The sequence below is a fragment of the Oxyura jamaicensis genome, chromosome 1, assembly GCF_011077185.1.
Source record: "Oxyura jamaicensis isolate SHBP4307 breed ruddy duck chromosome 1, BPBGC_Ojam_1.0, whole genome shotgun sequence".
NCBI classification, from domain to species: Eukaryota; Metazoa; Chordata; class Aves; order Anseriformes; family Anatidae; genus Oxyura; species Oxyura jamaicensis.
In genome coordinates this window covers 139919950-139992038 of record NC_048893.1, presented here as the reverse complement: position 1 = coordinate 139992038, position 72089 = coordinate 139919950, and the positions used below count along the sequence as shown (strand labels likewise).

At 39.3% G+C, this 72089-nt stretch overlaps 1 protein-coding gene across 3 annotated transcripts; it reads left to right on the top strand.

Annotated features, from left to right (window-relative positions):
- The first annotated feature begins 11750 nt into the window (after positions 1 to 11750).
- UXS1 (UDP-glucuronate decarboxylase 1) lies at positions 11751 to 66443 on the top strand. Of its 3 annotated transcripts, none has more exons than XM_035316897.1 (15): positions 11751 to 11954; positions 22812 to 22839; positions 25386 to 25434; positions 27290 to 27333; positions 30819 to 30879; positions 35622 to 35802; positions 41173 to 41277; positions 42726 to 42785; positions 44052 to 44173; positions 53830 to 53949; positions 58666 to 58709; positions 59934 to 59994; positions 61388 to 61445; positions 63463 to 63566; positions 65621 to 66443. In XM_035316897.1, the coding sequence occupies exons 1-15, from the start codon at positions 11858 to 11860 to the stop codon at positions 65750 to 65752; spliced, it is 1266 nt and encodes a 421-aa protein (XP_035172788.1). In that variant the 5' UTR covers positions 11751 to 11857; the 3' UTR covers positions 65753 to 66443. The 3 variants fall into 3 exon arrangements, with proteins under 3 accessions (XP_035172788.1, XP_035172797.1, XP_035172807.1); XM_035316906.1 differs by having other exon boundaries at positions 11830 to 11943; positions 65621 to 65758; XM_035316916.1 differs by lacking the exons at positions 11751 to 11954; positions 22812 to 22839; positions 25386 to 25434; positions 27290 to 27333 and having other exon boundaries at positions 30835 to 30879; positions 35720 to 35802.
- Positions 66444 to 72089: the final 5646 nt, after the last annotated feature.

Sequence of the window (72089 nt, the reverse complement as noted above, 5' to 3'; positions counted from 1 at the left end):
ATCATAAATAAAAAATGATTTCTGTATCCAGAGCAGGCAGTGAATAAGCAGATTATAAATAGAGCTTTCTTAATTCTATCAGATTGAAATAGAATTATATAAACTATATGATCCCTTCTGCTGGTGGAAGAGTTTTTAAATAACATTTCTCCCACTCTTGGAAAACTGGATGGCCAGACGATAATTACCCTATTTCCATCTCTAAGTTATTGCAAGAGGAGGCTCAGCTATTGCAATCTAGTAGAGATCAACACCTCATCAAGCTCAAGAGGCAATTAAACTACTGAAGTCTAAAAAGAACTCAGGCATGGACACCTTTTCAGTGACTTGTATTAATTGTTCTGAAGGTTTTACTCACCTTCTTGAAATTGTCTGATCTGTACACTGTAAAGATCTTTCATGTGGTGGTAATGGGAGCACCATACACATTAAAAGGATGAAAAAAAAAAAAAAAAATCTCTAACTGCCTCTCTTCTAGTGAATGATTTCAAATAATAAACCTGAGATGGTTCAAGGCAAAGTATTTCAATGGCCAAATTAAAGATCAGAGCTGTAGATTGAGTGTTTGCTCTGGCTTTGCTGCAGGGATGCATAAATTCTGCTCTGGTTGCTTCAGTATATTCAGAGCTCTACCTTTCCGTGCTGTCTTGGATTATAAAAAGGAAAGGTGTTTGAGAAAGGAAGCATCTGTGCCTTTGGGAGAAAAGAAACTATTGAAAAACTGAAGACTAAAGTAAAAGCCGATAAAAAATAAAAATCATCTCAAGCAGAAGCAACACTCACAGACAGGCTTGGAGCTGACAGTAGAAATTTGCAATCAAAGTCATTGAAAACCCAAGTTAAACAGTATAAAGGGCTTTTACACCAAGCACAGCCCCTAGCACCCTCTACCTCTCCACTCTGCCTGTTTCCTTCCTATTTAACTAATGAATATCCATAGCCTTGTGAGCTTTCAAGCCAAATAGAAAAATAGATGGGAAAGAAGCACTTATAAGAGCAATGAGCCATTTTACACAAGTGTGCAGAAAGTCCGACCAGACCCCCATCTCTAGTCTGGCATTACATCCACGTCCCTGATGCATGTAAGCCTGTAAATGCCAGCTGAAAGGTCATGCATGTTTCACAGCTCCTTCCTCTGGGTGTTCTCATCATATCCACATGCAGTCTGGAACATGCTGGGCCACAATGCCTATGCTACAAACCCAAACCATATCCCACATCTTTCCAGCACCCTCCTGCCCTCATTTGTGTGCACACACCAGCTCCATATCTCACTTTTACTTAAAGAGCCCTGCTTTTCTCCTCATATTTGCCCAACACCTTAGCCTAGCTATATGTGGGGAAGAAGAAAATTTCTGCCAGGTGTAAAACACAAATCCCTGGACTATTTGCACTCCCTGCTGTTTGACTATGGCATCCCCAGGACTTGCACTTAGCAACCCTGAGCTAGAGCTGTGAGTGCTTGAACCCCTTGCCAGTCATCAAGGCTGTCAGGGGGATGTGCTAATGGGTAGTAAAAGCTGGGAAATATAAAGATTTTTGAATTGTTGTATTAGTTATTGCACTCCATCAGTGATTTTATATGTGGTCTGAGACCAAAACAATGAGAACGGTCAGTAATTTGGTATTAAGGAGTCCTTCAGCTGCCAGTGAAGGACAATGGTCCCATAGATAGCATCTTACCTAATTGCAGGATGCAAGATAGACTGCAACTACTGCTAAAAAAGAGAGATTTCTTTGTTCCTGGCAGTAAACTGTAATTACTTCCCAAAGTGCATGACCATGTTGAAGGGCATCATTTAAAAGTCCTTAATAGCTAGGTTTTTATTTTTTTATTATTATTTTTTTTTCAGCCATAGTTATTTCCATTCAGAGACCACAAAGATTTCCGTGGCCCATAACTGAACAAGTATAGCCTTTACTGAATCTAGACGAATGTTGAGGGTGCCACCTGTAAGAGCATTACAGGTTTTCGAGTCACACAGGATTTATTTAGATGCTATGAACACTAAGTCTACTTGGCTCTAAAGACTGAAATAAATAATACAGGCAGTCAAGATTTTATTGTAGAAGAAAATCTCTGTAGAACAACACCCTAATCTTTAATCTCTAGAGAGAGCTTGCTGATGTAGCCTTTCAGTAAGGTCATTTTCTTGAACAATGTATTTCAAATGCATTTTCTTTTGAAATGCCCATTGACATGCGACAAAAACACACAGAAGACAAAGAATGGAATAACAGATGGGAGTATAAAACTGGTTTTACTTGTACTTGCTCTCCAGTTGGCTGGATTTAGCGAATGAAGGCTTCGTGACATGCATGAGTAATTGGAGCCTACAGCCAAGTTCATTTTGGGTGAGAGTGGGTGGACCTAGCCAGTGTACACTACCAAAGTGCCATTTGTGTGGATGACACCCTTCCTTCCTTCTCTCCTCATACAAACAACCTCTTCCTTTTGTAAATGCCATGGAGTACTGGGTGTTGGGATAAAAAGGGTTCAGAACTGTACTGTAGATCTATTGCCTGGCATTGTCCTCAATCTTTTGGGGAGAAACATAGGTAGTTCAAGATATTTGGATAGATAGATTCTTAATTTCAAGAGTGCTTTCTTTTCCTTTCCCCTTCCCACATTACTTTCCTCCTTCTCCTGTAGATTGCTCTGCTTCTGGAGCCACATTCATTTTTATTTTTATTTTTATTTTTTATTTTTCCCAGGAATCTGATACTGTGGGGCTTAAGTTTTTCAAAAATTAATAGCTCCAGGAACAGAAGAGTTAGTGAAATCTAGTTGCCAAAGAATCTGTGTCTTGTGATCGGATTGTTTCATACCTAATAAATGACTAGCTATGATTAAAGTTCTCAGACACAGTGTTTATAGGTCTGGCATGGATTCTTTAATAAGACTTGAGCATAACCTATATCTTTTCTATCCAGCTACCACCAATAAATGTAGAGTAAACTTAACATCTTTGAGACCCATGCTATCTCAGATGAAACAAACTGGTGATTAAAAAATTACTGGGGGACCAGAGAGACAGGGGAGCAGGGAGAGAGACATCAAGAGACATGTATATGCATGCACACAGGGTAAAAAAATCACAGCCATCACCAGCACAGAGATTAAGGCAAAATGTCTATTAACAGCTCATCATACTGAGCTATGCCAGCTATCCTGGCAAGAGATGTCTTTTTCCAATATAATCTCTGTGGGCACATTCGTGCTGTCTGGAAGTGAATCCAGTACAGCTTGGCTGAGAAATCCTTCTGCACGTACAGTAGGTAAGCTCCTGAGCCATGCATTTGCTGAAATTACTAATAATTTGAATAGGCATAATGATTTTTGTTTTAACAGGTGCTCAGGTGCTGGAGTTTGAGATTCTGTTCCTACCTGGTCAGCCCATCTCTTTTGTGTAGAAGAAAGGTTTCCAATACTTTTTGATCTACCGCCCCCCCCCCCCCCCCAGAGCTTAGATACAAGCCTCCTGATGAAAAGCTTACTTTTCTCAGAACCTTTTGCAGAATCTTTCAAAACAGTCCTAACGATGCTGAAACCTCAGGATCTAGAAGTACTTCCAAGAAGTAGTTCAGGTGTATGTTTTGGCTTTGTCTTCATCACATTCCTTCCTCAACTCACCATTCACCGCACCATATGGTTTTCACAGGAAAAAGAGATGGTTGCATGAGCCAGTAAGGTCATACGGTATTGTCCAGGACTGGCCTAATCAAGTTAGCTTGACTGCCAAGTTGGAAGCCCATGATAAATGTAAACTCACTCATTTATAAAACCTTCCCATGGAAGCACTGGCATAACAGGAAAAGATAAATTTCTGGTAATTATTTTTGATCTAATGAGGCAAACACTGCATGCTTTAGACCTTTTGTCTTTTGTTGGTTGCTTTTAATAAGCACTGTAGCAATAAATCTTCAGCTCCAGTGACAGGCACGAGGTAAAAATATGCACACGAGAATTACCATGTTTTTTCTATGAATCAGTTTCATACTCAAAAGTTCACATTGCTTTTCCATGACTTGGAAATCTATGGACGTATTGCTTTTACTAGGAATGAACTTATGCTCTGTATAACAAGACAGGCCAAGGGTTCATATGTTAGGTTTGTTTGTTTGTATGTTTGTTGGGATGACACACAATTTGCAAATTCATTTAACAGGTATTCACAGAAGGAATGTATTGCTTAAGTAAGACCATAATTTAAGTTTGGAAGACAACAATTAACGTTTATTTGGTTAAATCTCATTAGCTACTGGAAAACTTATCTGGAAATTACTAATCCTCCTTACTTCAAAAAAGAAATTTGATACTAAAATTACCTTGACCATAGGCTATATTTCTAAATGTGGAAATTGCAAAAGAGAATAAGGTTACATAGAAGGCTGTTCATTAGTGTCTTTACTCACAAGAATATTTCTATTGAGATAACTAATGCCAGTTTACGCAAAGGTACTTTCCTTTGCATGGTTTTGTATCTATTCAGTTGTATCCAGGAACAGAATAAGAGTAACACAATGACACAAAGCAAAGGAACATATTTGGAACAGTGCTTTTGCTTGCTTTATAAACACAGAATCAAAGAATGGTTAAGGTTGGCAGGGAGTTCTGGAGGTCATTTGGTCCAAACCCAACTCTAGCAGGAACACCTCCTCTGTTCCCATTTGTGCCCATTGTCCCTTGTCTTGGCACTGGGCATCATTGGCTCTGTCTCCTTTGCACCCTCCCTTCAGGCACCCTCCCTTGAGCATTTTATTCTCCAGGCTGAGCAGTCCCAGCTCCTTCAGCCTTTCCTTTTGTAGTGGGTTTACATGGCAAGGTTTTGGTAGCAAGGGGCCATAGGGGTAGCTTCTGTGAGAAGGATCTAGAAGCTGCCCCATGTTTAGTAAGGGCCCCACTGCTGACCAGAGCTGAGCCAATAAGTGATGTTGTTTGCGCCTCTGTGAGAGTAGATTTAAGACAGAAAAAAAAAAACGCTGCGCCACACAGCAGCTGGGAGAGTGAGAGGAGTGAGGAACAGCCCTGCAGGTGCCATGGTCAGTGAAGAAGGAGGGGGAGAGGTGCTCCAGGTGCTGGAGCAGAAGTCCCCTGTGGCCTGTGGTGAGGACCATGGTGAAGCAGGATGTCCCCCTGCAGCCCATGGAGTACCACGGTGGAGCAGGTGGACCTGCACCGACAGAGACTGTGGCCTGTGAAAGACCCCTGCTGGAGCAGATTCTGGGCTGGACCTGTAGGCCGTGGAGAGGAGACCACGCAGGAGCAGGTGACCTGGCAGGAGCTGCTGCCCGTGGGGGACCCAGGTTGGAGCAGTTTGCTCCTGAGGGATGGACCCCGTGGTACGGACCCATATCTGGAGCAGTTCTTGAAGAGCTGCTGCCTGTGGGCAGCCCACGCCTGATCAGTTCAGCAAGGATGGTATCCTGTGGCAGGGACCCCACAGCACAGGGGACGAGAGTGACCGAGAAGGAGCGACAGAGAAGAATTTCTATAGACTGACCATAACCCCCACTCCCCCGTTCCACTGCGCCACTTGGGGGAAGGAGGTGGAAGAGGGTGGATGGGGGAGGGGGGGGAAGGTGGTTTTGGTTTCTTTCCTTTGTTTCTCACTTCTCTAGCTCGTTAGTAATAGGCAATAAATCTTACTATCTCCCTATGCTGAGTCTGTTTTGCCTGTCACAATAATTACTGCGCGATCTCCTCGTCCTTATCTCAGCCCTTGAGCCCCTTTCATCGTATTTTCTCCCCACTCCTCTTTGAGGAGGGGGAGTGAGAGAGCGGTTGTGGTGGAGCTCGGCCGCCCACTGAATAAAACCACCACACCTTTTTATGGTTTGATTTTGGGACAATCTTGGTCAGTTCCAGGAGTGACTCAATGATCCTTGTGGGTCCCTTCCCACTTGGGGCATTCTGTTCCCCAACTTCCCTTGGTCTTCTGTCCAGCTCTTTTTGAAGACAGGAGTGACATTTACCATCCTACAGTTTTCAGGCCTCTCTCTCTCAGACATCGTGATCATTCAAAGATAATTGAAAATGGCCTCACAACAACATCTGCTAGGTTCCTCAGCAATTGTGGGTGCATCTCATGGAGGCTCATGGACTTCTGTATGTCCAATTTGCTTCGATATTCCCTATTCTGATCCTCTTCCACCAAGGGTAATACACAAATGCCTCTAATTAATTTGATATTAGAAGTTAAGGTCTTCTTAACTCCTTTTTTTTTATTATTTTTATTTTTTAATTTTCCCAGAAAGACACTCTTCACGAATGATGTTACAATTACAGAGAACAAAGCAGTGAAGCTTGCATAATGAGAGACAGACAGACATCTGGCACTCTGGTTAAATCTTATACACACTCATATGAAAACACACACATACAGACATACATATACATAGTCATGGCAAATTTAATGTCAGCAATGTGCAGCAATGCCTTATGTGTTTGAACATAACTGATTAACCTAGATGGTGCACTCCAATAGCATGCTTGCTCTGTTTCCCATGCTTAAATCAGCTTGTTCAGAGTTATCTTGGTTCTCTTCCCATGGCAATCTATCAGGCTGGTCCTGATGAATCATTTGGTCCTGATGAAATCCCAGAACTGAAGCACACAGGCACATCTGTGCACAGGGCCTGTGCTTCCACAGCTCACATGGCCCTCTGCTGATGGGGCCTTGATGAGCCTGCAACAGGAGGCTCCTTTGTTTGCATCTGTCCGAGATTCTCCTTCATAAGACCATGGGCTTTCATAGCTATTGACTACATATACTTAATAATGCTTTTACATCACATTTCCATAAAGGGTGAGTGTGTGTGCTCTGTCAGTCATCCTACCTGTCTGACACCAGGGCTGGGGAAATTTGTGGAAGAGGAATAACATCAAACAGGAGTGTGAATTTGTGCACTCTAAATACATTTTAACTGGATGGTGATACAGACTCTTCTGACTAGTGCCTTTCCATCAACCTTACAAGTTCTCTAACACCTTTAATGACCTTGTTTACTTTCTGCTTTATCGACAGCTTTAGAGTAGTCGAACACCACTAAGATTTTCTTCCTCAGAGGGAAAAAAAAGATACTAGTAGATAAATCTAGCCTGCAGAGCAGATGTGCTCTCCAGCCTCTTGCAGTCCTGCTTTTTCAGTTACTCAATGTCAGCCCCTTACTGGCACTTCAGCTGATAATTCTCAATTCATGTAATGCAGAATCACTGTCACTGAGGTGACCTGTAAATCTTTTGCCTGGGGCTTGTGTGAGGAAAGGAGAAGTAGGGCTTTTATATAGCATGCAGCTAAAATGGTTAAAGTCACATCCAACTAGCATCGTTGCAAGTAAAGTAGAAGAAGAAAACGAGGTTTCCTCTCCCTGGTATTGCAGTGGCCAGCACAGCCTCCCAGTATAAATTCCAAGAGGGTTACCTTAAGAAAAAACAGTCCTCAGCAACTACATCACGTGCATTTTAAATGCACATACATCCTCGTCCCACCCCAAAGCAGGTTTGGTTTTGTTCACTTTCTGGGCCAGCAATATATTAGGGAATAGAGGCACAGAGTTGTGACTGCTCTGTACCATCATGCAAAGATGCCATGGGCCAGGTACTAATTCCAGCATGATCTGGACTGAATCCAGTCCAAAATAAAGCCATCCAAAGTCATTACTTCCCAAATGCTGTAGGGTAGGACTATGCCAATTAAAAATCTCCAAAGGACTTGGGTAAATTATGAAATGTGAAAGAGCAGTGAATGATTAACATACTTGCTGACCTAGCCTGATGAAGTAGCCTCTTTGATAGGTGATAAAAGGCCTTTCAGTAGTAGCAGCTTAAACTGCTCACAAGTTTCTACAATTTAGCCACTCTCTTCTATTTCATTCTTACCAAAGAATTACCAGAGAATTTTGCACATGACCTTCTGCACTTTCAGAATAGATAGTAGTACCTCAAAATCTGTTTCCAACTTTGAAAATGTACAGGGCTGTCTTTGGTTACCTCGGAGGAAAAATGCATCATGAAGAACAAGTCTATTATGTAGGTAATGCAACCGGTCATGGCTACTTGACTTTTATTTTTCTGTCTAATCACCAAACCAATTTCAAAACTGAATCTGGAAGCAACATTTCTGGGTGTCCTTGAGGGTTTGGTTTCTATGTTCTGGATGTAAAAAGGACTCTCAGCTTTTACAGAATGAAATCTTGAGAATAACACGATACATAAGGAAACTGATTAACAAAAAAAGATGGACTGCAAAGATTTTTGACATATGATTATTTGCTTTTATAATTCATTCTTTATAAATAACTGATTAAATCATAAAATGATTCACCTAATTTCAGCAAATCTGTATTTAACTCGTAATTTCCATACTCTGCTTTGACACCTGCTTGTTTGTTTGTTCATATTTGCTGTATGATCAGCCTCCTACTTTGCATGTTTTCAAGGCCTGGGACTGACTCAATTCTGTATTCATACTAAATACTAAAGGAGTTGTGATCCAGTCATATTTGAATTTGTTTATTGCCATCACTATCCAGATATTGAATAATAACTCAGCGAAGCAGTTAGCAGGTTTTTCTTTTTTCTCTCTTGAGATGCTACTGTTAAAAGAATTGACACCATTCCCAGAACCATGTTCTCTTTTCATTAGTCTTAGGGGAAAAAATATAAATAAATAAATTAAAACAAAATTAAACCCCATAAACTCTCAAACTTCAAACTTTACCACCAAAGAAGCACTACTAGTTACATCTAATACCTTTTTCCATTTTCAGTTCTCCTCCTCACTATGTTCTGTTGTTAAAAGTAGAGTTAATTTTAAAACAAACAAACAAACTTTATATTTCAAACTTTTTTTTTTTTTTGTAAAAAAATATTTCTGTATTTTTACTCTCTGTACATGGATGAATGCCTTATTTATTTATTTATTTATTTATTTATTTATTTATTATTTTCCCCAGATTTATCTAGGTCTTTGTATAACTGTGCTGTTATGCCCATGCAGTACAATAGTGTCACTCCACAGAATAATCTGTAAATTTCCTAGAGGATAAAGGTACCAGAATAATTCCTCCCAGGTACGTACCACTAGCTGTGGGATGCAGCCAGGCTGGGAGGGAGGTCATAACGTGCAACTCAGTCTTAATTTCTTGGCTACATTCAGCCTTAATTAGCGCACAAATTTACCAGATTATAGCAGTGTGGTGGGAATAGGTTGTTTTTATTTTTGCAGTGCTTTGCAACTCATTTCCTGCTCTCACGCACAGTAGGTCTCTCTGCTTGGATCTCACTGCCCATGGTTCATTTCTGTTTGCCGGGTCATACTGTCAAATGTCATCTCTTGCAGAAACATGACTGGGACAGAAACACATGATCTTTGTTATATTACACATGACAGAACAGTCTCCCTCATGTAGCATCATGTTGAAATTGTACATATGACGGCAGTCCTTTTTTCCCTGATTATGAAACAACAGCTGGGAAATTGAACAGTTCTGGTTGTGTCAGGCATGAAAGTATGTTGCAGGGGTGCTGTTAATTTTAAGTTTCCACCAGTTGTTCACATAGATACAACTGTTCCTTCACATTTTTAATTATTAAGAAAGAGTTTATTTTATTTTATTTTATTCTATTTTATTTTTTAAAAGACCATCTTCTTATAGACTGTGGTTTAGTGCAAAATCAAAATGCTCTCATAAAGCATTTTAAGAACTAAAGATGAAAACTGCAATCTAGGAGACAGGGTTTATTACTTGCACACTAGCCCAGAGAGGATTGCCATTAGCTGAGGTCATGCTGTCAGCCTGGCAAAGATAATGACTTAAGGCAGAAGGATGCCTGTTTCATGATGCACAGCACACTCATAAGAGTCAGAACTGAAAAGAATATCATCCCTCGGTCTTTCTCTTGGCACAGTTAGCAGCCGCTATATACCAAGACCTCTGCTATCAGTGCCGGTTCTTGTCACAAGGTTGACTGTGACCAGCTGTATCCTGAAATAAGCATCCCTGATGCTGTCTATTGTGTGGATGGAGAATTTTATGGCTTTTATAATACACATGCCTATAGCTATACTTGAGGTAAGATGGATTTAAGCACACTCTCCTGCAGCCTATGTTAAGTTAGACATGCTCTGGCTCACTCAGGGAATGACGAGGACACAACTGGCCCTGGTGCCATGCATGACAAAAAGCTTGTCCTTTAGAGAGCATGGTCAGGTTGCCTCCCATGGGGTTTAAGTCTCCTCCATCACGAACTTCCACGGAGCACATTCTGCTCCCTTACTCTCCTTTTCCCATCTTCACAGACTGCAACCAGTCTCAACATGCTTCTGCAGCATGCTGCGCGTGGTGCCAAACAAGGTGCCTTACACAGGCAGCCTGATAGAGTCACAGATTGTGCAGCTGAGCTTCGGGCAAGGCAATTAAAAACATCTCGCCTATCCCTAATGGTATGTGGATTAGGAGCTGTGCATGTGGATACCATTATTCAAAATTCTGTCTGAAAACAAAGTGAGTCTGAGCTGCCGGGCTCACCTCATAAAATGGATGCAGTCATACTCTGGTAATATTCTCTAGCTTTCATGCAGCATTGTTCAGCTACAGCTTTTTGATGGCCAAATTTACTCCTGGTATAAAACTGTGTTACTATCTGATTGCTCTGCAGATAAATTCAGCCCTAGATTGTGTTTTATATGATTTTTATTTTTATACCCTTTTCTCCACATAAGCAGTGGAATAAACATGCAAGTAAAGTATTTCAAATACAAATTAGAGGAAATAAAAGCCAAGAGGAAAGGAGTGGCTTTATACTAACAGCACCAGGGTTAGGAGTCGGGAAATTTTGATTCTCGAGGCTTCCTGAGTAAAGTCACTGCCTCTCTGCACTACCAGGTGATATTCTTCGTCACCTTGAACAGCATCTTACTGTGCTTACCCTACAAAGACTTACACATCTGCTCAACTTCTCACACTTTTGACCCCTCATAATAGGGAGGGGTTAAACTCTCGTTAAGGGTGTGGGTTTTTGCTTGACAGAGGTCATAGTTCCTTTGGTGAAAACAGCTGCATTTCGACGTTGACAGTAAATGACTGAAACTAATCGCTGAATTCAAGAACACTCGCTCTTGCAGTCTTCTCCTGCGGGAGATGAATGTGAGAAAGAATATCCCTTAGTAACTGTTTGAAGGTCATAGCAATGAGTGGGGAGGCTGGTTTTTGTCAGATTTCTTTTCAGATTAAGTGTTTTTTATTGAGAAGAACGTATTTTGACACGAGAAAGGTGCCTGCCATTACAGACAAATACAACTCAGCACTTTGCAACAGGCTGCAAGGCCTTCACGTGGAAGTTGAAGGAGAAATGTGGACTGTTTTAGGGTAGTTTAAATCTCATTATCCTAAAGAGATGCAACTTAACATTAACTATTTCTTCGGGGAAAGCAAATGCACGCTGCTCTACATGTACCACAGAAGAACGATGGATGTGTGGAGATAGGAAAAGAACATGATGAGGAGACATTAAGCTTTCAAAATGCACTGCAGGGAACAGAGTGACACGCAGCTGGGGCATGCTTGTGTACGCCCAGGCCTGTCGGCGACCATCAGGTCGCCCACAAAGCTGCAAAGCCACCCACACGGGGACACCATCAGGGACCCGAGCGGTGCCCTCGCCTTCCCCTCAGCCCCAGGGCGCATGCGCCATGACTGCCGCTTGCCGCCGGAGCGGGGGAAGGGGAAGGGGAAGGCGGGCGCGGGGGGCGGGCGCCGCTGCGCCTGCGCGGGCGGTTCTCGGGCAGCAGAGCGGAGCCGAGCCGGGCCGAGCGGAGCCGAGCCCGGCCGAGCAGGCTGCGCGCCGCCGGGCATGGTGAGCAAGGGGCCGCTGCTGCGCCTGCTGACCGCCATCAACCGCAGGAAGATGAAGCTGCTCACGGGGCTCGCCTTCGTCGCATACGTCGCCTGTGAGTGAGCGGGCAGGCGGGCGGCCGTTGGGAGCGACCGTTGTGGGCGGCCGTTGGGAGCGACCGTTGTGGGCGGCCGTTATGGGGGGAGCGCGGCCGGGGGTCGCCCTTTGTCCGCCGCGGGGCTGAGGGGAGGCGGCGGGGCTGTTCCGCGGGCAGGCCTCGCGTCCCGTCCCCCCGGGGCGAGTGGGGGCTTGGTCGGTGGCTGCCCGGCTGCAGAGGCCGAGGAGAGGCGCAGAAAGTGTTCGGGAAGGGGCTGGAGGAAGCGTTGACAGGGCTATTGGTGGCGGGCGTTGTGAGGCGTGAGTCAGGCTTTCGGCTCTCTCGCCCTTCGTCCGGATTCATTCCGTTGCGTTCTTCGCGTGCGGCGTGTTTTGGGGCTGGCTTGTGCTGTTTTCAGACGTTTCTGTAGGTTTTGTGTAGGCAGCGCGTTGTGGGAAGGCAGCTCCGAAGCCTTACCGGCATGGCTGGAGCCAAAGAGCTCGCCTGATGCTCTGAAACACGTGCAAGTGAGCGAGCTTTGCAGGTGGGTGCCTGCGAGGTGTGTTTAGGACCCTCTCTGCACGTTTGGGAGCGTGGAGAGATACAACTTAAAGCGTCTTGGAAGAGAGGTGCTGTTTATACCCCAAAAGCACAAGACAGGAATTCCATTTGCTGCCATGTGTTGCCGTGTTTGCCAGACCTCATTATTTACTTACCGCTATAATTGTTGCAGGTATATGCCAGAGCCGACTGTTAGGACAGTCTGTCTGAGTGACTTCAGGTTCCCTGCAAACTAAAGCCGGGACAGCTCAGTGCCTGTTCTTATTTTGAAAGGGTTTGATATCCTGCCAGAAATGAAACTTAATATGAAAACAAAGTTACTAGGCTGCTGTGAAAATACCAGGGATCAGTGGCAATTGGCATGGCCACTGGGACCTGGCCAGTGATTAGATCTATGGACGTTAACAACGTTTGCTTTCTGGGTAAAAGCTAGCCTTAAGGAAGGGAAACGCTGCCATTTGATTTTTGCTTTAAAGTCACAGAAGTCTTCTCAGTGCTTGTTTCTGGTGATTCTTTGGGGTTAAATACCTGGAGGATAGGGACTGCAGATTGGTGTGGCAAAGGGTATCTTAAAAAGGGAGTAGATTGGTGTCTGACTGGAATCTGCTTTTGCAAATCTATCGTGTAGTTGCTGTGCTTTTCCATCTTTTCACTAGCAGTGTAGTAAAATCATTAGTTACGGCACCGGTGCCTTCAGCGTAGTATGTTATGCTGGCAGAGATGCCACTGATCTAATAGATTGTAGAGAGACTATTTTCTGTTATCTTTTCTGTGGGAATGACTGGGATCCCATCCCTCTATCCTGACAGTGTACTCCTTGCAATGTTACTGAATCATCACTGTTCTCTGCATGCTGTCAGATAACGGGAGGCTAAAATAGCATAGAATTTGAGAAAACTGAGCTCGTGGTGTAGGTGTATGTGCTGGCACTTAGTACATTCCTTCTTTCTCTAGTGCTCTCCAAATGACTAAGTGTTTTCAGGCTGTGCACATCCTTCCAATGAATTTCCATTCAGTGCTAGCGCATGGGGAGTCAGATTTGGAGCATGTTATGTTTCAGGGAATGAAATACTTGGAAGTACCTTAATTTTTTATGAACGAGGAGGTAGGAGTTTTCTGATAGTGCCGTTTTGTTAGTTTGTGTATGAAAATCTGGGAGAGTGTTTGGAGAGTGTATTTTGGAAGAGCGTCTTACTTCATAGAAAGCTTTGCCTTTGAATGCAAATTTGTTAAAAATGTGCTTGAAGAACTTCATGGGAGTTAGCAAATTATGGGAAGAGCTTATTACAGGCGGTTGAAAGGCTCTCAGCTCTCTCGCTGTCAAGAGTCATTGGGTTGCTCTCTTGGTAGTTTCACAGCTCAAGGTGTTGGATGGCTGGTCTGGCTTAGGTGTCCCTGCTCCACATCTCAGTTCCCACCAGCCTCCTCCATGTTCAAGGGCTTAAACTCCCGTCCTGTGCATCAAGTAAAGGAACTGGTCTGGGTAATGTCACCTGGCAGTGTCATCTTCCCTTTTAGATTACAACCAGCTCCCAGTGGGCATTCAGACAGCTGTTTTGGCCCAGCTGCAAGTGGTGCAGTGGTGAAGTGAGGAGCTGGGAGCAGTGACAGACAGCTCTGCCATCATACACCTTGTATGTTCTACAACTACTGTCTTATTGAAGGAGTCTGGTTGAGCTTGGTTAAAGTACTACCTTGATGTGAGGTGCACAGTCAGGCCGATGTTACCTTGGACTCTTAGGGACTGCGGTGATTTCCCTAATGCCACTTACAGCAAGAGAGGTCTTTGCTTTCCATCTGGGTTTGAATTAGTCATGTTTGATGGCTCATTTTTGTAAGCCTAATTTCTGTTAATTTAAAAAATCATTGTTCATTTGAAACAGCCTGCTATACACAGTTTTTGTCTATAAATAAAAAACAAAACTCAAATGGAGCATTTCTATGCAGCAGGCAGTAAAATGTTGTAGCTTAAGCAAATGTTCTCTGGCAAAACTGAAAAGAACAGAGTTTAGCTATCACTGCTGTTACTTTACCTCATTTTTCACGTTCGTGAAAGAGGTGATTTTTGTTCCCCATCACACAAGTGATAAATCGGGAGATCCTGCAGCTACTGAGCTGTCTGAATCACTCCGTAATCAGGTAGAATGGTGCTATTTTTTAAATTATTTTAGAATTAGCTTATTTGAATCACTTGCACTGCTGTCTCCTTCTCTGAATACTGTGTTGTTCTACTGTGCTAGATATAACAGGGAGCCTTGCCCAAAGGTTGAATTGTCTTTACCCTTTTAAAGGAACAAAGTTTTATTGCTACATCTTTGCTCCTGTTTGATCCCCTGCAAGGTACTGCAGGAGTGCTAGTGCTGCCAACGGGGCGGGGGGGGGGGAATGTGGGGGTGGCCCCAGAATGAATCCTTTCAGTCACGGGCTGCACTTGCATCGTCTTGAAGCCATTGTGAAACCACAGCTTAAGAACATGAGGTAATTATAAATGCAAGTGGAATGGATTTAATTGATTTTTATTGTCCATAGCAAGAGAAATGTACACATGATAAAACAGCAAGCAATTAAAAGGGTACTGGAAAAATATCCAGTGTAACCACTGAGCAATTTATTTACATGCAGACTGAATTTAAAAATGAAATAAAAAGGCCCGCCTTTTTGTGGGTTGGTATGTCAATACATAGATGCCTTAAATTCATTTCCTTTGAAGTCTTAAATGCTCATTCAGCTTTATACAGGCATGCTGAGGTGCTTCAGTGAGGCTGTCTTTATAGAATTAGACCCTTATATAATTGTTGGATGTAGACTCTGAAGTCTTGTAGCCAGGATTTAAAGACCAGAGTTTGTCAATCTACATGGTTTGCTTTAATCTTGACGCTACTGTAAATAGTCCACTGATGTTTTGGTATAACAAGGGAGTTGCATGTTCTTGCTGAAAATAAAGGAATAGCTCTATTTCTGTTAAAGTAGAGCAGGTTTCCTTTGCTTGTTTGTAGATCAAATAGATCTATGGGGGTATGTCAGTAGCCTTGTTCATTTTTCAAGAGAAAAAAATGAATAGTAGGGTGCTGTCATAAGATCTGAGATTAAGACCTCACTACCTTTATAAAATAAATCAAAGAGCAGTATTAAAACAACTTAAAAATAAAACATCAAAATATTGTGAGTAACATACATCTTGTGGTGTAGTAGCTTGACCTCTCCCAGCATTGTGGGCTTCCATGATTGTTTCGCTTTGTTTGATAGGTTAGCCATTTGTTTTTGTCAGATTCCCATCTACTAGGAAGACTGTAACATCCCCTTCTCAGAATATCAAGGGATGGGGAAGCTTCTAGGTTTAAATCTTACTGGGTTCTTGTGTGCTGTATGTATAGTATTTGTTCAAAATGAAGTTTAAATGCTACTTAACGTTGTATTCTGATAAGCTTTTACTTTCACTTCTTGTAACAGAAAAATAACTGTGAATTTGGTCCTGTTTTACTGCTTCTGGCTAGCTGTCCGAAAGTTATTTAGCGCTGCTTTTGAGAATAGCAGGAGCCATTCTTCCTCCCCCAGCTATTTTACAATGAGGCAGCAGGATTGACAGGTCAGGGGTGATTCAGGAGTGGTATGATGTGACATCAGGCTTGCCTGCTTCTTGTGTCAGCATGCCACGGATTCTCCACCAAATGAAAACAAACCATAAACATTTGCTTTCTGGCTTTATGTCCTGCAGAGCAGCCTTTCATCTGCGGGTTTATGCAAATCAGTTTACTGTCTTCGGCAGCTTCCAGCTCCCTGCTCGTCAGGTTTCCAGCTAGCTGTAGCCATGTACCTTATAAAAATGTATTTGTGGTCCAGTAGAAATTTTGAGTTTAAGTCAGGAATAGATGGATTTCTATTCTGCTTTGCTAGCCATGATGGTTTTAGTGTTGTGGTTTTTTTGTTTTTGTTTTTTTTTGTTTTGTTTTGTATCTCTGAGAAGCTTACCTGTACAGTTCCCCACATCTTCATTTGGTATTTGTCTTTATGTGGCATGTGCAGGAGTGATGCTGTCATTGTTCTGCGCCAGGGCAAACACTCTTAGGGCTTTCATCTTCTTTCCTCTCTGTGTTTTTCAAAGGGAAAGTGTTTCCCTGTCATTTATATTGCTTATCTCTTTTCTTTAAGGTTGGTTGACCAAACCAGAATTTGGCTTGTAAGCTGACACAGTGACCCCCCACCTCTCCTTCTGTAGGGGGAGACCAGAAGTTGAAAACCACCAATTTAAGCTAAAGTCTACTTTGGTCAATCAGCCTTTAAGAAGGAAAGTGAGCAATGTAAAAGAGAAGGGCAAGCAAGCATTTCCCCTTTGCAGAAATTCAGGGAGGAAGGCAGATGTTCCAATTATTTGAAACTGCCTTCCAAGTTGCTAAAATGCACTAAATACATGTGCACATATATATTAGGTGTTCTGTAATTTCATTTATTTAAGCATATTTCAGGTGGATAAAACTCTTATTCCTAGATCTGCAAAGCTTTGCCAAGGAAGTCAGCGTTCCTACTCAGGTGCATTTCATAAAACTTATCGCCACAAACTCAGGAAGCATTTCTTCAAATTCAAAAGTGTATTGGGTAGAGAGCATTTAGTGCCTGTTGTGGGAATAGAAAGGTAACCTTTATCCTTTCTGCTGATTTTGCTGTTGTTTTGTTTTGCTTTTAATCTGCAGTTAAGACTGTTGCTTTAAAGGGGCACACTCTGTTGTGATGTCTTGGGAACTTCCCATGTGGGGAAAGCTGAAGTTCCTATCTGCTGTCTTTGATCTGGGGCAGGAACTTTGATGTTGGACAAGACCTTGGTTCAGGAAACTTAACGCAAAGAACTACTTGCTGTACAAAAGTCTGTATAGACATACTAGAATTGTAGATTTTTTAAATGTATTTTATTTTTTTTAGATTCGAACTATTAAACATTCCCCAAAAGTGTAATCCTAAATTTCACCCAGGTGACATTTCCTAATACAAAGCTGTGATTAGTAATTGTGTGGTGTTATATCTACTAATATTGCAACATATTCTCATCAATATGATACTATTCGAAAGCAAATTAAGAAACTAGTGGAATTGCAGTTAGGCTATGACTGCAATTTTTTATTGTTACAGAATATTGACTCTAAAATGCAGTTCAAAATACATTAGCCAAATGATTGTATCCATTATATCATGCCACATGTAACTGAGATCTGCAGAATAATTAAGATTTTTTTTTCAAAACATCTGCAACAGTCAACATTTCATGAGCTCCCTGTGCATACTTTTCCATTCTGTCTAGTTTTCCTCTAGAAAGAAAAAGCTTGTTTCTACCAGGAGAGTGAAGTTGATGAGCAACTATGGAGAATGATTTAAGAAAAAAAAAATCTGTTTTTAACGCCATTACATCTCTCTGAAATAAATTTGGCTGAAGCAATTCACTCTGGACATTTGAAGGTTGGGATGTTTCTCTAGAAATTCAGGTAACAACTGGGTATCAATTCGTAGTGTTCCCATGCTGATTCTGTTGATAGCGGAATCCCTTTGTAACCAGCATCCTCTTGTACTCTCCTATTCTGAGGAACAGAGGATGTAAGGAGGGTAACACAGGGAAAATTCTTCTGTTTTCAGCTAAATCTACTTGGGCAAAAGCTCCTATTAAAGTTTATTTAGAGAAGTGTCTTGAAAATGCAAACAATGTAGCCATTATGAAGAAAGTGGTTTTAAAAGGGTAGCATGTGTTGTTGCTCGTAATGCAAATATATCTTCACAGGCATTACAGCTCTTGCTTTTTAATACATTTATTTTAAAATGCACATGATGCTGAAATAAAGCTGTCACTAATAATTTAAGATTGTGAGTGTGTTAATTACTGTTGGTGCCTTGTGATAGACCATGACTTGATTTTAATGTCATTTAAAGAGACCCAGAGAAGAAGGATCATCCTGGGGTAAAGGCACAAATTTTCTTTGAGATTTTTTCCTACCTTCAGATTGTGTTAGTGTTATTTTTCTGGCTCTTCAACCTGTTGTCCATGAGTTGATTAAGGCATGCAAAGTTCTCAGGGTAGTTATCTATGTTTTATTAAAATGTATACAGTAAGTATTACTGCAATTGACAGACTCAAAGGACAATCAAATTATAACGTGCATCCTGTTCCCATATTCTCAGGATCTAAAAGAATGACTTCTGCAACTTGTGAAAAAAAATGGTTAGAGCCAAAAGGCTATGATAGGCTGGGAAGTGTCCATTTAGTATTGGATGCTGTACACAAATTGCTTGGCTTTTCTGTTGTACTTTTTTGTTCCTGAATTATTAGGTTTTTGTTTTTTCAATTCAAGCCAACCCTGCCTGCATAATGTATTGGAAGAATGGCTCTTGAAATGTTCCTTTGGTGAAAGCAGCCAAGTCATTGCACTGCTCTGCATCCAGTGCAGGTTCAGAAATGGTCTTCTTTAGGAAAACTAAACAAGTGGTTAGTTTTCCAGGAATACGCTTGTACACAGTAGGATGAAAGCCATTCTTTATTCATCTGTAACTGGCTGCCTTTTGTTTAAGGTAGTTTCAAGAAGTCTTGGAGTTATTCAACAGTTTTACCATAAGTCTATGCTTGCCAAATAGTTGCAGCTTTATCTCTCAGGGGCAGGAGGAGAAAACTTGTGGTGCCCCCCTCCAGCCCCTTTTTTATTAATGTTTAATATTTAAATCTGGTTGACCTCTTTAGTAAGAATAGTGTGATTAAGGCTTTAAAACACAAATCCTATTTTTCTAAAACTATAGCTCTTTATCACATCCAAGTCATGGCATTCTTTTCTGGAAGTTGTCACTTAAAAGTGTAATATCTGTGGGGGTGATTAATGCCTCCAATGTATTTTTAATTTTCATGGTATGTGTAATTAATCCTTGCAAAACCCCTACAATAAAAGTGATTGTTGTTGTTTTATGGAGGGGAAGCGGGGGGGTAATGTTGCAGATCAGATGGAATCAAGGTAGGACGGCACCTTTCTCCTACAGGCCATTAAACCAGGCTTTCATGCATCTCTGAGCAATACAAATACTTGGATCTCTTGCCTAATGGCTGCTTATTATTGCCTTAATCAGTTATTGGGTGAGGCTTAGAAATGGACTTTTGAGAGAATAAGCGGAACTTTTTTCTTCTCTCTTGTAACCAAGCAATTGAGACACTGATTACAAGTCATGCACCTGTCTGTCTAGTCCAGTGAATCATGAATTCATCATTGTCAGAGTTTCAGAGGGTGGCAGGAAGACTGTGAATGCTCTCTGGCTGGATGAATGGGAAGTTCTTCACAGAGTGTATGGCTGTTGAGGGAAGGGATGTTAAATCTCTGCAGCTCAAGAACTGGCATCTGTTATCCTGGATAACTACGTCATGAATTAAAAGATTTAGCTTTAGATTTTTCTTGTTGTGTTGTGGTGGTGTTGGTTCATTTTTGTTTTGTTTTAGACTGGCTTTTGCAGTGAAGTGCTCAGTTAATTTAGAGTTTGCTTAGATTGAGTCCATTAAGAGTGATGCTTCTGAAAGCTGGGTTTGTGTGTATTGTCTGATTCATGACCTGGTATGGAAGCATTTTTAACCATCTGCATCTTCAGCTTTTGGTGCCTGAACCTGGTTGGCATGGGTTTTATGGTGCCTTTGATTTTTGCCTCAGATTTAGGCTTGTAATTCTGCATCATTCTGCTTGTGGATTTGGGCCCCATAGCCTTATTATAGTTTCCTCATTCAGAATGTGTTCCTTGCTGAATGTCAGACCTGCCTTGGAGTAACCTTTAGGCAAGGAAGTGACAAGTCCAGGAAATCCTCTGTAAGCCATAATCATACTACAGGTTCTGCAGCTGTAGAAGACCGATATAAAAACAGCTGTGATGTGCATTTTAAAAAAATAAATAAATCCATGCTGCAAAACCATACCTGTGATCTCTTCAAACTTGACATAAGCTAGATGTGAACACCCAGCAGCAAAAGCAAATCTCTGTAGAGCCATTCATTCAGAATCCTTTGTGAGGACAGTAGGTCCAAGCAAAGTTCTGTGGCAGCTTTGTGCATGAGAGATGCTTCAGTGTTCTTCAGATCCCTCCATGTGGAATTTCCTTTATATGGTTCATGCTGATTTTTTTCTTTTTTTTCAGTGTTAAAACTTCGAGGAAGTTTGACTATTTTTGTAAGAAGGTCACTTAGTCCTACAGAGTTGTGATATCAAGCATAGTATTTTTGGAAATAGACGGGTGCTTTTCTGAGTTCCCATTCCCTGCTGTGGAAACTGAGCATGCACAGCTAACATTTTTCTTTAGGAAGCCAGTTTCTTGTATGCAGTGTAGCTGCACTGGTTCTGCTGCAACAAAACCAGCAGGATGGTATTTTTGGTGCAGCTGATGACTTTTTTTTGTCAATTCCTGCCTCACCAACTAAGCCCAGATGTTTCCTGCCATTGCACAAACAATACCTTATATTACTTGTATGGGTTTCAGTAGCCCAGAAAAATAACCAACTGTAAGTATATCTGAGTGAAGTGTAGCTTGAGAATTCTATACCTATAGTTGATTTCTATACCTATAGATGATCACCATTCACTATAAATAATAATAAAAAAGCTTTACCTGTAATATTATCACGAATAATTCTAAAATCCTAGCCACACAATAAGTAACTTGAATTTAACATTAGTGTTCAAAACTGTCTCTTTTCCCACTGAGAATTTACTCTATCTAATTAATGTAAAATCCACAGTGCTTTTTATTTGTATTGATCACCTGTTCCAATATGAAGCTTCCTTCTCTCTTCCCCCAAAGAAGATAGGGGGTTTATGATACCACCCCTGATATCTTAGTGCCCTCCTATAGTTTGATGGTCAAGAATTCATTTGAATTTCTCTTTGAATTACTCAGCAGTTTAACGCAGTCCAGTAGCTTTGCCATCCCACGGAGGGTGGAACAGTAACTGCATTATTGAATTCTCACTTGTGTCCTCCCCTGTTCCTCTTTCCCAAGCATATTTTGTTCCTTCTGTTGTCCAGAAAATGCCTGTGACTGTAGCTGTATTTTTGTTCTCATTTCTGTAACACCTCTTTGCTTGAGATCACTAAATAACCATGAAAGTACATCTGCAAGGCCACAATCTAGGCAAAGTACTTCACTGAGCTGCTACTTGAGGCCTGAAGCACAGCTTGCAAAAACCGAGGTCACTTCAGAAGCTTTCCATATGTATGTTAATACCATAACTGCATGTAGGCTGCAACAATTGTGAAATGAATTTCTGAAGATATTCAGCGTATATTTTCTGTGTTGTTTATTGTTGCAGAGTCCCTTATGTAACTGTCCCATGTTAACCTTATTTGTGTTGACATTCTGAAGTTGGCATTTCTGTAGCCTGCTTTATAGCTTCTCTCTCTTTTTTTTTTTTTTTCCACTTTAAGTTACATTCTGTGTCCTAGTTGAAAGTGAAGAGGAAAATCTGTGTTCTGATAGTCATTGTGTAATCGCTTAAACCCCAAATAGTTTCAGAAGATGTGTTTTCTAGTACGGAATAGATTCAGCAGATTAATCTTTTCATGATCAGGGAGAAACAGCTGATACTTGTTTGCTGTATCATTTCATACAGTGATTTGTATTTCTTAAAACATTTCCATACAAATAGTATAATAAATGAGCAGAGCTGCTCAGTGATGCATCTGGTTATGTTGCTTAGGTTCTGTTTGAGTTTGCATCACTATTATATATTCATTGAAAATGAGAGAGAGCATGCAAATTAGCACTTGCAACTACTTTTAGTGCAGGACTGTTATGCCAACTTTTTGAGTTGGTTCAGCTATTGCCTGCAGCAGCCAGTCCTTTTATCCTTGTCATTCTGCAGTTTCCAATTCTTGTGATTCAGGGCTATGGGACTTCTTTCTTGCTGTTGCCATTCTTTCAATATATGTAATAAACATATTTAGAACTCTCTTTTAATGCACACAGTGAGAAATTAGAGAATTCTTGTATATTTTGTTCACTTAATATAGTGCGGGGATAGCAATCAGATAAGTGTATCTGCTGATTTGCTGTGGCCAGATGTTCCAGGTGTGCACTAGAATACACAAGTCCTCTTTAATTAAATTGTTCTATTTTCCTTCTTTGTAGTCTCATTTAATGGTGAGAATTCCTCCTATACTCCTAAACTGTGCTCTGGTCCCTTGGTTCGCATATGTATGTAACTTATTTAGATGATGTGGTGAACACACTTAATATTGTTTTAAATTCCTTCTGATGATAGGAAAAAATTACCTTATACTGTTGCATGACACTAATGTTCTCCCTCTTTTTATTTTCCAGCTGTGTGGGGAAACTTTGTCAATATGAGGTAATGTCTATTATTTTTGTATTTAATATCCTTACCTGAAATAAAACGGGTACCATTCCCATCAACATTCATCACTTCATGACAAGCAGGGAGAAAACAGTACAGCAGCTCATGATGTTGTTGGATGGTTGCTAAGCAGCTGATACCATTTCTTAAATACAGGGTGTTCAGTCTCAGAAAGGGGTGCAGTGTATGTCTGCTGAAAATCTCACCGAGGGTCTTCTCACATTTCAAAATCTTCCTTTGCATGAGATCATCTGAACTGGGAGATGTTTTCAGGCAAGCTGAAGAGCATAGCTGGGCACATAGGCTGGGATTCTGCTTTCCTTCGTCATAGACTTGTTATCTTAGTGACAATACAGGCTTAAGCATGGAGAAGTAGCAGGTCATCCCATCCACTACCATAAGTCTGTGCCTAGAATTGGAAATATGGTTTTGAGGATTTTCTCCCCTCCATAATTAATTGGGAGACAGTCTTGTGGTTTAACTGCTGAAAAGCAAAAAATCCTGTGCTGTGTCCCCCAGATTTTATGCCCTTAGAAACAGGAAGGCATAACATACAAGTGCAAATCATGCAGATTTCACAGTACTGCTGCTTGAATGCAAGTGTCCTCTGGGAAGAGGCAACTAGAAAAGAAGGTGAAGAGGATATGAGGACACTGCATTCCCTACAACAAAGTTTTGCTCGTAGGGGACAAAATATTTCAATGTGCTGTTCTGCTATTAAAAGGCTTAGTTATTCTGTTACTGTGCTTAGCAGCACAGAATTAAGGAAGGTTGAGGCAAATTAAGAAAATAGTGAGTTTTCTGTGGACTCTGTTTTACACAGGAAAGCTTGCCATGGGATCTGTTCTTGTCCCAGGCTGTCAACTTCACTTTTCTTGCAGTTTCCCACCCTTGCTGCAAGAAGTGTTCAGCTGTTAGCCGAACAGCTGCTGAGCTGCTGTGGCTTGCAGATGGAGATATCATTTAGATTACCATGTAAACTCATGATCACCCAACTATGGCAGCTTAGCAGCTGTTAGGTGAGCAGCTGAGCCATTTCTGAAGGAAGGACAAAACCTCAGCAGTTTGAGGAGGACAGGCTGTCGTGGGATCCAGTGTGTTGATTCCCTGACAAGCTGTCCTTAGAAATTCTGCAGTTATCTGCATCTACCTTCTTATTTAAGAAGTCCCTTACAGAAAAATTTCTGAGTATCTTGTCTTTGTCAGGGGGAAAAGCTCATTAAAAACTAAACTAGAGTGCTAATCCTTAAGCTACAGGATTTCTGAATAAACAATACTGGGTACCTGTTTTTTTGTTGGGAAGACATTTGAAGCATTCACGTGAATTTATAAAAATACCCCAGATAACATAGTATGAATATATTACTTTCTGCTATTAAAAAAAAATCATCATGAAAGTATGGTTCAGGGACTGTGTCTCAGCCTACTAATGTAATCTATTGATATGACAAATCCATTCAGTGAGGTTTTTGCCTTAGTAATAGACTGAACTGACTTTAGTAACAGAGATTTAATGAAGGGTATGAAGGGAATCATTGCTCTGACTTCTAATGGTGTGGCATATATATATCTGCTTAACAAAGGGCCTTCTGTTTCCTTAGGTGTTATGACTGCAGGTCCTAAGTAAAGGAGCTCTGTTTTATTTGAAAGAACTCCATTTTATGTTGGATACCCATGAATCCTCTAGTATGCAAAAAATTACTACTGTAAGTCTTGATAAATAATTCCCCTTTCAGAAAGTTTACTTTGGGGAAGGAAAAAAAAAAAAGAATTATGCAAACTTAAGGAAAATTATATAGACTAGATGCAAGAAGTAAAATATTCTACAGTTGTTGAAGTTTACCTAAAGAATGGATACACTAATTAAGGTATTTTACACAATTGTGTGCTAAATAAGACCACATAATTTTATGCAAGACACCAACTTCTTAGGCAATCCTCTGTTTTCACAACTTACACTGCAGGATGTCAAGGTATAAGCTTGGATTCATTTCAGATGAGTGGCATGTGCAAAAAGTTAGTATTGCCCATCAAATGGTTACTTCAGGTAAGTTTCAGTATAGGTTTTTTCCTTGTTCTGTGAAAATTCAGTCAAAGCTAGGCATGTGTCCCCTTCTCTCTTTTAGATTGAAATTGCAGTTGTGGCATTGAGAGAAAATGTTCTGTTAGCATACAGTAGACTTGGACCCTCAAGAAGACACCTTAGGCATTCAGATGGTAAAACTGCATAAAAACATCTGTGCTGACCCTACCTTGGTGCAATGATTAGACACTTTTCTAGTTAATTTTCTCTGTAAAATGAATGTCATCTTTATTTTTAATACTTTTTCCTGTGGGGTTTGTTCTGTTTCTGTGACAAGACTGTAGCTGTTTTCAGTGGGAAATGGACCGAGCACTTTCATTTACTCTGAGTATGCCTATGAAATAATACTAACTTAGGATGCTGTGAAGATACTGTTTTAACAGGAAGAGCTTGATATTGGTGCAGTGGAGCTAACATTGCTTTCGTATGAATTGTTTTTTTGTTTTCTTGCTGACAGGTCTCTCCAAGAAAATGGGGATCAGAAAGTGGAAAGTAAAATAGAGGAGGTTAGTTTTCTATTTTTTGTTCACTTTTGAAGACTCAATTTCTCATTTCATATTGAAAGGGACTAGCTCTGTCATTACTCTCCATTCCACTAAAACCAATCAAAGCATTAGATTTTTACATAACAGCTTTTGAACTCTTGCAGATTCACGTAGATAGGACTTTTTTTCCCCCCTATAAATCTTTCTGGAAGTTACAGCTCTAGTCTTGTTTGCTGCATAGACTTTATAGAGACCCCCTGAGAACTGACTTTCTTGAGTATAGGACATGCACAGATTCTTTCCTCTATCACCCTTCCAAAATATTAAATATACGTAAGTTTAAGGCAAAATTTGAAACCTTACAAACATGCTTTGCTTTGTTGTCAACTCATGAACAAATGCAGCCATATTTGTGTTTGGGACTAGTTTGCACTGAGAATGCATTAAGGATAGGTACTAAAGTAGGCATGGGTTTTGAGCATGCTGGTAGTTCTGAACTTCTTCGTCAGCATCTCTGAATTTCTATTTCAACCTCAGTTTGCTGTGAAATACTATATAGTTATACTATAGTTATACTCACCTTGAGGTGAGTACTTGCCACCCCTTTTGTGTGTGTGGGTGTGACCATGCTTATTTAGTCTGATCTGTGTAGTGTCTACAGCTTTATATAGCAATCTTACCTCTGGATACAGAAAGAACCCTAATGAAATTGCTTAAAATTTGGGGAAGGACTGTGTTCTTAGGTCATGTCTGTTACATTCCTTTTTTTGTTTTGTTTTTAATTCTGGTAAATATTACAACAAATATTCTGAAAATCTCAGTTGCTTGAGAATGGTCAAATGCCTGAAATTTAGTGGGTGAATTTTTTGGGGATCAGAGTTACTTCTCTGAGAAATCAGGCTTGTCTGGATCTTGTTTTTAAAGCTGTAGTTGTACACAGTACTTTAAACTGTCAAAATAAGTATGGCTGTTTCAGGAGCTATTTGCTGCTCCACAGGGCCAGATGCTTGAGGAGCTTAAATGACAATTCAGTATTTCCTCTTAACATGAATATGCAGATTATTTCACTTCATTCATGAATTTTCTGAGTTGTCTAGCTCTAAGCATCAGTATTTGTGGAAAACTAATGATTGTTGGATGATACGTTTCTATTTAATACCTTTTCGAATCATAACCCTCTGATAGCTAGCAATTTACGTATGTCCCTACACAGTAAATTTTGTGACACGCTCTTAGTAACCTTAATAACAAGAGTACGGGAACTTACTGATATTTGGCAGGAATGTTAGAAATTCAGGTCCTGTAATAAAGAACCTGAAACGGATGCTGACTTAAATGATTCCCTCTTTCAAAGCAATGAAAATACAAACAGAAGTATTGGTAGGTGAGTTTTATTTTTTCTAATGAATTTCCATTTATTAACATTTTAAAAAGACTAATAAACTAAAAACTTTTCCTCAAGTTGTAATGTAAAACATGATATTTCTTTAAATTCACATGTTCTGAGAGAATTGTAACCTTTGTACTGGTGCTAATGTCTCTGTTTCTGTGTTTACATCCACATAATAGGAATCATAATGGTGGATGTTCATATCACGAGGCTATGGTACTCATAGCTTTGGATGTTCTTTTGAGCAGCTGCATTAGCTTTGAAGATGCTTTGCTTAAGGATATTAGGTGATTTGATTGTGGGGGAAAACTGCCTAAGGATTTTTTGACATAAAGAATGCTTTACAAGTTTCTTGGATTATCTTCTGTGAAGCTCTTTGTAAAAGACTGCTATGGTTTTTGCTCTAAAGTAACTTTCTATATGAATGTTTCGTGATACAAATCTTGTCTGTTCTTTGAAGTTTAAATACTATTCCTTTACTTTTAGGTAGTTGCACCTCTAAGGGAGAAAATCCGAGATCTAGAAAAAAGGTACGTGGTCTTTGCTTGGTTTGGGAATCAGTTTAAAAGCACTATTTCTGCGTTGTAGCATTAAGTTCTATACCTTGGAGGCTAGAGATACGTATTTTGTATATGCCTTCAATACTTCTGGATTTTTGTCATATCTGTGTTAGGATGGGCCCTTGAATGCCAAAGGACATTAATACTTAGGGTAGTCAGGGCTGATTAATCCCATCAAAGTAACTGTGAGTAATAAATTCTTGTCAAGGTCAAATCCTGTGAAGGAATTTGCAGATTTTAGTGCTGCCGGTGAACAGCTTACCATGGTTTAGTAAATCTAGTACAGGTATGTGCTGAAATATATTGGTTTCAACTACAAGAAACTGGAGGTGTTTTACCTTACATTTCCCACGTTTTCCACACTTACCATGGTTCAGCTAATGTAGAATGATTTGCTTTTGGATCTTGTTCTGTGCACGTGTTTTGGATGAGCCCAGCAGACTGACTTCTCTTAAGATTTGTAAAGGAATGTGATATCTTGAATTAAATTAGATAACACAATTGAGAAATGCAGACAAGCTTTTTGGTGAACCACAGATGGTAAATGTGGTAGATTTCTGTGCTCTAGCTCCACCACTTCTTGTGCTGTTTGTGTCCACTCTGCAATATTATTTCCTCTCTCATGTGGCACCAGAGCCATTTGAATGCTGTTAGTAAACTGGATGGGGAAACTAGGTTTTTCAATCTCTCTTCACAAATAGGTCCCTCACACTCCACCTGTTTGCCTTTCAGCCAGATTAGTTCTCCAGTCCGGGGAAACTGACAGCTGTTGGCACCAGGACACTGCTGCTTTTGACCAGCATGCTGTTTCATGGGTGACACTATCCGTATTCCAAACAACCATCTGGCTGAGAATGGTGCATTACAAAGGGCCTGACCCTTTGGGTCTGGCCTTATCTAAGCCAGTGCCAGTAAGCCTGGATGGTTACATATGGCATACTGGTGGTTATCTGCTGCTTCATTTCAGTAAGAACGCTGATCTGATCTCTTACCTCTTAATATAAGGTGCAATTCATGCAGTGGTGAAATTGTAGCGAAATGATTTTGTGTTCAGATTAAATTTTTGATGTACTGTCTCTGTTCAATTGACTTGGCTAATCTTTACTGACAGCCCAGTATATCTTCAATTTCAGTTGTTAGTAATTCAGGTATTTCCTTCCCCATTGCAGTACGGGTATCCTGATTGGCTTTTTTTTGCTTTTGTAATTGTTGCATTTTTCCAAATGAGCAATGGGTAAAACCATTAAGTTAAAGCTTTTGTCAGGAGCCATCTAAATGCTCATTTGAGTAGCATGTGCAGTGCATTAATGATTCTTGTTTCAAATGTCTAGCAAGTCACTAGCATTGAGCAGAAAGAATGAAAATATATTTTACCTCTGCAGGAACTGATCGGGGAATTATATCTATAATAATAAATAATTATTATGTATATAAAATTATCTACTGATTCAACTGCATGTAAGATGTTTCTGGTACTAATTTTCAAATTTTATATCTATGTAAAGAGGTGGTATGCAACTATTCACTAATAGATGCCTGAAAGCTGATCCTGCTTGCAAAACTTATTCTCTAGTGTTGATGTTTTTTTACCTCATAAGCTGACTAAGATCTGAAAGCAAGCCATCTTCATGCATTTGGGAAGCAGGAAAGTCAAGAATTCCTTAATGCTAGTCTCATGACAAAAGGTTGTTTAACAATCTGAAGTTGGAAAGCTTTTATTAATGATTTGCACAGCAAAAAGCATTGCTATGCCTAGTGTATTCATCAAAGCAAAACCTACACTTAAGCTGTTGCCAAAAGATGAGCATTCTGCTGGATCAGTTCCAGACTCCTGCCCCTGAGTCATTCCTGGTGTAATGGAAGGTGCAAGAATGGCTGGGACATTCCTTTAACAGCAGTGTGACTTCATGCCAGACTAATGTAACCTTGGCCTTAAAAATGGAGGGGGACTAACTTTTACCTCGCATCCAGTTACTTGACCTTACCTTTTTAAAAAACTTGATAAACTTTCAAGGTGTTTTCAACTCTCATTATTGGTGGATTTGCCCTTCTCTCACTAGAAGGAATAGCTTAAATGAAGGAATACCTTAAATGAAGGAAGTAAGGTTGCTGTTAGTGATCCCTGTAGTGCTGTGATACAAGGCAAGCATAGGTAGTGCCTTCTTTCAGGTTTTCTGTATAAGTAATGTTGGAAGATTCTGCTGCATATTTCGCCTATCCATGAAACTGAAAATGGTTTAACTCTGGGATGACAAGTTGTCACAAATAAAGAAGCACTGTGCTTTCTCTTAATTTCTATTGGGCCAATACTTCAAGCTAGAACCAGAGGAGATGCTTCAGAATCAGAAAGTGTAGTCAGTTCAGAGTCTGAGTACATGTAAGTGTAATCTCAGTGTGAACTGCTGATGTAAATGTCTCCTACTTACTACATCCAATTGTATCTCTAGCATGTGGGCTTCCTGGAGAAGAGTAACCACATTTCGATTTCTATCAGGTGTCACGCTGGTATTTAGTAAGAATAACACGAGCTATTGAAATATTGCTGGGACTAAAATGCTACTTAACTTTAAAAAATCACACCTTCTTCACACCTTCAATTGGAGGTATTTGTTGCCATATGTGGAGCCAGCGAGGGGGAGAAAAAGGTAACAATTCTGTTACTGTGTCCATAAAGGCATTTAAGGTTCTGAGCATCCATTTTGAAATTAAGAGAGCACCTGAGATTCATAGATAGCATAATTTTATTTTAGAATACTTTAGTTTTGATTAAATTATTCTAAAGATTGTGCAAAAAAAAAAAAAGTAAAGTGAAAGTAGCTTGTAGACCATTAAAACAACATCAGTCTGGTCATTTTTGAGAAGAAAAACAAGATTAGCTTTCAGACTGAATAAGATCTCTTGTTTGGAAAAAAAAAAAGTTGAAGTATTTTTAAGTGTTCTTAAAAACTTAAAAACTAAATGTTCTTAAAAATACTTCAGTGTTCTGCTTGTAAACATTACATTGACTTCAAACAACTCTTCTTAAAGTTTCAGTGTAATCAGTGTGGTAAGTTAATAGAATTTACTTTGTTTTCCAGATTTTTTTAGAAGGTTACTTGCTTTTCAAAACTTCAAAAAATAAAAATTAATTGCTCACGTTTTAAGGTTGTATTCTCTTGTGATGTCATGCCTGGCTCTAGTCCTGTTCTCAACAGATAGAAGAAGCCAAGTGATTCATACTTGAAAATGACTTAAGCAGAAGTTTGAAAACTCTTCTTGCAGATCAGTTTTTATATTTTTCCCAGTGCTTTAACAAAACATAGGTAATTTCTCATGTTGGTCTAGATTCTTCTTTAGATAAAAAGAGTAAGCATGGCCTTTGAGTATTGGGGATTGTCAGAATAATGTTTCATAATTCAAAGAAGCAAAGCTGAAAGTTACATGATTTTTCTTCTTTGTTTTGAATTGTTTTTTAGTTTCACCCAGAAATACCCACCAGTGAAATTTTTATCAGAAAAAGATCGTAAAAGAATCCTGGTAAGTTTGAACTTATTCAGGGGTTGTGCTTGGGAAATAAGAGTTCGGTGGAATGTAATCAGTCTTACAGGATTAATTAAAACCATGAGCAGGGTTAAAGTAAATTACTTTAGATGCTGTATGTGCTGTACAGGGTATAGGCTAGTGCTTCGCTTACACTGTGTTGATGTTTTCAAACGCAGCATATGGATTTTAGACTTGGGCTCTGGTTTAGAGGTTTGGCTTGCTGATTAAGCTTCTGTTCTCTGCTTCTAACAACATAGACCTGCATTACTAGTGTTCCCAGGTGGCTTAAACTTGCAGACTGGGAAACTTTAGGCACATCTTGGCAGAAAGCTTGTATGGTTGAATCGAACAAGTCATAAGGCTAGAAGAGCAGCTGCTCTGCAGTACTGTTAAGAAGGAGCAGTTAGACTGAGGTAGTGTGTATCTCTTCTCTGTTTCTGGTGTTTTGAAGCATCACAGACATTTTAGGGTGGGAGAGGAGGACAGGTTTAGTCAGGGCAAGGAATAGTCCAAGGCATCTTTAATTTCAGCAAATTGCTGTGACATCAGCTTTACAGTTTTGTCTAAACTCTTGAAGTTAGCAGCATCCTAAAATTTTTCTGGTTTTCGCCTGTCCTGGGCAAAAAAAGAATGTCCTCATTTCTGAGAGGTAGTGGAAGTATAGCTACTTAAGATATGTATTAAGAGCTTCTGCTTCTGTAGCAGATAGCAGAATCTATGACAAATTCCAACAAAAACTGCTCAAGTTTTGTGGTTTTGCCTTGACACTTCAAAATTTTGACAAAACACTGAAAAGATATAAGTAAAAACAAATTACTTTATTGCTATTGCAAAACTTCATAAAGAATGTGTTACTACATTTTATTAGTTTAATTTCATTTGTTTTCGGCTGCCTGAAGGGGATAGGTTTGTAGGCTCTCTGATTCCTTGTTGAAATTGGAAGGCGTAATGAGGAAAGTAACAGCCTTAATTCTGGAAAGTCCTAAATAGTGTGCTTATGCATGCAACTGTACCAATGTTACCTCAATGTCCTTTTTTTGGTATGATAAGGTGTTTACAAGAAAATTATCAATGTAAGCTGTTAATGGATTATGGAGCTCTTTACTGTTTTTTAACTTTGCCACTTGAAGATATTGGATATTTTGCTGAAGTTCATTGCTTCAAGAGAGATGGTTAGTAGATGGAATGGGAGTGTTTTCTGCAGACCTGGAGGTCAATAGCTGTTTGATCTCTGCATTCTGTAGAGATTAAATTATTAAAGAGAGAGCTGGTCAAAAGGATGAGTGAGTTGCATAGTCATTTCTTCTGTATTAAAGTTGGGAACTAGTTCAATGTGCACTCATTGGCGTTCACAAACCTGCTGCTCAAGTGGGCAGTCTCATTCATTTATAACATAACGTGTCATTGTGTAGGAAAAATATTCTTTTGAATAGTTGAATTCAGCATGTAGAAGACTTGTGTAGACCTTGCGTGGCGCTTGAAAATTTGTCAGGAATAAACAGAAAGAACTGGTGAGCCAAGTGAAGCTTGGTAGATGATTTGTTTCATATTTTGTTGATGCTATGTTTTTTTTCCCTAAACCATTCTAAATTTTTATTTTCCCTGAATGCGCTCTTCGGCTGCAAACCTGCAAATATCCACAACATTGATGTGAACAGACAGCAGTTCTAGCGGTTCTTTGCTTATTCTGTATCTATTTGCAGATGATTGCTGGTAGCAGTGGTATCTCAGCTAACACTGGATATTCCAGCACTTTCTTTCAAAAGAGCTTAAGTTCATTGAACTTCGTCCTGGGGTGTGTGTTTTGTCTGCTTGCTCGCTTCTCTGAAGTGACTAGGCAAAAGGCTTTCCTATGCAAGAGAAGGATTTCTGGTGATATTATGGATGAAAGCATTGGCGTAGGCTCAGTGTGTTGTGTGTTTTCTTTTTTTTTTTTTTTTCTGAATCGAATATGGTAGACCAGTAGAAACACAAAACAACAACAAAATTAATGCAATTTCCATATGGGACACTAGATGTTTTAAATCTGATTGCAGAGAGCAATAATAAACCTGTCTAGGAAATATACTAGTATTTAAGCACATCTACTGCAGAAAATTATTAGTATAGTTTGTGCCTTTCCATAGATGCTGAAGTTAAAAAGCATATTGGCACTATTAAGTAATTAATTATATTTTTAAATAAAGTTTTATTAAAGAATGTTTATTTAAGCCCCAGGTGCTGCTGTTTCAATTCTGATATGGAAATGATTCATGTACAGTATATGATTTTGGAGATGAATGTCATTGTAATTTGCAGGAAGTCATATTTAGAAATGAAGTACATTAACCTTGCTTTTATAAGCAATTACAGGAAGGTTATGTTGAGAACTTCAGTGAAAAATCATCTTTTTAACGTAGCCTCAAGTAACGATAAAAATTAATTTATGTAGTTGTTTACTTTTCCAGGGGAAATTCAGCTCCTTTTCCAGGTAGTTCATTATCAATACCTATGGAATTGGCATGTTAATAAAGCTAATACAGATCTATCACAAAAACAACTTACAGATTTAAAGGAATTGTAAACTTCTTTCCAAACAAAATTGGTTTGTGCTTTCCCCCCCCCCCCCCCCTTTTTTTTTTTAATCTTATTTTTTGCTTGCATGTAACAGAAGAGTGCTACTATGTGCCTTTTTTGTTTGGGTTAGGAGATGGGAAAGAAGACACCTTCAGCATGTTTTGCTACGCTGAAGGCATATAGCAAACATTGAATTTGTCTTGTCTGGAATGCTGGAAATAGAAGTAGCAGCAGGGAATTTTGTTGGGCCTCAAGGAATAGGGAAGGAATAGGTTCATAAATTTTACAGGAAACTTTGGTTCTGGTCACCCCAAAAAAGCAAACCCCTTGGAATGTTCAACAAGGTCACCGCTCACTCCCAAAACAGGATAAGCTTATGGCAATAAGTTTTCTGTGCATTTATTTTTCCCTTAGTATGTGACATTACCTGGCAAAGGGCTGTCCTCGCTCAGTTACTGCCCTCTCTGTGCTCATAGCATTCTGCCAGAAACCTGTTCCTCCTTCCTGTCTGTTGGGGGATTGTGGAAGCTCTGACTTCATTGCTTTGGTTTAAAAAGTGTTTCTCCTGAGTCTTCTTTCTCCATCAGGTTTGTCAAGGAACTGAATCACATACTGAATCTGGAAGCAAACCCAAAAGAATACCAAATAGGCCAACGAAGTGGTTCTTTTATTAAGTGGTCCATACAATAGACCACTTAATAATAGTGGTCTATATATGTGGTCTATAATACTTAATAGTACACCAATAGCCATGAGTTTTTAATATGAAAAAAACAAGTGTGGGAAAACAAGAAGTAGAAGGCTGGGTTTTAGAGAAGAAAACAGATACCAGTCTTTTTTTTTTTCCTTTTCATTTTTTGTTAGCTTTCTATCTGCCTTTCTTTCCTGATTATGAAATTAAAAAAAAAATCTGCTCATCTGGCGTTTTCAGCAGTGGATGGGGGAGAGAGCAGGATAAATATCTTCACTTTGTACTAGTCAAAGCTTAAGAACTTCAGGCATTTATATCATTATGTGCACAGTGCTTGGTCATTGCAGCACACCATCCATGCATTAGATTCCTCTTTGACAGTGTCACTATGCCCTTTTATTTGGCTAGTTGTCACTGCAACTGAAGAATGGAAATGAACAGCTGAATCAGCTTTTCAAAATGTAAATTTGATCATGTACTCGTATAATATAGCTGATGCTACATTGGGCTTTTATCTTCATTCTTTGAAAGTGTTTGTATGTCACCTCTTTCTCAATTCTTAAAAACAGCTTATGAAGTGCAGAGAAAGTGATTGCTTCCATAGATATGTCTGTTGGGATGTGTCACGCAACTTGGAGTCCTACTATGTGCAGTGTTGACTGCTTGAATACTCTGTTAGTGATTTTTGTTGTTGTTTACTCTTAATGAGATACAGAAAGGAGGAAAAATAAAACTTGATTACTTTAATATGGAACAAGAGCACTAGATTTAAAATATTTTATTTCTGCTAATTTCTTTACAGTAAAAACATCATAAAGTTCCAAGACAGGCACGTGTTGTATGTCAGACTAAGTGGTACAAGAGGCTGCAAACAGAACGATAGGATGTGCGTACACATCCTGTCATAATGGGGTTGTGGATGCATTAGAACAGAAAAGGAATAGTTTTGGTTTTAGCAGCTGTTTCAGATGAGGTCTTATCTGAGGCCTTTCACCTCTGAGAGGTGAAGGAATTTGTAGTACTTAGAACACCCAACATGCCTTCTATTTAAACGAGACAGAAGCTGGGGTTGACATTTCTAATGTTATAGATCTTGCACAAAAATGGTATGGACTGTTTTTCTCAGAAAGGGGAATAGTAGAGAATTCTCCTATCTTTTTGGGTCTTTTTAGATCTCTCTCTTGCATAAAAAGGGCACAATCCATTTTGAAGGAAAAAAGGAAAACATTCTAATCTGAAAAAAGTGATTTTGTTGATGCGAATAGTTAACTAAACTCATAGGCTGACAGTGATGAAGCACATCAAGCATCTCTTGAAATTCTAGATGCCCTAAAATATTGGGTAAAAAAAATTGAACATGGAAATGGAGTTGTTTCCCCTGGAGTAAGCAAGGATCTGAGAGCTACTGTTCTTTTGTTTTCATGCTGTAGACTTTGTCTGGTGTTTCTGTAAAAAGAAAACGAAATTTATACCAACTGTCCTAACGCAGATAACTGGAGGAGCAGGGTTTGTGGGTTCTCATCTTACTGACAAACTAATGATGGATGGCCATGAGGTTACAGTTGTGGACAACTTCTTTACGGGCAGGAAAAGAAATGTGGAGCACTGGATTGGTCATGAGAACTTCGAACTGATAAATCATGATGTCGTTGAGCCGCTGTACATTGAGGGTGAGTAGTTTCTACCTTGGTATTTGCTCTTGGATGTGCTCTATGCCGATAAGCATGTCTGTAAAGAAATTATCTTTGGGCACTGACTTCTGGATTGATCTGTTACCTGTATACTTTATTATTAGCCTAGTTTCTGTGACCAGCGTGGGGTGAGAGGTTAAGAACACTTGTCTGTGAAATCCGTTCTTCCTTTCTGATTGAATGGGAGGAGGAAGTTTTTAATATCTCCTTCACATGACTGATTTTGTGAGAAGACAAGATGCCAAAAGGTCAGTCTGTCTGTCCCATCCATTGCCTCATGTCCCTGTGTGCATGCTTGCACACACAGAGTCTGGGGTCTGTGTGCCATGAGCTGAGAAGCTTAATTCAGGAGTCTAGTTACTGTAGACTGCATACATCTACAACTGTGAATGGTCAGTTGAGAGGAACATAAGATCTTTCACAGAGCAAGTCGACTTACTTTTATTAGTTACCTTACCTTTCTTCTATGGAAAACAGTGCTCCTAGTTTAGGTATGAGCATTCCACAGCTTGTGGAATAGGAAAATGACAGCATTGAATTCCTGCAGGTTTCAACAGAAAATGAAAAAAACATGATGCTTCAACGATGGAGAAGTAACTCAATGTCTACACTTATTATAAGCCTCAAACTGTTATGCCAAATTGTAAGGCAACATTAACACAGCAGTATTTAAAAGAGGTGTATTAGTAGTCTTCTTTGGGAATATATCAATATATAGTGAGTGAGTCAATGAAAAAGTTACTGTAATTCTGCTGGAGTTCTGGTGGAGTTCTCCTTTTCTTTAGACTTCTGTAGCAATGTAATTGTTCCATTTGTTAAAACAATGGATCTGAGGAGGTCTTTTTCCTCCATTTATTACTCATGCTGTAGTCTAATGGGTCAAATTTCACAGGAAAAACCTCTAGTAATTGCATCTCTTGTACTATTGCTTGTCATGAATTCCTGACAACAGTACTGAAACAGTTCTGCAAACATGTTACTTCTTTGTTCTGATAATGCATTGATTCAGTTACTGTCTGTTACTTTATTTCAAACTTTTGTTTCCACTGGTGGGATATTATTGGCTCCAGGTGCTGGTAGTTAATACCTCAGCCAGATCAACTTTCCTAATTCCCCTACATTACTTTCTTCCTAACTGATTACACTCAAGAACTTTTCAGAGAATTATCATTTGATGCTCAATTATTGGGCACTAATGAATGTGAATTCTGAGTTCCTTTTGCTACGTGTCCCATTCTTTTTGTAATAAAGACGCATTAATTCTTCATGTTACAGTGATAACATTATAACATTATTCAGTAGGCAGTTTATTGAATTTCTTCTCATCCTCCAACAACATAAATTAAACCTAGTGTAGCCAAATATTAAAATAAAATTGGCTAAAAAATAAGATAAAATTAACTTCAGTATATCAGTATAGCAACTGATAATGTTTTGTTCAAGTTTAAAAACGGTACAGGGTTTGGTGTCCAGCATAGGAAAGGAGGGGAAAAAACAAGTTGAGGAAATGAGGAATAGTTATTGTAACAGATTTAAAAAGTCTTCTCTTTTTATTCTGACATATGGATAAATACCTCTTATTTTAGTCCCTGGTAGTCCTTTTCACTTGGAAATAGAAATCAGAATGAATGAGAAGTCTTAAAGGTTTTCCGCTAAGGAACTCCTATTTATATGCTGTCCTGTTTGAACAAGTTCATATATGGATGATTAACACTTGAATTCCAGAAAAAGTAATTGGTACTTTATTTTGGAAGGAGACCTCATTTCTGATCTAGAAAGAACAATGTCTATGCTGTTGACATGGAAAGTGAATTTAGTTTGAAGATGTGTAGCTTTCATTAAATCTCTTGATGAATTATTTAGCTTCATAGTGATGCTAACGTAGTATCTGTAAGTACTTACTTTGATCCATGACACATAAGGTGGCACTCGGCATTCTTGGATCTTGATCTGGGCTGGCCAGACAGAGTGGTATACCACCAAGATACATGTTTCATGTCTTCGCCCTGTGATAACTATCGTTAACTGTAATGCTGAATGACTTTGTCTTCCTCCAGTAGAATTTTTGTTGCTGTAGGGTTTGGGGAAGGTATCAGTAGAGAACTCACAAGGACCATGTAGCTTTCACTTGACCTTTACAAGGAGAAATGCAAAGGCGGTGAATTCTGTAATTAAAGTAGTTTATGAATCTCAAAAGGCAGGAAATAATCAAAAACAAAATGTGAAAAGAAAATTTCTAAAGCTTTGCATAATAGTTATGTGAACACTTTTTTTTATTGTACTTGAGTTGTGCGTTCATGAAGTACCTGGGATTTTTAAAGCGATTTTCTTTCCAGCCTAACTGTTGTGTCAAGGTTTAAAAGGTTTAATCCACTAATAAACTTTTTTTCTTTTAGTCCAAGATGACAACTGTCTTTTCTAAAGGGTTATGTATAAAGAAAGGAATCTTTTCTATTATATTGAAGGAAAAAAGTATAGAAATCCACCTTTGTTTCATTTTTTACCTCTTATTCTTTACGTTATTTAATATTACAGGCTTCACAAGATGTTTACTTGAGAGCACTGTGGATCGTGTTCCTATAAACTTTAGTGTAAAGAGACATAGCTGTTAGTTGGAGAACAGAAGAGAATGAATGGATAAGCTGGTATTTCTGTGATCTATCCCACGTCTTGGTAACAGATAGAATTGTATTAAAAACTACCAAATGAAATTTTAGATTAAATGTATATAGGACAGAAATAATGTACTTAATTAGTTTACACAGGGACTTGAGGATTAGTGCTCCTGTTCATACTCATCTTTGCACTAGGGTTGACTGTGTGTCTGCAGAAAAAAAAATATGTAATTTTTAAATGATTTCACTCATCCTCTGAAGTATGTATTTCTGCTGTGAAATATCATTTTACTTGCATAAATGGGGTGGAGGCAGCTGACTTCAATGTGGAGTTACAAGATACTAGTCCTACCACAAACTTGGGCATCTAAAAGCAATTGGTATTTCTGTCCTCATCATTAAGGTCTGTTTATCTGATTTTTAGCTATGGGAGTTGAATAAGAAAACATCAGACAGGAATGCATAGCCCATATCCTTCTCCCACTGGCTTTTCTTCTTCCTGCTTCCTCAGCAGCCTTTGGAAGCCTTAAAACAAGCATACCAACAACTTTCTACAGCTAATTAAAAATGGCTAGAAATACAAACTAATTTTCTTAATGTTAGCAATGAATCAGACAGGTCTGGTTAGAGCCATGTACTGTACAACAATCAAGTGCAAAATGATTCTGTGGGGCTCTGATCTTGGCCCACATTATTAAACCTGTGCCACCAACATATTTTTGCTACAGAATATTTGGTACTGCCTGGGCTTGGTTGTCATTCCTGCACCACCTCCGCCACAGTCATCTGTTTAGTGACTATCAACATTCTGCCCCTCTTGGAAGAGGCAAGGCAAAAAAAAGACTCTGAGGCTAAAGCCAACAATGTCTCCCAAAATGTATGTTATATGAATATCAAAATCAGTGAAAATTATAAATTGACACAAATTCAAGCATATAGTTGAACTGAAACAGAGCTTAAGTTTCTAAAGACTTGACATGGAGTAAGTGCAGTTTCTGTTCACAACAGATTTCCGTTTTGTGAAGCTTTTATTCAGTAGATGCATTTGTAACTAAGTCATTTCTATTTTTGCAATGTCTTGCTTTGCTTGAAAAGAATCTGGTCTCTTAAAAATTCAAAACTTGCCCTTTAGACTTGAGGTGTCACAAAGTAACTCAAACTAACTCAGACCTTGTAAACATACCTTCTCCAGTTTAAGCCTTTCCTGGTCAATATTTCTTTATTTTATCACTGGTCTGGTAAAGTGCTTGCCAAAATACTTCTTGCTGCTGTGTTCACAGTTGCTGACAGCTCTAGCCCCTGATGTGAGGTTTTAATAATCTTGCTTTAATAATCTTTAACTTTTTTTTTTTTCTGTTCTTTTTTTTTGGTCCATATCCATTTATTTCACTGTTGTGACCACATCTGCCAAAATACCATCCCTCTAGTTCTCTGGGCTGTTTTGCCATCTTGTAGGCAGCTGATCACCTGTAGATATTAAAGTACGTTGACCAAAAAAAACAGGGCAACATAAACATATTTGGGGGTTGAAATTAGATGATCTTTATGGTCCTTTACAACCTAAGCCATTCTATGATTCTATAAGAACTGAATATATTTTGTGGCACCAGCTTGAAAAAACTGACTGCTTTAGTGCTGACTCTTCTTTAAATAAATAAATAAAACTTTCCTTTTGTTACACAAAAGGACTGACTCTACCTTTTTTCCATCCTCTATTCTAATTCTTACTTCTCGACTACTTTTCTTGGATGACCTTGGTAGGGGACTTATTTTTCTTTCTTAAGCATCACTATCTCTCACTTGATCTTAATATTGTTGGCATTTGCTTATCCATGCTCTCTTTCTTTTAAGTAGTGCTAACTAACCGTGATTTGTGTTACAAAGAAGATAGACACTTTCATATTTACATTAGCTGAATTATGAAAAGTTTGCTGTCTGTGTTTGTTGAATATTGGATACTGTTGGTATGAACAAGTCTAGTTTTTATTTCTTTGTATTATAATTGACTTCTCATCCCTGTAATATTTCCAAGCTTGTGTTCTTATTTTCAGCAGTGAAATTTGCAGCCTGCTGTAGTGAAGCTGGTCCCAGCTTTAGGAGATTTGACTAAGATTTCCATCATTATCTATTGTAATCACATACTAATATAATCTAAATGTAATGTAATCTAAAATCCTATGTTATCCGTAGTACAGCATAGAATGCTTGTGGAACAAATGCAGTGGATAGTGGAAAATTGAAAAAATTAAATGTCCATATCTTGGCATGTCCCTCACTGTGTAACTACTAAAATACAAATCCTCATAGTATTAAAAAAATGTTTCTGCCGTCTTTGTTTGGGATTCCGTGTGGGGGGAAAAAAAATATTCTGAAGTTGGTAGTCACTTAAAAACTTGAGAATAAGAAAATAATTCATTCACTTTTGCAGCTTTTTAATGTTACTGAAGTACTCATTGCTAAAATTTGTGCAAGTGAAAAATCTCAACAGACTTCTGGTTTTTGTGTCAACAGTGTTGATATGCATTATACATTAGCTATTGTTTTACTAAAACTTAAGTCTTGATGTGGTACAACAGGTTTGCAAACACATCAACTATAAGTAGCAACATATGAATTGAGTTCCAATGTAAGGAAATGCAGAAAGAAGTACTTGTATCTCAACTAATGCTTCCTCATTTAATATATCACATGGAAAAATAATGTTTTCTTTTCTCCCCTCTCTGGCTTTCTGTAGTGGACCAGATCTATCATCTAGCGTCTCCTGCTTCTCCTCCCAATTACATGTATAATCCTATAAAGACACTAAAGACCAACACTATTGGGACATTAAACATGCTGGGTAAGTGGAAATCTTTTTTCTTCTTACTTATTGACATCGTTACATTAATATAACCTGTACATCGGTATTAGGGGGAGTCAAATGTGAGTAAAAAAATTGCTTGAGTCAAAGGTGGTAAAAAAAAATTGCTTGTTTAAGAAAAAAAAAAATCTCCTCTTTGAAGACTTTTGTGCTTTTCCTTTAAATGTATCTGCAAATGAATTCATGGTCTGAATTCTGGGGTAGACCTATGTGGTGCCAGGAGTTGGACTTGGTGATCCTTATGGGTCCCTTCCAACTTGGGATATTCTATGATTCTATAAACCCTGACAACAAGCAAGCTCAGCTAGCAAAGCAACAGAACTTCATGCCTGTAACTTGGCTATGGAGTAATACCTGTGCTGTAATTATAGAAAGTGCAGTTAAGAATGTGGGATTTTTATGGTGAAGTTATGCCAGTGACTGCACTTCTCACCTTGGTGACTGCAGAACAATCCCACATTGGCCATGAGTGACTGGGCCTTTCCACCACAGCAAAGACTGAACTAGATGGGACTGCGCTTGGTCTGTAAACCCCAAACTTAAGAGCACTTCTCCCTCTTGTGCACTCACTCCTTGGCCAGCAAATACGGCAAGGACATTTATTATCTAGCTTCACACTAGATAATTGCAAGGCAAAACTTTCAGCTTTCTCTGTTGGTTTTGATGCTGGGAATGGGCCTGTAAAAAGAAGGCATCAAGCCTTTGCTACTTTTTCCTCCCATCTTTAATCTATTTGGCATGTGTTGCAACTTGAACTGGCTGTCAGTGATCCTGAGAGTGAGACAAAAAAGACTGCTGGGCCCTAGCCGATCTCACATTTGATATCCTAGTGGGTAGAATTAAAATAATTAAATGAATTAGATGAAAGATATCTTTGATTGGCCATGCCAACTTGAAGGCCATAAGGGCATTGAAATGGAAGGCAGAGTAATCTGAATAGCTGGGTAAGATCACCCAGGCTGTTTAATGGAGCAGTAATTATTTTTTTTTTAAAAAAAAGGAAACTGATAGTATTTGTTGTATAACATGTTATACAGAATAAGATTCTTTATGTAGCCTAACTTTCAATTTCATGAATCATGATACAGTATGTTATTTCTAGATTCTGGTTTCATATTTGGAATGGTTTATGTTTCCTTGGCCTTTATTTATGTGTGATATACTAAGTTCTTAGATCTTAGCTTGATGTAACATTTAGTTAACCAGAACTGAACGCATCACTTGTGGATGTTTTGCTGTTTCTCAAGTCTCCTAGCTTGAGATTGGGAGCTGCAGATGTGATTTACAGCTAGATTTATCTAGTGAGAGAAATTGAATTCTCTTTAAAAACAATGCAAATCGGGATCACAATAAAGCAGTTAACATGACTGAAGGATTCCTGTGCTTGCTCAAATTATGTTCTTCTTTTCCTGTTTCCCAAAATATAGGATTAGCCAAACGTGTTGGAGCACGGCTGCTACTGGCCTCTACATCAGAGGTGTATGGAGGTAAGAAAGATTAAAAAAATATATCGAGCTCTTGAGATGCAAATATTAAAAGGTATTTACAGACCTTTTGATGAATTACAGATATTTATCACTGTCTTAGCTTCAATTCTTCATCAGATGTACTTATCAGTTTAAAATGTGGGCATTAGTACTTGCTTTAAATATCTCTAGTAAGAGCAGTGGAGGAAGGCTTGGACTGCTGTTTGCAATTTTCCTGTGTCTGTGTTTATGGCTCTTTTTCAAAGGGGCTTGTAGGGGAATTTTGAGTGTTGAACCCTAATTAAGATCCAGGTGCCATAATGAAAACTTGTGAAGAAAGATCAGTTCAGTAGCAAACCTGCATTTCTTTTCCCAGTGTACTTACAAATTATATTCTTATGATTCAGCAATAGCCCTAGTGCAAAAGACAAGGGCATGAACTCCAATCTGAGAAAACAATGATTGTGCACACATGCTCTTGCAGTGTTTCTTAAAATTTAGTATTCAGCAATGGTATCATATATCTTCTTCCTTTTGCTATCACTAAGAAGTAAAGTAGTGAGAGAATTACCAATAGAACTGCTAGTTGGATGCAACAAAAATCTTTGATAATTTCTTGCACTGTACAACAGACTGTGTGCTTAACAGAGAAACTTCCTGCTGTTGTGAACTCCTGCTTAATGGTTAATAGCAGTGTTGCAAGGGTGATGGAGATACACAAGCACGGGCACCTGCTCAACATTAGTAGTTGTGGCTTTAAAAAATAGCCAAGCAAACAAAAAGTACTCATCTCTGTAACAAGATGCAAAGATGCAGTGCAGATTTGGGGGGGAAAAAGAGCAGAATGACAAAGAACATACCTCAAGGTATACGCTTTTGGTGGAATAGCTTAAGAAGAATCAAAGCATATACCCAAGCAAGAAATCAGAACTGAACCTATAATGTTTACATGGAATTCTCTAGGGTTGTATTTGTGTCTTTGAGGTAGGTAAACTTTGCACAGAAGAGCTAAATTTAACCCTCTGTTCTCATTCTTCTATCAGAAAGCACAGGGCTCTTGTTTGCTTACACTTGGCTATCTTACTAGAGTCTTACATGTTCTATAATTGTCATTTTTCATGATTCTAGAGAATATGCTTTTAATGAGTTATGTTGAAACTTATTTTTTTAATGCACAGTTCAGAGAGAATCTATTAAACTGTCTAACATCAGTGATCCACCAGAAGATTCATTATATGTAATCACCTTTTGAATAGAAGATCATTTAAGGTGTTTTTTCCTCCATAGATCCTGAAGTTCACCCTCAAAATGAGGATTACTGGGGCCACGTGAATCCAATAGGTCCAAGAGCCTGCTACGATGAAGGAAAGCGTGTTGCAGAGACCATGTGCTATGCGTACATGAAGCAGGTATTAAATTTGTATCAGATTTGGAGGATTTTCTACAATAATGAAGACCAAATGTATGGCAAAACCGCAGTATGTGTATTTAGAGGTAGGAGAGCAAAAGAAAATGTCTTGAGTAGGAATGTTCATCCTGTGGATACAAAATCTGTTTTTTCTTTAACGCAGTTTTATTGATTCTATATTCTGTTATTTCAAATGAGCAGTGTTCTTCAAGGAAATGTGCTTTAGTCTTCTTGATAGACTTATTATGTCTCTCAGTGTAATAGTTTTTAGTCAGATTAAACTAAGATGACCTTACTAATTTGGGAGCCAGATAAGAATTGCTCTAAGTTGGTCTTGTGCGGAAATGCTTTGCTGAATAGGGCAGTTACTGATAAACGTGGGACATTTAGTGAGCATAATTGAAATCAGAATATATGGGTAAAAATGAGGAAGTTCTTTAATGGGTACACATACAAGAGCAATTTATTCTAAATTGCTTTAGAAATGCCTTAAAAATAGGTAGGTATTAATATAGCCCTTAATGAAAGATATGAATTCTCAGTTACGTAAGACACTTTTTCAGCCGAATACAATAACTTGAGGATTAAAATGGAGTTAAAAATATATTTTTGAAATGACACATGGCAATTTCCCTAGGTTTCATAATCAACAAGTAGAAACTCCTAGCTAACTAACCCAGCATTGACTCTTTACATGCATGTGAATCTTATTTAAAGCTATTCTACTGCTCTCTGGGAGACTATTCAATTAGAAAATGTGGCACATTAAAGAAAACTGTACCCCTGTTTCATGGTGTTTACAGCTTTGATATACAAAGGTAAAAATCAATCAAACATAGTATATTCTTTAGAATTCTAAACCTTTAATTAAGAAAAATTTAAGTGCTGTTAAAAAAAAAAACAAAACACACCTTGAAAACAGAATTAAACTTAAAGTAAAGAATTTAAGGGTGGTATTTTAGTACAGAGGATGTAGCAATTTTCACTTAACTCTTCAGCCAGACAAAAGGAAAGGAAATTCTTACAGTTCATGTCTACTTTTTTCTCTTTTAAATCATTAAACATTATTTTAAAATATTAAATCAAAGTACAATGTGGTTGTACTGCTTGTGTTCAGAATGATGTCTTCTATATTTCACTGTAGAAAAATGTTCCTCATGGGCTTGGAAATAATGGATATTACAGTTTTTAACAAGAAATTCTTGTTCTGTAGGGTACCGAATTTTCTGCGAGTTTGTGGTACACACTGCAGTATTCTTTTAGAAGGGCAATACTGTAGGTCATTTATAAAACCATGGGCCTTGCCTCTTAAAGCCACAGGATGAGTAATGATATTATCCCAAAAATTCTATGCAGGATTTACAAAGAGTTATAAAGGTTTATAAAATGGAACTACTGTGCACACATACATGAATTGAAAACTAATGACACAAGTTCTCTATCCTGTGGGTGGCTTTGTGAGATATACCTTGTACTTTATTATAGATTAGGAGTCTACCCAAGCTTGTCACACCTGCTGAATATTCTGAAATATTTTTGATTTTTTTTTTTTAGATGAAAGATTTTTTTTTTAGTGGAAAGGTCTGACTTCTACTATGAAAATGAGGATTCTGCTTTTGGGGGGGAGGGGTGTGAGGTAGGAGTGTCCTAGCACAAAACAATCATATTTACAGGATTTCAGGATGGGGGATGAGGCCAGGGGAAGTTTAAGCACGTAATATTGCAGCGTAAATTTTGTGCTTTGTTCAGAAGTTGTCATTCAGTGTGCATTTAACTTTTTATAAAAATACAGTTAGAATTATGGATTTGCCTAGAATTCCAAAATTCATGAATGCTTCAACTCTATGATTTAAATACTAGTTAGAATCTGACACTATCTGCATGGCAGGAATCTGGTACATTTGCTTAAACATGTTGTAAATACAAACTCGTACCATTTTAAATGCTTAGCATATTAAGAGTGTTTTGTGAACTAGATTTAATGTGTCTTCTTATACTATTCATATGGTAGGAAATTCTCCAGATCTGAAGCTATACTTCAGCTCACTGTGGAGTGGTGCAGAAAATTTTTAATAATCTTCCACTTGTTTCATCCTTTTTTTTTTTTTTTTGCATATCGACTGCAACTTTACAAGCTTCAGTGCTAGCAAGTGGACTTAGCTTACAAGATATGATGATAGTTTCCAAATTGCCTTAGAATAATTTTTCTAAGTTTTTCTCTAATTAAGAATTCCGTCAAATGCCCTCCTCAGAGTATAGAGTGAACTGAGTTACGATAACCAAATATTAAGTATTACCTTCTTTAAATGGACAAGGGTTATGGTCTACTTGATAGAATAATCAGGACTGTAAAGATTCAAGAAGAAAAAGGCAAACTAGAGGTAAAGTTTGTTTTGGTAATGTGAGAGGATAACGCGCACAAACTGATGCTGAAATCAGTTAATTATAGAAATGCATTGCAATTGCAACCCTAGAGTGATTTCCTGTTGTATATTGAGTTGCACTTTTTTCTCTAATCTTTAATTCACAAAGTGAGTTGGTTTTAGTAATCATAAAAAGCCTTGATGTGAAATGTAGGGGTAATGAAAACTGTTGATAGAATTACAACTGAAAAGGCAATCAACAGTGAAGAACCATGTAGTTATTGAGTAATCAGATAGAAAACACGTAGCTATCTTGGAATAAAGCAGTTCTCTTCTAAATGTTTTTTGGAAGTTTATCCTACATTCTCTAATTGTTGTTGGCTGTTTTCTTTCCTTGATACTCATTATAGAATTTTTTTTTTAAGCATTCAGCATTCTTTATTTATGTTGCTGTATGAAGTTTGCTAGCAGTTTGCGTAAGAAAAAATGCAGAATTGATACTTTTTGTGGAAGAATGGAGTTGGATTTATAGTAACTTGTGGTTCTGTGAGCATGAGGGGAGAAGAGAACCATAGATTCGTTAAGGTTGGAAGAGACCTTCAGGATCATCTCGTCCAACCATCACCCTACAAACCAGTGTCACCCACGAACCATGTCCCTAAGCACCACGTCCAACCTTCCCTTGAACACCCCCAGGGACGGTGACTCCACCACCTCCCTGGGCAACCCGTCCCAATGCCTGACTGCTCTGAGAAGAAATGTCTCCTAATAATTTGTGTTGTTGAAGAGTAGTGGTCTTTGTTCAATCCTTTCATTGCTGACAACTAGGGGCGTGATGTTCCCCTTTTTTCAGTCCTCAGGGACTTCACCCAATTGCCAGGACTTTTCAACTGTGATGGAGAGAGGCTTGGCGACTCTATCAGCCAGTTCACTTGGGACCCTGGGATTCATGTCGTTAGGTCCCATAGACTTGTACCTGTTCAGATTCATCAGGTGGTCTCAAACCTGCTCTTCACTTACAGTTGGTGGGACTTTGATCCCCCAGCCTCTGTCTACGGGTTCAGGGAGTTGAAAGACTTGGGAAGCCTGTCTGCCAGTGCAGACAGAGGCAAAGAAGTTGTTGAGTGCCTCAGCCTTCTCCATGTCTGTCGTTACCAATTACTCAGATATAGAAACTCACTCCTAATCTAAGAAATTATCTACCCATAATTGCTTACACACTACTATTTTCACCCCTCAGTCTATTTTCACAGATGTTAAAGGCGCATGGTGGCCCCCGGGGACGACTCCTGTCACCCCAGTGCAGCAGCCCGAAGGAATCTGGGTCCTCTCTTGTGCTCTTCCTCGAAACTCTGTGCAGAAGGGACACCATGTGTTGCCCAAGGTCTGGGGGATGGGAAAGAAGCACTCACACAACCCCGAGAATTGGCAAGAGTTGTTTATTGCCGGGACATCTTGCAGGCAAGCCTGTGGGATGTCCGTGAGATTTAGGGGCTCCAAGCTAATGCCTGGGATGGGGCCTGAGCAACGAGTAGGGAGCTGGCTGGGCACTCCTGTGATGCTGTTTGTGCTTTCTGATGGCACAGAGTGAAGACATGCCAGGGTAGTCCCAGTTCTGTTCTGGCTGCGGTGGATCCACTTCCATTGCCTTCTCCACATCTTCTGGTGGATCCAGCTTCATGGTGTTGGGCAGGAGGATGAGCCAGTCTTTGCCCGGGACTGCCCAAACAGGATGCCTTCAATTTGGCATGTTTTCAGGCCAGGATGCCAAACCAGGGGGTTGACTTGTTCCACCCTCAGGTCCCATGCTGCTGTTAGCTTGATTTTTCACGCCTGCGATGCCAATGATATTGCTTATGTGTGTCTGTGGCCTGCACACCAGAGGTCCCTCGAGCACTTGTGTATCTTGTGCTGCTGGTGCTATCTCTCTGCCCATGACACGTTTCCTTGTCAGCTGCTTTCCTTCTTGGTGCTGCTCTGGATGGAATGGCTGTCCTCGCAAACCAAGCAGAGCCGCTTCTCCCCTTGCTGCCTCTAGTCTCCTTTCTGCCGCGTACTCTGGCTGTCAGAGGGCCTAGTAGCTCAGCGAGTGGTGGGCCAGCAGCAGGGGGGCCTGTTTTATGGAAGAAGAACCATGTCATGGCTGAAGCAGTCTCATAAAGATGCAGCCTGGCCTCTCATGGGATCATGAGTAGTAGGGAATCCCTCTGTAAACAGAGAGTTTCACTGTTAGAATATGTTTCTAAATCATATTAGTCCATCTGAGTTGTCAGAACTTTGTTATACAAACAACACGTATACAATGGGAGTTTTTTTCTGTCAGTGCAACAACACCATTTTTCCAGATTACATTAAAATAAAGCAGGAAAAAAAACTGTCTGGTCTTCTTGCTCCTATTCATGCAAAATGGCTTTGCTAGTGTTGTAGTATCTTTATTGTTTGTATGTGCTCTTTTCTGTTAACAATTACAAAACATTATTTTGCCATAGACAAGGTCAAAGCCATGGACTAAACAAATACAAAGCAGTTTCCTAATAAAAGTCTGAATGCTTTTTGTGGTCTCTGCTCAAAGTTTGTGTTTTTTTCCTTTCCTTTCCCTTCCCTGCTGTGCTGTAAAAAGTCCTATTTTCTTATTTCCTTCAGGTAATTGGAGAACTTAGTCCTTTGTTCCTGCTATTGTTGCACTGTTGTGCAAACTGAACTTTGAAGTCAGGAAAACTTTAAGCTTTTTATTATTATTTATTTTTATAGATCTATTCACATCAATAGGTTTATTGAGCGTTTGAATAAGAATAGATCCATAGCACCATTCATCTTTTGATGCAAACTGTGTTTCTGATGTTTTTCTTCAATTTGGTACACCTCTTTTTTTTTTCTTTAAGATGTCTTCCTCATTCAGTCACCATTGTTCTGAAACCACGGACAAGGCATGCCATTGCCTTCCACCTGTAACTGTCCTTGTCATACTAATTCCAGAACTCTCCATCATGCAGAAGACTAAAATTAAATTGTTTGGAATATGTACTGTTACTTGTTTGCAGGTATTTCTGACCCTTACTGGAAGCTGTGTTAATGCTCTCATTCACTGGATTTTATTTCATTGTTTATGTTAACTGTTCCCTTACATTCTAAAGCCATACTGTTCAGTAAAAGGCTAACGTTAAAATCCCTGTCTGAAGGGGATATGCTAGTAATTCAGGCATAAATGCACTTAAATGGGTATACATCTCTTCCTAGTGGCAATATCTCCCATCCAAATGTTGTTAGAACAGACCTGTGTCCATGTTGTCTATTTACACTACATACAAAAGGTACGCAAGCTAAGGCAAATGCTAAAATGTATCAGGGAAATAAAAAATAATGATATGAAGAGACCTTAAAGTGATGCAATAGCTTCTCTAGTCTGGGAAGTGATTTATAAGCATGGTAATATTCAACTGTACTAAAGGTGTGCCCTAGTTGTGTTTTGAGTCAGACGATTGTGATTGCCCTTCCTCACTCATCTAGGAGCTTATCATTTATTAAATTCAGATGTCAGCATCAGGATACATTTGCAAAACAGTTCAAAAATCTTGCTGTTACCCAGGAACAATCCTCTTTCTATTTATGAGGTAGGCAATACATATAAATATATATATATATAATGTAGCTTAGAGGTTAAAAAACACATCCTGGATGAACCGTGGTGAACTCTTAGTTACTGTGCTGTGATTACAGTTCAAGTCTTGGGGGAAAAAAAAATCAGAGTTATTAAATAATCTCTGAAACACATGAGAGAGAATATGAATCGCTAAGAAAGTGACTAATAAAACAAGGGATGCAAGCAGCAATTTTCATAATTTTAGCTGAAATATTGGTATATACTTCTGTCAGGTCACAGTGTTATTCGTGCAACTTTCTAGGCTTCCCTGGCAGATTTTTTTTTTTGTTGGTGAATCTCATTGTCTGATGGAGAAAAGACAATTTCAGCTTTCCTTCTCCTAGTTATATATACAGGGAGTTCTAATTCATGCTTGCTGTTTAGATACATCCACAGACTTCACAAAGAAGAAAGTGTTTGACATTTTTAGTGAGAGAAGTTTGCCTGAGACTGTTATAAACTTGGCCACAACATATGTTTCAGTTAAAAGAACCTCTTGGCATTTCAGTTATATTCTGTATTGATCTGTTTTCTGAGACAGTCAACACAGGGAGATAACTTTTCTTAAAAGGCTTGTAAAACTAAAATAGGTCTCTTTAAATTCTAATCATAGCATCCTTGATACCTTGAAACTTTCTGGGGCAATGTTCCAGAGAACTAACTGGCAAAGACTCATGCTGAAGACTATGGAAAAGCTTGTTTGTGTTTGGGGGTAACTGCGTAACTAATGCTGCTTTTTGACTGAGAGCTGTAAAACAGTCTGAGGTTTGGTTCAGTATGATCAGCTTATACCCACCTGGTTTTCTGTATTCCACTGCTTTTACATTTATTCAGTGGAGAAATCTCTGTGAGCCAAAACAGTCTTTCCTGCATTTTTTCTCTCTTCCCTTTCCTTCTGTAGAGGCATGGTCTCTGTGATTGTGTCCGCGGTGGTAAATAATACAGTGAACTGAGTGTTTTGATAGCCCCCAGTGCTGTGTTTGATTAGTTTGCTCCCAGGCTCTTTTTAGGTTGCTCAAGGAACTTGCTCTCTGAGTAATCTGCTGGCAGAAGACATGGTCTTAAGCAGTGAGGAGAGAAGCCAGTTGACCACATTTGATCTTGTTGTCACGGATTAGTCTCAAGCTCTCGTTTGTTGAGCAGTAAACATGGGACAAAGTAGTTTTCTCCTTTCTCTAGGCAGTAATAAAAAAATATACCTGACTTAACTGCCAGAACTCCAGGGAAGTGATTGACTTCGGTCGTGGGAATACCGTGGGAGGTAGTCAGTTGTAATTAATATGTTGTTGCTATTTGAAGTAACAGCATATAGGTAAGAGTACCATGAATATTTGTACGCGATTAATGCAAAAAGGGGTTAAAAAGTACTGAACATGCATAAAGGATCATCTGAAAGGAGATTCTCATGAAATGGTAAAAGAAAATTTAGGGCAATTATAAAGGTGTTGATGCCAAAATCTATTTGTTGAAGAGTTTCTTTTTGAGAAGATAGATCAGTTTTACAGGCAAAAATGAATATTCTGCTGCGAAGAAAAGAGATTTTCAGAGCCGTATGCTGCTGAGAAAAGCTTTGCGAGACAACACTATAAAGAAAAAGTTACTCATTTTGAAAGACAACATTACTTTTTTTTTGTGGAAAAAAAAATAAATAGGGAGAGGAAATACTGGATTTGTTGTGACTATGAGTAAGTGCCTATAGAGCATGTGTTGTTTTCCTTTTCTAGATCCCTCTCTAGCTTCCAGCCAACAGTGGAAAACAAGGCTGCTTCTGTAGCTTGTGCAGTACAAGAGAGGCTTTTTGGTCAGCATTGTTTAATGAGTTATTTTTATCTTGAGTACTAGCTTCCAAGTGTCTCATTTTCAGTACTTGTTAGTAATGGCAGTATCAGAAAAGCCTATGTGAAATACAATCCCTCCCTGGAGGAGTCAGTCACCTTTTAAGACTGAGTGCTCGGGAAAGCAGAAGAACAAGAAACTCCATCAGAGTATATTTTCAGATACAGTGAAAGCAATGGCCCTTTAACATGCTGCTGGAGGTATATTTTTTGACATGTTTTTTTTAATTGCAAATGAAGAACGTGTTCCCAGCAGATGCATTTTGCATGGAAAGGGACTCTGCTCTTCGCAGGGTATCTCAGCAGGGTGAAATGAAGTGGGTGTTGTGAGGCTATTTTTTGGCTCTGTTGTGGATGCAAGCTTGTTATGTAACAAGACCCAAGACTGTAGCTTTTCATATGGCACAAGTTATCTGCTTGGTTAGTGTTAGATTGCGATATGCCTGCAAATACAGATAGCATTTGCTCATGAAACCTTACCTGCAGTTAAGCAGAGCTTAATGTTGCTTGGCATTCTCCATACCAGGGATGCTGGGCTTTACTACTTGGTGTTTCTCATTTGTCAACACCAATCAATATCTAAAGCGTTAAAAGTACCTTTGCCTCTCTGACTCTCCCATTTGTAAAATGTTAATGCTAATGCTTTCACAAAATTGTTTTGAGTATTAATTTGGTTATGAGTCACTTGGAGCTCCAAAAGATAATACTAAGTGTTGTGTGTGTCATCTGAAGGAATAACTGTTTGTAACTGCAGAAGCTTGTGACTTGAGTGCAACTGGTTCAGCTGAATCAGCAGCAGAAAGTTTGCTTCAGTCAAAAAGTGTTTCTGGTGATTGATGCAAGGATGGATTTTTCTGGAAGGAGGAAGGACCAGGGAGCATGAAGATGATGCATAAACTGAGCTGAAGTTAAAACCTTCCTTGCCTTGTACCTATCATGGTAGCATCTCCTTCCAGCATATCATGCTTCTGTGAACTCATCTGGAGCCAAAATCCATGCTTTAGCTAGCAAAGGCCAAGCATCCTTCCTGTAGGCTTTATCATGAACTGTCTCTTGTCCAAGTGAATAAGTGTCAATAAACAGAAAATACGTGGAGAGAGACTACTTCTCACCTGCAGTCTCCTGTAGTTGAAACACTTTGTCCAGGCAGTTTCCAATTTCATGTTTATTGCATTTTTCTTTGAAGCTTTGCAAAATATCCTCCAGAAAGGTGTTCTGGGAATGATAGAAATGTGTTTTGGGGAAAAAAAAAAATAACAAAGGTATTGAAGAGACCTGGATTATAATGCATGTATTTACACAGCTTAATAAGTAGCAGGGAGTTAGTTAAGCAACATAATGGTTGTGGTTACAAAGCCACTTTATAGCATTGGTAAGGACGTTTAACCTGAAGCATGCAATTTTTCTAATCTTGGGAAATGCTACCCTGGTATTATAATCTGATGATGGTGAGATTTCACTTCAAAAAAAAAAAAGTCTACATAAGCCCCAGGTGGAATAAATTGTTGTTGGATGGGTACTAATGAAAATTGTAAAGTTCTTGTTAGAAGAAAATGCCTGTGCTGAAATCATCAGCTGTTTTAACACTGATTTAGAATTTGCATTACAAATACTGAGAACTAGTATAAATTGTCTTGCTGTACAGTTTCCAGTAGCGTTGATGAGATATTAGAAGTGTTCCATTGTGAGAAAACAATGCATTCTAAAACTGTAGGAAGGATTCTAGGAAAGCTTTTGGATAGGGGAGAGTAAATTTACACTTTTAGGAAGAAACAGACTCTTACTAAGGTAGTTAAATTTCTTTTTTCTTTGCCCACAGGAAGGAGTTGAAGTGAGAGTTGCCAGAATATTCAATACCTTTGGTCCTCGAATGCATATGAATGATGGTAGAGTCGTCAGTAATTTTATCCTACAGGCTCTCCAGGGAGAACCACTAACAGTAAGTAATGACCTGTCAGTGACATGAAGAGTTGTATGTCTGTGTATTGTAAGCTTGTGTGCTGTGAGGGAGTCTGGATTTTAGAAAACATGGAGGTTACCTCACCCCCAAAGATATGCTTGAGCTTGATACGTTGAAAAATTGTATAGAATTATGCATGCAAGGATGTGCTCTGTATTGATGTTGCTTTCCCAGCGAGAAATGAGGCTACTAGCTGCAATCTGAGAAAGTATTTTAGTCATCCTGAGCTTGAATCTCTTGTATGTCACAACTCTTCAATGTGGTCAGGTTTAGAGAATCATGGTTTTGTATTTCTTCCCGTTGAAGAACAGTATCTGAACCATTTCTGAAAGTTAGGCATCAAAATGTCTTTTTGCAAGCTTGGATACCAGCCTAAATTTTCTGTGAGTAATATAGCATCAAAGGCCTTCAAGCTACATCATCAAGAAAGCAGGCCAGAACTGGGTTTTGTTACCATTGACAACCGGTGTGGTATAGATGGCCCACATCTATAGAGCTAAATTTTCCTGCCTTCAAAACAAGTTGCTACATCCAGACTGTTTGCTGGGAATGGTTCTTGGCTCTTGATAATACTTAACACGATGTCACAGCATTGTTTGGGAGAGCAAGAGCTGGCATGGGCCAGAACTCTGCCAAAGATGCTGTTGGTAGTTTAGCAATGCGGACAGTGCCTGACCTATGTCAGGACATGGTTCAGTGGTAGATTTATCAGTGCTAGGCCAACAGTTGGACTTGATAATTTTAGAGGACTTTTCCAACCTAAATGGTACTATGTCCTAATCCTGTTTAGTTTAGTTTGTTATTATACAGTATTAAATGTGTATAAAATAAATGTGACAAGACATCCTGAAAGAGGGAGAAATAATCTGAGATTGTCTGTGAACTCAGGGAAACATTTACAGTGTGTGTGATGCACAACAGAATTTCATACTCATTTGTTAATGTTGCCTAGATTAGAAGAGTGAAGTGCCAGGAAACCACTCAAAGGCTTCTGGACTCTTGTTCTGATTAATGACTAAAAAGTACCTGCCAACTGTTAAATAGCTAATAAATAACTCAAAAGTTGCTCCTCCACAGGACAACTGTCTTGAGACAGAAATAGCATTCCTTGTGTTGGAGTCTGTAAAATCCACAGTTCAACCAGGACTTCCTCTGGGAAGTTGAAGATGATCAAGGAGGGAAAGGATGAAAATTCTGTGACAACTCCCACTGCTTTGATTCTTGCAGAGCAAAATCTGAAACCATCATATAAGCATGTCTTCTTATAAGCCAGCACTGAGACTGCAGATGCCAAGGCTCAGTCTGGGGTAGGTGACAAACCTGTGAGCCAGCGTGCCTAGTCTGTACTGACAGGAGTCTTTTCAGCACTGAATAGGCTAACTGCACAACTTGTTTAGTACGGGTGTTGGGGAAGTGAGTCTGCCACATAAATTTATTCCCTACCTATTTGGAAATAAGCATTTGCCAATATAATTTCTGCTGTTTATGTGCTGGAACAGTGATGTTAAGCAATCAGAGGAGAAGAAGTTATTTGCTAATAGTAATCAAAAATAAGTAGTTAATTCATTTATTTTTTTTATTTGGCTGGAATTTTACATTTTTTTTTACTACTGAAAGCTCATGTCAAGAGACCAGCCCTGTGGGCTCTTCTTTTTGTGTGGAAAAACTTCACTAAAATATGATCTGAGATGTTTGAGTGTTGTACGTCAACAATAAATTCTGATTTCCACTTGCCCCCCCCCCCCCCCCACTCAGATTATGGCAAGAATGAAGTGAATTACGATATAGCAATATTCCATTTCCTCTCTGTACATTCCTGTAATTTATTTGGGAATAAATGTTATTCCAGGCAGTAAATTTGCCTAGACTGAGGGTGTATATTAATTAGTAAGCGTCGGGATCAGAGGATCCGTTAGCAAGGCTGTCTGTCTGGAAGAAATTATAGGGATGCTTCCCTTTTGTTTTTGCTTTCAGCATTCAAAATTTCATTCCTTGTGTCTCAGAAACAACTAGTTATTGATGAAAAATGCAAAGCTTTAACAGAAATACTCTTCAAACATGAGTGCTGTGCTAGCCACTGTACAGCCAGGGTAATTAGTTGCCTGAAAACTGCTTTGTTCTTTCCGTCTGTTTGATGGTGCCCTAGATTTGGGACTGATTTGTAATGCTTTGTGGGATAGGAGAAATGTATGTAAAAGGCAAGTCCTTGAACCAGTCCTTTCTTGATGTGATCCTTCTGACATTACAGTGCAGCAGGCAGTCCATCAGACTGCCCACGTCTATCACAGTAACTTAAACTAAAGCAATTGCACAGTAGAAAAATCCACATGGGATTATTTTTCCTCTCGAAACATCCAAAAAAATCCTGTAGAGAGTTTAATTTTGTTACCCACTCAGGCATCTCCCAAAAGCTGCAGGTTGAGGCTGGCTCTGTTTGTTGCAAGACAGCAAGCAAATGGCAGCCACCAAGAAGATGGAGCTTCGTGCTTTGAGACTTTTGATTGTTGGCGGACTTGGTTGTATCAAAATATGTATGTGTAACCATATACTTATTTGCCAGTATTGTATGCTTCCAGGATAGTGTCCTGGGGCATAAAGTTTGAGCTACTAAATGATATTTAGAAAGCTTATCTAGCCTATAAAAGATCAGAAGGTACTTCCATCCGTTATGTTTGCTCCCCTAGTGCATGTATGTAGTGAGCTTTTGCTGTATTTGGCCTCTAAAACACTCTTTTATCCAAGCTGCTCAAGTTTTATTGAAGGCAGTCCTGTAATCTTTTATAACTAGACCTGAGTGAAAACACTACCTGGAAGTTTTGTGGAAATTTACTCCATTACTAAATATAGAGCAGTTAGCATGTTTTCATACATGCAACCCTTGGGATATCTCAGACCATCAATAAGTCCAGAGTCAGTGCTGTTCTTTGGGAGGCTTTTTTTTTTTTTCTGTTATAACTGCAAAGCTGTCTAGACTTCATCAAGAAGGTAATAGAGGATAAAATAAAGGATTTTGCCTAGCATGGGGAGTAACTATCTGCCATTAAAAATGATGGTACATGAGAAGAGAGCCAAGGGGAGAGTTGTTTAGCTCACCAAGTCAAATAAAATGAATTATCATCAAGGAGCAGTAGTTGAGACCAAAAAATGTGTGTACCCTTGTATTATCACGGAATTTGGCTGACAGGAATATCTAGTATTGACCTTTTCAGAAACCACATGTATTCAATCTCTTGGTTCAAAGTAGTTGTTCAAGTGGAGTAAATTGATCTCACAAAGTGCAAACAGTCTTAAAGGCAGATAGTTAAAAAGAAATTGAAGCCTATGCAGACATGACCATCATTGCATTTTATTGTTGTAAAGGAAGGATTTATTAAGAGAAACTAAAAGGGGAAAACTACATCGTATTTTCTAGCCGCTACCTGCATGTAGGAAAGGTAGCCACGTTGGGTGACTTCGCACAAATCATGCACAGATTACTTAGTTGTGTCAAACTTATCCCATGAACCAAAACAAGGCGAACAGGAAGCTTTATACATACATAAAATGTAATTCCTGTTTGCTTTGAGAGGCCACCAAGCTGCTGGTGTGTTCTCTTGCATGAGTTATTAGGGAAATGCTTAAACCCCCAAGTCCTCAGGATCTTACCCAGAGCCTACTGAAATGTGAATTCTTTAGACTTTGAATCTGCCTCAGACAGTGGGCTTAACAAGCAACAAATGTTGCTTGTATACCAATTCTACTGTCTTTCATGTCCCCTAAGAAAACAAACATGTTTTCAATTCTGTCCTTCCAAAAAGCTTTTCTCTTGTAGCAGTTTGGTGGTAAGATGTATGTGTCCTCACTTAAAATTAAGTGTTTTCCCCATTTAAGTATGCCTGCCTATAGCTTTCAGAATTTAAGTATGTTTATTATTTATGTTTAGTACTGCACACAAACTGTTAACAAAAAAAATCTGATACTGTTATGTGCATTTTAAGTATGCTTTAATGTCTGTTTTGAACTTAAACAACTTTCTTGCTCCAAAGTGTTAATGCATAACCAGAGAACACCCACCCACCCACCATGATTTTGGGGGAAAAAAAATATCCATACAGATGATTTTGGGAGTCATATTTAACTAGAAATGATTTTGACTTCCATTTCCTCAGATAGTAATATTTAGAGAGCTGCATGATTTTTTTTGGTGGTGTACTGATTCCTTGAAACACTTACTGCTATTTTTTTCTTTACTATTTTTTTTAAGGCCATGAATGCTTTGGTGGTCTCTTAGAAGTTGGCTGTTGTTAAAGAGCAAATAAAAATTGCTTGTCATAACCACATCTTAGTATTCTGAGGTTTGCTCTAAATATTTGGTTCTCTTTTCTGGTTGAGTGCATGCTACAGCTTCTTTCAACGTTCTAGGAGAGGACAAAGCATCACTCTGTCCTAAACTGCTAAGAATGTTTCCTACATGCAGAAGTCTGCATTAATGAGATGCATAAGGGTATATTTACCGGAGACGCTTCCAAGAACAAAAAGGCCTTCAAAGAATTGATGCTTTGCCAAAAGACTCTGCAAACATGTCTTTTTCCTTTTCTGTAACACAAAGCTTGTGTCTCAGGTACTTTTCCTTTGGAATTCTTACTAGGAAAATATAATTGTTCTAGAGAGGACATCTATACTTCTGTAACTTCTCTAATTTTCATCTGATTTTAGGTCTATGGACCTGGAACTCAGACAAGAGCTTTCCAGTATGTCAGGTAAGCTTGCTCATGCTGCCTGATATTTGTTTACTTCACTTGATGATTCTTTGGGCTTGCCTACGTAGTTTGCACTTCATTTTAAACAATAAAATAAATTATTTTCATTCTTAGGCAAACTTTACTTTTAGAAGGGAGGCACTGAAGTTTTTTAAAATATCAGGAAATAACACATGAGTTGGTTCAGAGCTTTGAGTTAAAATATTAATTTGCTCTTCCCTTAGAGGGAGAGCAAGTATTTGGTAAGTAGGTTTTTGATGCTACTTTAAAGTCTGAGCAGTTTGTAAGTCCTAGGGTTTTAATGCAATGCTGCCACCTTGTGGTTTTCGGGGTATAAGTGTATTACATATGCTTGTATATTCCCTTCTGCCGGAAGGAACAGGCTGAGGAGGTATTGCTGTAGATAACGTTTGTAGTGTAAGCAAGGCCAGAATGTACTTGAACTAATGAAAAGTGAATGTAGGCCTTAGTCTTCTATCTCACTAGCTGAATTTCAGGGCCAGGCTTCTGGGTTGCTTTCATCATGCTGTACTTGGTGGAAATGTTGTTCTTTCCCTCTGCTGAAAGTAATAACAGTGTTGATAGAAACTATGGAAACCCATATCAGTTCAAAGCATCCACTCCTTTCATGATTATAAGCTGTAATGAAAAATATCTGGACTTGTGTGTCCAGGAACAAGCTGATAAATTGTTGATAATCCAAAATAACTTTGGGTTATGTTTCTGGGGGAAGGTACCACCAAAATACTCCTTTTAAAAAAATTGTCTTAAAATTTTCTGGAAGTGAGAAGACAATTCAAAAAACAACTTGCAAAACAAGTAGTGGTGGTGTCATGTGCCTCTGTCTAACAACTTACTCTGTTTGAAATGGGCTTCTAATAAGTTTGTGTACTGGAGCAAAGAGAAGTTATTAATTGTTTCTGAGTAACGTAGTTTTTCTTGATTTTTCTTTCATGTGCTCAGAGGAATTGTAGCCATTATATCCCAGACATAATCACCCTTTAAAAATAACCTGTAATTCAGTGTATCTTACAACAGGGACTGTGGAATAAATAACGAAGGAAACATGCACCCCTTGAAATATATGCTGTAAATCTGATTTCAGCATTTCTCAGCTGACTGATCTGCTTTACTGGAGTTCTGTGGAAGCAGCTCTCTTTTTAGACATGAACATTATTTATAGGGAAGTGGAAATTGCCTCAATCTGTTCTTCCCTTTTTATAGTGATCTTGTGAACGGGTTGGTGGCCTTGATGAACAGCAATGTCAGCAGTCCTGTCAACTTGGTGAGTATGAGATCTCCACTGTACTGTGTTTACTGTACAGGAGCCAACATCCTCTGGTTTTTTTCCTTGTTGCTGATGCTGATTTCTAGAAGAAATAAACACAGCAAAAAAATCTCTTTCCATTATGAATAAACCCTGTATTCTCTTTATAAATATGAAGAATGAGCACACAGGTGTTGAGATGTGATAGTTTCAAGAAGATGAAAAATTTGCTATATTGTTTTTTGGTTTAGCAAGAAAATTCACGTAATTAGAATAGGAAAGAAAAAAATAGAGCAGGATTCCACAACCAAGAAAATAATTGAACTCTAAAAGCACTGAAGCTCTTACCTCTGAACAAATGGAAATCACTTCATACTAGCTTTGATTGGAGGACAATGGGATAGTGTTTGATTGTGTAATTTTCTAATATTGATTAAGGTTGCTTAGAAATTATTATTTTTAAATAGGTTGTTTGCTTTGTCCCATTTGTTATCACCCTATCCTCAGCAGTGGATATAACAGTAGAAAAAGGATGCATATGCCCGACCACTTCTATGTATGTCAACTTTTGCCAAATCAAGTACTCAACTCTGCAGGACAGTGTTCACTTGATTTTTCTTTTTTTTTTTTTAATTGTGGCTGTAAGTTCATTTCTGTATTTCTATCCAAATATTGATATTTTTTAGCCCCATCACATGTTTTGCCTCCAGAAAACTCAGCTTTTAGACCTGTATATAGCTAAATGTTCAGCTGTAGATCAGACAAGATGTATTAAGTGTGTTAAAACAAGGAATGCTAGAGATGGAAGGAACTGAGTTTCACGAGGATGAGCTAATACTAACAGGAAGCTTTCAGCGTTTTATTCTGAAATGTTGAGATGTTTCTTATGTGCAGGTTGGTTGAAAAATAATGTCAGCATTAAGAGCAATATTATATAGGAAAGCAGGTAGCCCATATACTTATTTTTATGCAAGATGCAGTAAATTCAGAAGCAATTGTTTGCAGTGAAATTGGCTGCTTTTTCCGATTTGGGTGAACTGAGAACTTAGCATTCTTCCTTAAATGAAGTCTTCATTATATTATCCATCCTCAACTCAGCAAAGTTCTTGAGTCAATATTTTGAACCGATGATGTGGTTGTGTGGGCTCCTGAATTGGGGCACGTGGCTTTGCCCATTTGTTACATACTGCTTCTTGAGTACCTCCTTACACATGTTGAATTACCAATGAAAATGTGTTGGAGGGCAGCTTTTCTAATGGATATTCAGCTTGTCAAAGTTAGAATAGAAATGAGTTATAATGTTGAGCTTTTTCACTTCAACATGACCCTTTTAGAACTGTTTAATATCAGAAAGCTAACATATCTTAAGGTGTTCAATTGCTGTTGTAATGAATATTCCTTCCATTTCTAGGGAAACCCAGAAGAGCACACTATCCTAGAGTTTGCCCAGTTAATTAAAAAACTTGTTGGTGAGTATGAGTAATTCTTCAATGAAGCTCATGAAGCACTCGTTAAGATTATTATTTCTTGATTAGTATGTGTAATATATGGATAATTTAATTGGTCTTTGGATTTCTTAATAACTTTATCAAAGTCAATTGTATCCTGACCATATAATTAAATACTAACTAGATCATCCAAAGCCTCTCAACTGTATGTAAAAGACTGCATGAATAGTTGAATGAATACATTCTTTCTGTGTATCTGTGTGATCTGTGTCAGTAATTTTACATAATGTTTATGCAAGCTACTAGATAATTACCTAAAAGTGAAGAGTCTTCCTCACTGCATGCTGTGAAAACATCTTACATCCTAGCTGAAATATGGATACTTCAGCAAGGTGGTCCTTCACAATCGTGCAGGCTGTTCTCCTTCAATTACCATTAAAAAGCTTCATGCTGTGGTGACAGTCTTTCTCTACTCTTCTTTGATCTACCAGCGACTTGTGCAAGCACTGCCAGCTTCTCCCTTGTTTGTGGCTTGGAAGAAAATACTGTGGCTTTCCTTCATGCTTGCTCTGATATCTGTAGCAAATCGGAGCTCTCAAGAATGGAAGCAAATGGCTGTGCGCAATCCTCTAATGTGGCTTCCTTGTGAGATGAAGCATGCTGGTGCCGTTAGTCAAGGGTTTTTAATCTGTAGACTCCACCAGTGCTTCTGAGGGACCTATAAAAGATGCCTGAAAAAGACAGGTTCAAACATGCAGTACAGAAGCTGATGCATGTGATGTTTCTAATAGAGGACTATCCCCACTGGAAAACGTTTGAGTCCACAGATCAGGGAGGGAAATTGAAAATCACAGCACCAAACCCACCTGGCAGATGAAATAATCTTTACCTTGTCTGTTCACAAACAGCTTGACTTGTTTCAATCTGCCTGGAGAGGCAATTTAATTCTACATCCATAAAATCTCACAGTAAAGTGGCATGTAAACTGTTTGCTAGATTTCATTATATAAATTGTCCTATATGCATCTTGTCATGAGGAAAGACAAGTACTGTGAGTATTTAACAATAAGACTGAGAAGCATGGTCAAAGAACAAGTGAAGTCTTTTTGCAAGACAAAAGCGCTCACAGCATCGCAGAACAGTTGAGGTGTGTTAGGCCATCTGGTCCAACCCCCCTGCTCAAGCAGAGCCACCTAGAGCAGGCTGCTCAGGACTGTATCCACGTGGTTTTGAAGTCCTCCAGGGAGTGAGACTCCACAACCTCTTGGGGAAACCTGTTCCATTTATCAGTTACCTCACAGTAAAAACGTGTTTCTTAATCCTCAGAAGGAACCGCCTGTTCAAGTTTGTGCCTGTTGCCTCTCATCCTATCTCGGAGCACTGCTGAGAAGGGTCTGGCCCTATCCTCTTGACACCCTCCATTCAGATACTTAACCACATTCAGATCCTCCCCCATACAGGATTCTACACATCCCTTTGAGCTTTGTGAGGTTTCTGTCAGCCTGTTTCTAGTGTGTCAAGAATGCTGGGCAACAGCACAGTCCTGGTATTGGTGTACCAGCCACTCAGTATTGACCCCTGGGATACACCAGTAGTTACAGGCCTCCAACTAGACTTTGTGTCACTCACCAGCACCCTCTGGATCTGGCCTCTTAGCTGTATGTCAGCAGCCTGTCTAGAAGGATCTTACAGGACACAATGGCAAAAGCCTCACTGAGGTCAAAGTGGATGCTCTCCCCTTATCTACAGAGGCAGTTATTTCACCAAAGAAGGTTATTCAAGTGATCGAGCATGACTTCCCTTTTGTGAATCCATGCTGAAATCTTTGTGAAATGTTTTTGTGAATCCGTGCTGTTGTAGGGCAGCTGGTTCACCCAGCTGTTGCATACAATGCAGCTGTGTCTGTGGAAGGCATTTCAGTGGTACAACGTATGAAGCAGAAAACAGCAGAAAGACCTAATGCTTCAGTAGGTAGAAAAAACATAAATGCAAAGCATAGTGAATCGCAGATGATAATGCACAATCTCTTGTTTGATAGGCAGTGGGAGTGAAATCCAGTTTCTCTCAGAAGCACAGGATGACCCTCAGAAACGAAAACCTGACATCAGAAAAGCAAAGTTATTGCTTGGCTGGGAACCTGTGGTATGTACAGCTGTATTACTGTTTTTGTGTGCCAAAACACAAGGAGGCGTACCATGTGATAAGGACATCTTTCAGTTTTCAGAATATTTGCTTAATAAAATCTCCAGGACAGTTCTTAAAAGGCTGTACAGTGCCTACAGTCTCTCATAAGTTGCCCTTGCTTGTGATTAATGAACTGCTGAGTAAGATTGCGTGCCCTGTGCCATGCAGAAGAGTGTATTAGGATTGGCATTTTTAACAGACTTAAGTAGAAACAAAATATCGTAGGCATTTTAACTTTTTCACATGCATATTCTAAAGTGGCTGCCTCCTGTAAGCCTGACATATTGTTTGAAATACGTTGTATATAGTTATGAGAATCTAATGAGTTTCCTGTTGCTGCCCTTATTCCTGTTTTTCTGCAATAACATGCATTATGGAAGGAAAAGATTGCTTTAACTTCATTAGAATATTTTTAGAAAATCTATGGAGTAAGACTTTTTAAGATGATTGATGACATCATTGCAACCAAAATATTTGTTCAGATTAGTGGGGAGAAATATGAGAATCGGATGCTCTGTTTTGTTTGAGTTCATTTAAAGGGAACTATGTGAAACTTGGGCAAAGCAAAATATGAACCTAATCATGAACCTAATCAGATGGAGTTGATGTTCTTTTCTTCTTTTCTTCCTTATTGTTTTAAGTTCTGGTGGACAGAACTTAAACCAGAGTAAGAAGCTCTTATTTTGGGCTACAGGTATCATATGTAGGGATGTTCAGGGCTTGTTCTCAGTGTAGATAAGCTTGGAACATGCTCAGGGTTAGCTGAACTGGTCTTACCATCCACAATAAAGTTTGTCTGTCCACCTCTGAAACTTGATTATTAGCCATCTGAGGTGGCCAAGATAGTGATTATTCTGCACAGCTGATATGTAAGAATTGCAAAATTCCCATGATCACTGTTACTTCTCAACCTTTCTGGTGAAGTTAATTGTGCGAATCTATAACAAAGCAGAGTTGATGATATTCAGCTCTGCTGAAAACAGCAGAACTGGTTTGGTGGTGAGGTAAGGACTATTCAGTCCCTAGAAAGAGCATGGTTTTCTTAGCCAGCTCCCCATTTGAGCTAGCATAATGGTTTGTAGGTTTTTATGGATTTTTCTGCAGACAAAAATCTTTACAGGAAACCTGTGAATCCATCTAGCAAATACAAGACTATTCATAGAAAAAGCTCTGGACCCTTCTGAAATCATTCGGAGACACCAGATGTTAATGGACTGTGCCTCAGAGCGCAAGGAGGGTGGAAGGAGTTATGATCATAAAAGGTTTAGGAGTTGACTTTTATACTTCTGTCCTGTTTTTGGTGCAGTCAGTACCAACATTGACTCTGACGTAGCAGCACAGTACTGGTACATCAAGTTGCAGGCACATTATTTTTGTGCTGCTTTTTTATCCTCCTGTATCAAAGATAGTATCAGCAAGCATTGCAGCATGAGACTCCTGAGAAAAGTGAATAATATTTCTGTTGTTCTGCTCTACAAATCATAGTGTTTAAATATAGGCATAGAATATGAAAAATTATAATTATTTTAATAGGATTTAAGGATATCAAATGAGATACTGGATGATAATTTGTACCCCTTCTTTCTTTATATTGATGCAAACAACAAACCCTACCACCTTTATACCTTCCTATGGTATATACCATTCTGTGAGATTCTGCAAAAGGTGATCCTTAATTATTAAAAACAGAAAGGGGTTATATTTCTGTGTACTTCTCTCTTTTAATGAATAATGCTCAAATTCTTTCAATCTGTTTTAACACTAAACAGGACAAACATAACTGTCTGATCTGATTTAAGTTTGTTAGTTTTTTCACTTATAACATCAGAAAATACATCTGGTGTTTGAAAGCTGACAGATGCATTAGCAGTGCAGAGATGTAACCAGTGTGTGGTGCTGTTAATACTTATATTGGCAAGAATTAAAGGACTCTCTAGCAGTCTTGAATAGCTGTATTAAAGAAGGTGCTGTTGTGAACTGAGTAATAATGATTCTCTCATTTTTGGGAACAGGTCCCGCTGGAAGAAGGGTTGAATAAAGCAATTCATTATTTCCGTAAAGAACTTGAATATCAAGCGAACAATCAGTATATTCCCAAACCAAAACCTGCAAGGATGAAAAAAGGAAGAACAAGACATAATTGAAGACTGTTAGTTGGACAGGAAATGCCCTGCGTGACATTTGACAGATGTAATTTTCTTTTCTTTTTTTTTTTTTTTTGGAAGAGACTTTGAAACAGGTATCATGAAGAACAAACTGGAATTTCATTCTGAAGCTTGCTTTAAAGAAGTGGATGTGCCTAAAAATAACAAATATTCCCCTTCCCCTGCAAATCTTGCCTTGCACTTTTTAAATCTGTCTTTTTATGTAAAATAGAGTAGAAACATCTTTTAGTATCTTCAAGTTTTATATCTTGCTGTGAGATCATTTTGTTGTGACTGTCCTTGACAGTTTTATTTACTGGTTTCTTTGTGAAGCTGAAGATAAACACAAACGGGATGGAAAATGCCAATTTATTTATAAAATGGGTACTATAAAATATGAGATGTTACTATGCATAAGAAAAAACTAGTGGTATTGTCAGATGAGACACTGACACCTAGTATAGAGGAGTTTAAGAGAATTCTGTATGAGAGCTTTATGTATTCTTTAAATGAGAGATTTTTTCAAAGGTTTAGTTTTAGTTGTACACTTGAATTTGAGATATTTTCATTGATTACCATGGATAAGGATATTTTGAATCACTACTGTGTTGTGCGTACTCTGGGAATAAAGTTAATGTATTATTGGTTACAGTGGTTGAATATGCTATTTTAATAAAATATTGAAACTTCTGTTTACTAGTTTGTGTTTCACTGTGGGCACATCTCTGGCATACACAATATATACACAGATGTGTAATTAATTAGAAAGTAACCCTGTAAATAATTGGCTCAAGGTTAATCGCATTTTGTCTTGCATTGCTCATCTCTTAATAGCTACATAGGAGAGGATGTGGGATGTTGAAATGGATAGGAAAACAAATCCTGATTTATTTAAATTCAGGCAGTTGATAGTAATGCAGTAGTATAAGATTTTCTTTAAGCCATGGATGCTAACTTCACCCTCCCTAAATGAGGAAATGTTTCTATTTTAAGCATTTATTGAACTGCCAGTAAATGCTTACAACTTCAATAACTATGCCTGTCATCCTAAAGAATTAAACTATAATTAAATTGTCCAGTTCCGCAGCGCAACATAGCGAAGACTGAATACCTAGAAGGAAGAATTGGCAGAGGGCTTTTAAAAGGTATTTTGGCTTAGCGCCACTCAAAATCAAAAATCCTAAATCTCATCAAGCAAAGTGACTTGACTTTATCTCGTTAAAACTTGATGTTTCGTTAGCTTTTGAGGAACAGCTCCTTTACGTTTTTGAGTTCTGCAGACTGATGCTCAAGGTGGGAGCTACCTTCTGGGATTGGGCTGACCTGGTGCCCGGACCCAGGGAGGGCTCTGAGGGCAGTGTGGTATTGAGGTCCCCCTGTCTGAGCATGCCATCCACCAGAGCCAGCCAAACCTCCTGGTGCTTGCAAGGGTGCTTGCAAGGCTTGGAGGGTCATCCAGGTTCTCTGACAAAGCTCCCCAGGACTCCAGAAACAATTTGGGGTGAAGGTATTCTTTCTCCTCATATTTACTTCTCATTCAAATTGTGCTGTTGGACACCAAAGCATCCATGAAGAGGTGGTGCACAAGGGTGCATCCAGCATTTAGAGCAGCCGCTGAACAAGAAACAGGAGTTGTTGGGTACCAGCTGCTATTTCCAGGACTGCTTTTCATTTTATTCAATGACTTTAGTGACAAATACCTAGACTGCACTAGAACAAACGTGCTTCTGGAGACTGGCATAAAATGAGCATTTTCAAAAAAAAATCCCTCAGGAAGTCTGAATGTTTGGATGCTACAGATCTGAATTTAAAAGCTTTTTACTTTACTTCACAGCCTGACCTCCTTCACAGAAGGGGCAAATTGGTCAGAGGGCAAATGCCTGGTACTGATACAACCCATTTGTCAGTATGTGGTAAGCCTCCCGCTGGGACTGAGTGACAGACCGTATTGATCTGTCACTTTTTTCGTACTATTTCTAGCTTTTGTTGCAGTGGTTCCTGGTTCAGTTCCCATATTCTTTCTACATGCTGTCTTCTAGAAACAGCAGCTGAGGTGGCTGTTGCCCGTCGTGTTTGAAGCCAGTGGCTGGCTTTCTAGACAATTTGAAAAGCGTGAATTGTGGGTGTTAAAACAGAGCCTGCTGGTGCTGAACACTGAACATCTAAGATAATTTCAAGTTTCGTTTGTTCTGAGCCTTCGAGTAAGCTGTGTAGGTTTGCGTGTTGGTGCTCTCTGTTCTCACCTGGTGCTACACATCCGAGGAGGAGGGAGGCATCGGACTTGCAGTGAACCACAGGTAAGAAACAGCTGCTGCCACCTGAGCAGAGCCACTTTTGACAGAGGACAGTGGAGTACAGGGGTAAGCCAAGCCATGTTCTCATCTCAGTGCCCAAACACAACGTGTTGCTTTTTTTTTTTTTTTCAGGAAATTTGGGAGTTGGGATCTCCTGCCGTCACCTAGGCAAGCAGGCAGGGTTAAACTAACGTGACCTATGTTATGTGGTCCTTAGTCACAGTGAGCTGCACAAGAGGGCAGTTCAGACAGCGTTAGGTGAAGTCCTGCTGGCTCAGTAGGGAACGCGCAGTGTTAGTAGAGGTGAACTGGATAGCTCGGTGCTGGCAAGTGAGGTCAGTTTTACAGGAGAGGTGTGTATAAGGCATCCAGGGTTGTGGGTTCCTTGAATCTCACCAGGAGGACCACCCTTGCTGCCTGGAAGTTGTCACAGTGTGAGGTCCACAGTTGGACTTTTTTTCACGTGGACTACTCCTATTTCTACACACAGGGCTGCTCAGAAGCTCTGTAAACCACATTATTGGTCCACCAACAGCTACAGAGAGCCTCGCAGACGGTTGTTTTAAATAAGTAGTCCTGTGAACATACAGTCTAGAGAAGCTTCATGTCTTTAGGTTAGATTTTCTGCTCTGGAGAGAGTCATCTAACCATCTTTTCTTGTGTCTGGGGCACTTGCAGCTTCTCTAAGATCCTGGTTTAGCAACCATTGAGCTCACCTCCCTCTGGGCATTTACGTATGTCTCTGTCATCCATTTTTTTCCAGAAATTTTTAGAAATATATATGAAGTTCACTTTTGTTGAATACGTTTGGGATTGTCTTTCAGAGTTTTAAGCAGGGGAGGAGGGAAGACACAAATGCAATTGCATAAATTCATTACCCTTAGAGAACAGGCTAAAGAGGGCAAAACAGGGCTTTGATTAGTCTGATGGATTGAGCTCGGCCCAGGCCTTCATTAGTATTGAGTTTAATGCTACTCGAGGCCAAGAAGTCCCTGTAGGTTGTTAGCGGCTGATCAGAGAAGACTTGTCCAGAGAAAAAGGATGCTTTGTTACTAGTAAGGGAAGCGTGTACTCAGCACTGCTACTTCCTAATATCCATACATCCTGCCCCTGAAATCAGTGGAAATGTAGCCAGCACAAATCCATAGTGGCTTTGTTCTAAACGTTTCCCAGCGCTGGGATCACAAGTGGTGGGAGAAGAGTATGGCATGGAAAAGATCGGGACTGTGATAGCACTGTTGGCACGCAGACACTATTCACGTGTGCCAGGGTGACCAAGATTTCCCTGTCTCCACCTGAATCCCTTCAGTGGCATCAAGACCCTGTTTTTATGCCATACTTGTGAAAAAATCTCACACGTTAAAGTTCTTATTTGCAGTTCTGACTCCTTAGAGCTACAACGAATGGCAGCAAAAGCTCTGGACCCAAGCAGAGCTCCTTCTGTGTGGCAGGGGGCTCCCGAATGTGATGCTGCATCAACGGGGAGGTTTTTCTGAAATAACAATTCATATTTCTTGCAAAACACAAACTCTGGTTCCCTGATCCTTTTCCCAGTCCCTTTCCTTCTCTTACTTACCTACCCATAATAACAAATTTGTTAATTTTCTGCCCACTTTTTTTTAATTATTATTTTGATGCCATTTTACAGCTTGGAACAAGCAGCAGCTGGTTTATTCTTGCAGTGTTCTCCCAAGGTTTTGACATGTTCTTGGTGAGGAGGGGATCTTCTGATTCTCTTGGTCCATGCCATGGCTGAAGCAGTTGGAAGGTCCAAAACATGAAGCCATGGGGGAACTTTTGGGGTGGCCATAGCTGCTGTCTTCCATCCAGGGAACAGTCCTGGGACAGCAGTGCCCAGTTCCGAGTGACCAACTTCCCCAGTGGACACCCGCAAACGGGGGGATGTGACACCACGGGGTCTTGAAACGGCGAGAGCTGGACCATGGCCAGTCTGGGGCTGTTCTCTAGGAAGCCACAATGAACAATGCCCGCTCTTCTGTCCCGGTGAACTGACGCGATGTCAGCGCCGGGATGGCTGGGCTTGATGCTGTGAGGCGCCCTGCGATGTCTGAGCAGCAGAATAGGAAAGCTGGGAGGGGGGTGGAGACTTTTGTCTGGGTTTGGGGACAGAAATATTCAAAGGAAACAATTAACTTTACTAATGTACTTAACTTTGAAGCACTCAGTGAATTGTTGACAAATTATTGTTGTTAATATTTTTCCTCCGTTTGCCTAAGCCTGGTGGCTCATGCCTGCTTGCTTGCTTTGCAGCTTACTGCATGCACTTTTGCATCATTGCAAAAGTCGTTCACGTCAGGTGGACCTGAAGGACCAAGAAGGCCAGTGTTCTCCCCTCAGAGCTGTTGCTTGGGGGAAAAAAAATAAAAAATGTAAAGCAAAGATCGTGCACCATTTCTAAGATCCTGCACCAACTGATGCTCAGCTACCCTGGAAGACAAAAAGCCCCACTCCTGCCTCTTCCAGGGAGATGGTGGAGTCCCCATCCCTGGGGGTGTTCAAGGAAAGGTTGGACGTGGTGCTTAGGGACGTGGTTTAGCCTGCCCCAGCCTGCCCAGTATGGGCACAATGTAATGGAAAAGATTATTTTATGTTTTTCTTAGAGAATGCAGATCTTGCTGATTCTATTGGGAGCATGCAAGATACAGAAAGCTGCTGGACTGAGTCAGCCTGCAGGAATGGACATGGCTTGCAAAAGCCTAGGGAGGGATGGTATTTATTTACAGCATTTTTTTTTAATTCTTCTTACCCGGCAGGTCTGAATTCCCAGTTGTTTTAAATTCTGGGAAATGATGGAAATCATCAGCAGGGTTCAGACTTTGCCAAGTCTGAACTTTTTTGATAGGACACAAACTGGAAGCGTTCTTCCAGGAATAGGTGTTTTCCAACTGGGCGAAGGAGTGCTCGACTCAGAACAGGGTTGTTCCCTGTTGGGAATAAGGGGTCTTCTGCCCTAGGAAACGAACCAGTTCAAAACGATTAAACTGGCAAGGATTCTGCTAAGTCTTCCAAGATCTAGGGGAATGCAGAGTTTCTGGAGCACGTTAGGCTAGGGGCTGTGTGTGTGTGTGTGTGTGCGTGCATGCAGTGGAAAATTGGCCAACGTGTATGTTCAGTGGGGATCCCTTGGCAAGAAGCTGTCTGCCTAGCAATGCTCCTCCTGGTCGCTGGGCCACCCCTCAGCAGGGGCTTTGGAAACTTCTTGTAAGGCATCATGGACAGCATCACCCAGCATCACGGACAGCATGACCCACCAAACTCCTCTGGAGGACTGTGACAGCTGAAGTCTCCTTCTTAAGCTCAGCCAGGTCTACATAAGGTCATTCTCTACTGTTACAAGAGAGAAAAATCAATGTAGCCAGGGATGGGGTGGTAGGAAAAAAAAAAAAAAAAAAAAAAAAAAAAAAAAAAAAAAGTCTTAATTCTGAAATGCTGTCTCTGATGGACTTTGATGCTCAGCCTACTTTGCATGGAGTCCAGTCTGAATGGAGGCTGGCAGCAACATGGCAGGCAATTAGATCTGCAGACCGTGTTGGATGCTCTCTGATACTACCATCATTCTGAATAGCTTATCTAGCTATTTTGTTCCCATTTCAAGCTGGACTGAAAGCTGGCAGCTAAATGGAAAGGACACAATGGGGAGCATTCATCAAAGATAGCCTGAGATGGTATGGGGCCTCTGCATCTCAGCTATTATTGCTGAAGTTGGGTTCTTCCTTAGAGCCCTGGTCCTGAAGAAGCCTTTCCTTTCACAAGCTTTGGAGGCAAGCAAGCTTCTCTAGGCTGTATTTATCTTTTGTGAACATCTTTATCCTTGCCCCAACAGGAGCTGTAAGAGTGCCATGTCACACAAGTTTGTAAGGCTGTGGGCAGTAGGTATGGAAATATCAGAGGAGGCAACGTGGCAGATTTCCTTTGAGAGGATTTCTTTTTGCTTTTCCCCTAGGAATAATTGGGTTTATTTGTTCACACAAATGTGAATCAGCAAGCACATCTGATATGTATTGGCATATATTATATGCTCT

What these genes read in the sequence shown, in the direction of transcription:
- UXS1 (XM_035316897.1), top strand. Translation starts at nt 11,858, where the DNA reads ATGGTGAGCAAGGGGCCGCTGCTGCGCCTGCTGACCGCCATCAACCGC. An exon ending in AAGATCGTAAAAGAATCCTG is followed by an intron (nt 30,880 to 35,621) that starts GTAAGTTTGAAC and finishes GTCCTAACGCAG; the next exon opens with ATAACTGGAGGAGCAGGGTT. An exon ending in TGCTTGGCTGGGAACCTGTG is followed by an intron (nt 63,567 to 65,620) that starts GTATGTACAGCT and finishes TTTTGGGAACAG; the next exon opens with GTCCCGCTGGAAGAAGGGTT.